Here is a 72,089-nt window from a genome sequence, read left to right as displayed (position 1 = left end):
TGAACACATATAATAATTATTTATTAGCAAAAATAATTACACGATATATCCCGGATATTACATCCTTCCCCCTTAAAAGGATTCTGTCCTCAGAATCTCTTAAGAAAACAAACGAGGGTACTTTTCTCTCATATCACTTTCTAACTCCCAAGTTGACTCTTCAACCCTTGAGTTTCTCCATAACCTTCCTACTAGCTTTACCACTTTATTTCTCAATACCTTATCTCTTTCCTCTAGAATCTCTATCGGACTCTCTACATATGACAAATCTTCCTGAAGCTCTATTGGCTCATATTCTATTACATGCCTGGAGTCTGGATTATACTTCTTAAGCATTGATACGTGAAAAATATTGTGAATGTGCTCCATGTGCGGAGGTAACGCCAATTCGTAAGCTACTTTGCCAACACGCTTTAGAATCTCAAAAGGTCCGACATATCTTGGGCTCCTCTTTCCTTTCTTTCCAAACCTCGCTAGTCCCTTCCACGGTGATACTTTCAGTAATACCAAGCTTCATTCTTCGAATTCCATGTCTGTAACACCCCCAAATCCGGGGTCGGGGATTCGGGTTGTCACGAGTTCCATTTCCCTTATCAATACTTAATCTTAACAGTCAACCAACTACTGCGCACTGTGACCCCACAATATACACACACACACACACCACAAGTTATAGTCTCAGAGATGAATACCAAAAATAAAACAAGTCATCTTATTCCACAATTATAAGTCATTACACCTCAAAAGGGTTTCTGAATAAATTTACATATTCTTTGCCTTTATTACAATTCATAATATACATAAGTCTGGTACATCAAAAGTTGAAAGCCTAGCCTACTGGTAGCTCCTACCTCAGCTACAACGGCATCAACGCCTACAGGAAACTGCGGAACGTTTCCTATCCGCTCATAAATTGGGAGCTTGGTCCTGTTCATCTTGTCTATCTGTTGTTGTGTGATGAAAGAAGAAAGCAAGGGTGAGCAACAAGCCCACCGAAATAATATATATAATAATTAACAATATATGAGCATTCGCATAGTACTCATAAAAGTCTTGGTCAAGAAGAAATGAACCAAGTTGATATCTTAAAGCGACAAGTCGCAAAATATTCAGTATATATATACATATATACTACTCAAAATCTTTGAAATCCACTGACATGTATAATGTACACAGAGTTCCAGTTTATAACTTTATAAAAATATCGTTGCAAGGTGATCTCATATATCTAACCTTGTCTCAACATTTTTGTGAAAATCTTTGTCATGCATAAGATAATCATTAACCAGATATAAGTTGAAAAGATGAAGTTACAAGATACTCCAATATACTTATATCTTTTCCGAATACTACTTGAACTACCACCGTTCAAGTTATAATTAGTTTCAAAAGTTTATCATATAAATGAGAATACAAGATAAGATTTGAACAGATTCAATCTTTGAAATATCATTCAAAAGAAATGAAGTTACGAGATACTTCATTAAGTCCCGATATATATCCATATACATCTCTCATACATTTCCTGAAAACCTCTGTCATGTAAAGTATAAACATAGTTGTAATATCCAATGAATTTGGAAAGAAAAGAATTTTGGCATAAACCCGATATCTTGTTGATCAGGCAAAGATACCAATAAGTAACCTTTTCTACTGTAGATGAATTAATTCCTCGTCGGTCATCACCCTGGCCGCATTAGGACCTCGCGCTAGACTGTTACCCGGCCACTCATGCGTGGATGGACTGTCACCCATCCTCTTACACCTTCATAGACCATACCCCGGCCTGTCGCTTATGCCGACTCAATTAGATGGACTTACTTCCCGAATGTTGGGCAAGTAATCAAATTGTTTTCTCAAAACAGCAACCTCGTTGCGAATATAAAATAAACCACAGAGCCGGATCCCTAAGATTTTGAGCGAGTATTTAAATTTCCTTCGAAAGGAAGATCTTAAATATAAAAATGAGTTTTGGGATCCGCTCTAACTTTTAAAAATCATTTTGAAGACTCGAAAACATTTTTAAGAATGTTTGGAGTAATGCTGATTTAATGAAATAAATAAGTCCCGATATATTAGAAAATATCTGAATATTATTATTTAAATATTATTTCCAAAAGGATAATCCTTATAAAAATAATTGAAGTAGAAGTTTTAAAACTTATACTTGAAATGAATAATAAATAACCAAAGATATACTTATACGAAAGTACGATCTTTATTTGAATAATCGAAAATAAGTTTGATTATCGAACCATTATTCTTTAATAAAATAAAGAATATTATTTAATAAATAAGCGGAGTCATAAGTCCTCAAATGAATATTCAAAACAATATTCATTAAATAAAATAAACGGAGTCTTAAGTCTTCGAATGAATATTCAAAATAATATTCATTAAATAAAGTAAGCGGAGTCATAAGTTCTCGAATGAATATTCAGAATAATATTCATTAACTAAAATAAAGTTATCGAATAAACCTTATTCGATTAATAGTTTTGAAAACTATATCAATATATATATATATATATTATACTCAGGAACATCGACTCCCAGTTTAGAAAAATGTTCACCTTTGGGTCCCCTATACTAAGGGTATACGCAACTACTGCTTATCTCTAGCATAGGTATTATGTAACTTATAAGCAATTGAATCAACAATTAGATATCAAGATTACGAAACAGAGATGCATATATACCATATCACATGCTCCAATATACCGCAAGATTTGCTAATAACAATCATGCACTTATCACAAGATAATGCATATACATATATTTACATCACAACAATAATATAACGGGTAGAAAACTTGCCTGAGTGTTCCCGGATAGACTTAAGCTTAGAGTGGGTCCGATAACCTATGAACAACAATATAAGTCAGAATTAAAACCCGGTCGCTTAAGAAACTAGACTTTAACCAATTGAACCCTAACGTTCGCTTATGGTCACTTCTACGCTTAACGAATCACATAAGTCGTTCGAGTACCCTCGGCTTCACCATTTTTAATAAATTAACCATTAAGAATTTTAAGGAGATTCTTTCGCGAGTACCCTACCAACTGCCTAATACACTTTACATAATTGTTTCATACTCCAGTTAGTCATTTAAGGGCCTTAACCAAGGTTTCAAAGTAAGGCGAGGGGTAAAGGTTCGTTCGCGAAACACCGTTACTTAAAATGGTCGTTTCTCCTAAACCGTACATCGGATTCAAGCAAACCACATATCAAAACGAAGCTTGAAACATAACCTATCTAAGCATGTAAGTGGTTAGTTTATAGAAGTGGGTGTTCGGGTACAACAGTTAATCACAAAACAGTTTATAGAAAATCGGGCATTAAGACGGCTATAACCTAACGATTTCCAAAGTTTAAACTACACCAAATCATCACTAATTCAACAACAATCCAACATCCATCAACATCAAACTAAACCCATTCATCTGAGCACTATTATCATCCAAACAAACCAAACTTAAAACTAAGGGTTCAAGAGTTTATACCTTCCTTGGAGAGTGGGTAGTCACTAACAAGCCTCTAGGAACCTTGATCTATGCTTAATCAACCTTAAGCTTTCATGAAAATCAAGAAAATCAAATTAAGTTACTATTCACTACTATTCATCATCATCTTTGATGAGTGGATTAGCTAAGCAAACCATGGAATCTTGATCTTAAACTCATGGTATAACTAAGTTATGAAATATAGGATCCAAGGAAACAAACCTTGTAATTTTCCATGGCCTAGAACTTGAGTTTTGAAAATCTATTTCTTCATTTCTTGAAAAGGCCGAATGGAAGAAGAAAGAAATGGGGGAGAGCTTTTGCTTGCTTGTCTTGCCTTGATATTTGTGCAAAGAATGCATGGTTGTGGTTAATTTGTCATTGCTTGCATCACTACTTTGCCACATGTCTCATTCTTGTGGTGTGATGATTTCACCTTGCTTCTAACCACATGTTTTAGCTTATCTTAGAAGCTTCCTTCTCATGTTACTTGCATGTGCTTGCCCTTTGGACATTTATTTGTTTTACGGTTCGCTTAACTCTCGTTCTCGTTGATAGTTTGAGGGATCATATCCGGGATATTATTACTTGGGCTTCCCTAACCCTCTCTTAATATTTTATAGTCCTTTAATGATCCTTGCTTATAATCCTTGAATTTAAATGCTTTTAATCATGTTACCTTGTACTCAATTATTTCGGTATCTGGTGGATTTTCGGGAAATATCAAAGTGCTCGAATTTGGATTCTGACGATCTTTACATACACTCATATACGTTATGGAGTACTAATAAGATCTCAGAATATCAATAAAAGAATTCCTACATAGTGTGGCATGAAGAATTTCCTTAATCAGCATAATCAGCAAAATCAATATTCATAAGGGTTACAAAAAGTCTAAATTTTTTGGGGTTATTACAGTCTCCCCTCCTTAAAAGGATTCCGTCCCGGAATCAGATAGAAAATGAATAGGGATACTCTCTTAGCATTGCACTTTCTAACTCTCAAGTAAATTTTCCCACATTGTGGTTCTACCATCAAACTCTGACTAGTTTGATAACCCTTCTCCTAAGCACTTGTTCCTTTTCAATCTATAACCCTTCCTGGTTGCTCCATATAGGTTACGTCTGGTTGCATATCTATGCGCTCATATGCCCCTATTTGTCTGGCATCCGAATTACATACGTGGAACACGTTATGAACTTGCTACATGTTCGGGGGTAGGGCTAGCTCATATGCTAACTTCCCAATACGTCTTAATATATCCAAGGGTCCAACAATTCGTGGGCTTAGCTTTCCTTTCTTTCCGAACCTCATCCATCATTTCCAAGGCTTTCCAAGGGAATACCTTTAATAACAAAAGGTCCCCTACTTCATACTCTTTGTCCTTTCGTTGTCAAATCAACATACTTTTTATGTCCATCTTGGGCTACTACCAGCCGTCCTCTAATTAGATCTATTATATCCTTGGTCCTTTGGACTACTGCGGGTCCGAGCATCTTGCGCTCTACAACTTCATCCTAACATAAGGGAGATCGACATTGTCTTCCCTCAAGGATCTCATAAGGCGATATCTCGATACTGACATACGATCTATTATCGTAAGAAAACTCAATCCGCGTTAAGTGATCATTCCAAATTCTTTCAATTCTATTGTATAGAATTTCATCATAGATTCTAGCACTATAGCTTTTGCTTCTCAATACCCATTCTTTTCTAGTTCGTAATCGTTACTATCTTCCGTACAGGTACTATTCTAGATATACCTTTACTTGCTAGAGTTTTATAACCTCTTAATAATCGCGTCAACCTTAGTATCACGGACGCGTTAGAATCGGAATACCACCTTACTTGGTACCACTTCATCTCTAGCTGCCTCCATCTTCGAAAGCTTGGTCCTTCGTATAGAAGTAAAAGAATTTATTAAGAGATCACTATGATCATGAACACTTGTTCTATTGCATAGTTAGTACAGAAGGTGGCCAGCCTTTAGTACTTGACAAGCAATTAAACAACATGTGGTATCCTACTAGGCTTCTATCACACAGATAGATAGTCATTCGGCAATACCTCCCCTTCTGGAAGGGTTGTTCTTCTCAGCTTACATGAAATGAAAAGAAGAGAAAAGAACGAATTGAAGAGAATTGTATATGAAAAAAAATACTGCCACAAAATTCTGGCTTAGAATCTACCTCTGAACTATAGAGGTTTGTCATAGGAGAACAAAACATATGTATCTATATCAACATCCAGTATTATCACATCGCATTTCACATGCTTAAATATTTTTTCTATTCCGTCCATCATTCTATGGACCCATGCTCTTCCTCGAGCTTATACACAATCACCTTTGAAACTCCCTCGACATTAAAAATCGAATCTGGGATCTCATTCTAGACATCATCGTTACTAGAATTCTATGCTTGCACCGCAACCTTCCTCGTATAGTAATACGACTTTCTATTGATAAGAAGGAATAAGTATTCAATAGGTAGATAATCTACTTAATTATTCTATCAATGATAACTTATACACCACCACGACCCAATTAATGGTACTCAATCTCAACGTCCATTCCAATACAACTCTCACGGTTGTAAGTAATCGGCTCATTACTCGTAGAATCATTCCTGCATTACTATGGTCCACCGTTGACCTACTATAGTCATTCGTTTTCCATGAAGTCTTAATAGCTAACCATACGGAGTCCGTTCCTGCCGTACCGAAATCATCTAGAGAGGAAGCATAATCGCCATTCCATGATTCATGAAGAACACTCCTGAACTTGGCGTACATATGCCATGAAGCTGATAAAATCACAGAAGAGTTTCAATAAAAGCAACGATAGCAGGTTAATACCATTCTTAATCATATGTCTATATTAGGAGACATGAAGCTCAAAGGTTCATTTCGTCCTTTTTAAAACATGGTCCTGGCTTATTCTCAAGATAGGACCTTCTAAGATAGATAGTCCGCTCATAGCAATTACATGAATTAAATCTTTACCAAACTACTATTACGGTTGAGTATTGCACAATCATCAGAAGGAATGTCAATCTTCCAAACCATAATACAAACTTCATGGCTTCAACCATCATCACTGTATTCCTCTGGCACGAGCGCCTATAATTATCCTCTTACATTTAAAGTGTCGGCCACTTCTTTGGCCTTTCCTGATAGTAAAATTTCCTTACAATCAATGTCTTTTAAATGACCTTCAACTAAATTTTCTACCTCATTTCCAATCACTGCTTGTATGAAAATGCTCTTCCTTACGCTTTGGTAAAAAAATATATCACCATTTTTCCATAAGTTTTTGCCTCAGTCTTTTTTTTTGAGGTTAACATTGTCACGACTGACTCTCGATCATACTTCAGACGTCTCTTATCTTGGGTCCTACTTGTTTTCATCAATCTCGACCTTCATTGGGTCGATCTATACTTTCTTATGGTTCAACACGTGCCCACCTGGCATTATTATAATTACGTCACATTTCCTTTATCAAAATTTCTATTCTTGAGAACTTTGAATATTAACTTTTTCCTTGTAAAACCTCTAAGGTTATCCTTGAATCGTTCCTCATGTATTCCCTAGATATAGGGTATATCAAAATACCATTTACTAATACTAGAACCATTATCTATGTACTTCTGAAAAATTTCTCTACTGATCTTTAAAGGTTGTTGTTACATTAGTCCTTCGTTCCATACTACCCAAACTCATAATGTCCCTATTAAGGGTGAAATGCCATCCTTTATGCATCCCCCATGGTTCATCTCAAGCTATTGAGGTTATGTCCTTAATTCCACCTTTTAAAAAGGTACTTGCATCCTTACATGGATAAATCAAGTCATATATCCCTGATAAGGGTATCTTATTCAATCATTCCCATCTCGATAGTATATGCCTAATTTCATAATAACATCTGTATTCAAGATGAGGTCAATCAATATGGCCTCCAAAAGATAACAACGGTTATCTACTTTTCTTTCCTGATTCAGTAATGATAACAGGGATGTTCTAGAAGATATTGGTCGTGTTCAACGTGAACTTCTTTTTTTTTACTAAATCCTCATTTACTTTTGTTGTTTATCTCAACAGTCATCTCAATGTTGAGATATCTTCTATACTTGGTGTCTCCCTTTTTGGGTATCAATTCACATGCGTTACTTACACTTCACATTCTTGAAGGTCACTTCCTTCATCCAATTTTCCTAATTTCTTACTTTCTTATCTCCTCAGTCCATCTGTGTTTCCTTATTAATCAATCGATCAATCTCAAATTTTCATCGAATACTTTCAACTTCAAGGGAATTAACTATACGTATCGCTTACGCCTTCAAACCTTGAATTTATCTCATGATCAGTCACCATCACACTGATGATGACACACTTCTCTATATTTATTACAAGGGTTTCTTAGGGTTTCCCATACCTAACTCCCTTATCACTTCTCAACTCTATTTCCTTTATATCCCTTTATACTCCTTCCCTTTTCAGTCTTTTATTTTCGTTTCCATTACAACCATTACATGAACCATCACAACATAAGCATTGATTTCAAACATCCCGTCATTCTGGATTCGTGTCCTCAGAACGAATCTTGATAACTTTTATAACTTAGAGTCATAATTCATCATACTCGTCCGCTTTTGTTCTGGCTCTAAAGCTTTTACACTACCTCCATTACCTTGGGAAGTACTTTCCCGAAAACAATTGACTGAACTTTAATCAGTTTATTATAACCTCTGGCTCCGTGCCTTTCTTGGCCTTTCACCAGCGGGTGGCCTCTCTCTTAGGAGGGTAAGTGACAAAAATAGTCTTTTGTGACTCGTCAATCATTTAGAATCTCAAATGATTCCTATATTTCCTTTAGTCAGGCTCTTGCCTCGACTGGGTCAGCTATTTCCTTGGAACTTTGAGAGCGTAGCGACTTAAAGGTCATGAAAGAATTTCCTACCGTATTGTTTCCTCAAGGCGGTGGTTGGGAATACAAGTATAAGTCTTGTTTAGACAGGTTCATGAATTTCCGTATAGGAGTACCGTCTCGGGTCTCCTTATCTTGCTCGACTTCTGTTTTCTCAGTATGAAATGTTTCATCCTTCTCCCATAATCAGGGTTATCTTATACGTTAAAATCCTTGTTTTTCATTTCATTATATTATGGGTTCTTTCTTTCTTGATGGCGACCTCCCTGACTATCACATTCAGGGTTTGCCCTAAATCTTATTCCTCGAACTATGGCTTTCCTCTAAGATCTCGTCCTTAAGCCCTTGAACGTTTGGAACCAAAATTCTGTAGGAACACCTCATTATTCCATTATCATCTTTCTCGGTATTAATCTCTTCTCTATTTGTTGGCTCCCTGCCTTCATTCATCACTTTTTCTTGGCACAATATGATCTTCTCCAATAATTCGGGCTGCATTACAATCTCAAACAGCTTTTCAGTACAGGCTCCAGTTACCTTCACTTCTATTTCCATTTTTTTTTGCAAAATCTCTTATCAACTCTCCCAAAGACATTTTCATCTTGAGTCTCTCTTTTATACTAAGGGCATTAGCCACCATTTTGGCTTTCCCTGGATGATAAAGAATCTCTTAATCGTAATCCTTGATTAGCTCTAACCACCTCCTCTGGCGCATGTTGAGCTCTTTCTGCGTGAAAATATACTAGAGTACTTACGGCTTATGTAAATCTCGCACTTCTCTCCATACAAGTAGTGCCTCAAATCTTTAGGGCAAACTATTGCCACGAGCCCAAGCTCACGGGTGGGGATATCGAATTTTATATTCCCTTAATTGTCTTGATGCATACGCGATTAACTTGTTGTGCTGTATAAGAAGCACCCTAATTCCTAATGTGAAGCGTCACTACACATCACAAAATCTCCTTTTCCATCCGGCAACGCCATCATAGGGGTCGTCACCAATCTTTGCTTCAGTTCTTAAAAGCTGTTCTCATATTTCTCCGTCCATTCGAACTTCTCAGTCTTACGAGTAGTCGTGTTAAAGGGGCTACTATCTTTACAAACTTAAACGAACCTCCGGTAGTGACCGGCCAATCCTACCTCTGGTAGTTTCCCTAACCATGGTCATCAATTCCTCAGTGGTCCTTTATTCATTCTTATCGGGATCCTCCACGGGATCCTCCTCAGCAACAATCCCTTCTAGGATAACATCCTCAACCGCTACATCCTCAATATGAACATCATCCGGTCCTGCGTTAGGACGCTCTATCAGATCCACAATCCGATCTCCAATTAGTAATAAAACATCATCACACTGTTGCTCAACCTCAGGGTTCGGAGTCCCGCTACCATATACAATAACGAACTACGCTTCTATCACGATATTTATAAGGGTTCCCATAAGGGTTTTAACTGTCAGTACTATGTTAGGTAGTCCGACTATGAACTTGGCAAGAGTCCTTATTATCTTAGTGAACTTGTTATTTTAACGTCACATCATCTCTGAGGTTTATAACGCTTGGCTCTGATACCATGTCTGTAACACCCCCAAATCCGGGGTCGGGGATTCGGGTTGTCACGAGTTCCATTTCCCTTATCAATACTTAATCTTAACAGTCAACCAACTACTGCGTACTGTGACCCCACAATATACACACACACCACAAGTTATAGTCTCACAGATGAATACCAAAAATAAAACAAGTCATTTTATTCCATAATTATAAGTCATTACACCTCAAAAGAGTTTCTGAATAAATTTACATATTCTTTGCCTTTATTACAATTCATAATATACGTAAGTCTGGTACATCAAAAGTTGAAAGCCTAGCCTACTGGTAGCTCCTACCTCAGCTACAACGGCATCAACGCCTACAGGAAACTGCGGAACGTTTCCTATCCGCTCACAAATTGGGAGCTTGGTCATGTTCATCTTGTCTATCTGTTGTTGTGTGATGAAAGAAGAAAGCAAGGGTGAGCAACAAGCCCACCGAAATAATATATATAATAATTAACAATATATGAGCATTCTCATAGTACTCATAAAAGTCTTGGTCAAGAAGAAATGAACCAAGTTGATATCTTAACGCGACAAGTCGCAAAATATTCAGTATATATATACATATATACTACTCAAAATCTTTGAAATCCTCTGACATGTATAATGTACACAGAGTTCCAGTTTATAACTTTATAAAAATATCGTTGCAAGGTGATCTCATATATCTAACCTTGTCTCAACGTTTTTGTGAAAATCTTTGTCATGCATAAGATAATCATTAACCAGATATAAGTTGAAAAGATGAAGTTACAAGATACTCCAATATACTTATATCTTTTCCGAATACTACTTGAACTACCACCGTTCAAGTTATAATTAGTTTCAAAAGTTCATCACATAGATGAGAATACAAGATAAGATTTGAATAGATTCAATCTTTGAAATATCATTCAAAAGAAATGAAGTTACGAGATACTTCATGAAGTCCCGATATATATCCATATATATCTCTCATACATTTCCTGAAAACCTCTATCATGTAAAGTATGAACAGAGTTGTAATATCCAATGAATTTGGAAAGAAAATAATTTTGGCATAAACCCGATATCTTGCTGATCAGGCAAAGATACCAATAAGTAACCTTTTCTACTGTAGATGGATGAATTCCTCGCCGGTCATCACCCTGGCCGCATTAGGACCTCGCGCTAGACCGTTACCCGGCCACTCACGCGTGGATGGACTGTCACCCAGCCTCTTACACCTTCATAGACCGTACCCCGGCCTGTCGCTTATGCCGACTCAATTAGATGGACTTACTTCCCGAACGTTGGGCAAGTAATCAAATTGTTTTCTCAAAATAGCAACCTCGTTGCGAATATAAAATACACCACAGAGCTGGATCCCTAAGATTTTGAGCGAGTATTTAAATCCTCTTCGAAAGGAAGATCTTAAATATAAAAATGAGTTTTGGGATCCGCTCTAACTTTTAAAAATCATTTTGAAGACTCGAAAACATTTTTAAGAATGTTTGGAGTAATGCTGATTTAATGAAATAAATCAGTCCCGATATATTAGAAAATATCTGAATATTATTATTTAAATATTATTCCCAAAAGGATAATCCTTATAAAAATAATTGAAGTAGAAGTTTTAAAACTTATACTTGAAATGAATAATAAATAACCAAAGATATACTTATACGAAAGTACGATCTTTATTTGAATAATCGAAAATAAGTTTGATTATCGAAACATTATTCTTTAATAAAATAAATAATATTATTTAATAAATACGCGGAGTCATAAGTCCTCAAATGAATATTCAAAACAATATTCATTAAATAAAATAAACGGAGTCTTAAGTCCTCGAATGAATATTCAAAATAATATTCATTAAATAAAGTAAGCGGAGTCATAAGTTCTCGAATGAATATTCAGAATAATATTCATTAAATAAAATAAAGTTATCGAATAAACCTTATTCTATTAATAGTTTTGAAAACTATATCAATATAGTTCACCTTTGGGTCCCCTATACTAAGGGTATACGCAACTACTGCTTATCTCTAGTATAGGTATTATGTAACTTATAAGCAATTGAATCAACAATTAGATATCAAGATTACGAAACAGAGATGCATATATACCATATCACATGCTCCAATATACCGCAAGATTTGCTAATAACAATCATGCACTTATCACAAGATAATGCATATACATATATTTACATCACAACAACAGTATAACGGGTAGAAAATTTGCCTGAGTGTTCCCGGATAGACTTAAGCTTAGAGTGGGTCCGATAACCTATGAACAACAACATAAGTCGGAATTAAAACCCGGTCGCTTAAGAAACTAGACTTTAACCAATTGAACCGTAACGTTCGCTTATGGTCACTTCTACGCTTAACGAATCACATAAGTCATTCGAGTACCCTCGGCTTGACCATTTTTAATAAATTAACCATTAAGAATTTTAAGGAGATTCTTTCGTGAGTACCCTACCAACTGCATAATACACTTTACATAATTGTTTCATACTCCAGTTAGTCATTTAAGGGCCTTAACCAAGGTTTCAAAGTAAGGCGAGGGGTTAAGGTTCGTTCGCGAAACACCGTTACTTAAAATGGTCGTTTCTCCTAAACCGTACATCGGATTCAAGCAAACCACATATCAAAACGAAGCTTAAAACATAACCTATCTAAACATGGAAGTGGTTAGTTTATAGAAGTGGGGGTTCGGGTCCAGAAGTTAATCACAAAACAGATTATAGAAAATCGGGCATTACGACGGCTATAACCTAACGATTTCCAAAGTTTAAACTACACCAAATTATCACCAATTCAACAACAATGCAACATCCATCAACATCAAACTAAACCCATTCATCTGAGCACTATTATCATCCAAACAAACCAAACTTTAAACTAAGGGTTCAAGAATTTATACCTTCCTTGGAGAGTGGGTAGTCACTAACAAGCCTCTAGGAACCTTGATCTATGCTTAATCAACCTTAAGCTTTCATGAAAATCAAGAAAATCAAATTAAGTTACTATTCACTACTATTCATCATCATCTTTGATGAGTGGATTAGCTAAGCAAACCATGGAATCTTGATCTTAAACTCATGGTATAACTAAGTTATGAAATATAGGATCCAAGGAAACAAACCTTGTAATTTTCCATGGCCTAGAACTTGAGTTTTGAAAATCTATTTCTTCATTTCTTGAAAAGGCCGAATGGAAGAAGAAAGAAATGGGGGAGAGCTTTTGCTTGCTTGTCTTGCCTTGATATTTGTGCAAAGAATGCATGGTTGTGGTTAATTTGTCATTGCTTGCATCACTACTTTGCCACATGTCTCATTCTTGTGGTGTGATGATGTCACCTTGCTTCTAACCACATGTTTTAGCTTATCTTAGAAGCTTCCTTCTCATGTTACTTGCAATGGCTGTAGCAATCCACTTGATCTTTGATGTTCGGCTTTAACTCTCTAACATGTATAACATCTGCTAACCCATTCCACAATTTCCCTCTTCATATCTGGCCACCAATAATTCTCCTTTAAATTTCTGTACATTTTGGTACTCCCTGGATGGATTGAATACCTTGAATTATGTGCTTCCTGTAAAATTTCATTCTTCAGCTCCGTCACCGGTGGAATCCAAATTCTAGAAGAAAACCTTAGAATACCTTGATCATCCTTTTGCGTTCACAATTCTTCACCTACTAAACAATTTATATCTTGATCCATTACATCTTCCTGACACTTCTTTATTTTCTCTAACAACTCCGGCTGGAAAGTCATACTGTACACTTTTGCTTCATTAGGCCTGCAAACTCTAATCTTCAATTCCAGTTTCTGAAATTCCTTATATATCTCTTCAGGTAATGATGACACATTTAACTTTTCTTTCCGACTCAACGCGTCTGCTACAACATTCGCTTTACCGGGATGATAATTAATTGAGCAGTCGTAATCCTTGATCAATTCTAACCATCCCCTTTGCCTCATATTAAGCTCCTTCTGTGTGAATATGTAATTCAAACTTTTGTAATCCGTGTAAATCTCGCACTTTTCTCCATACACATAATATCTCCAAATCTTCAAAGTAAAAACTATAGCTGCTAGCTCCAAATCATGAGTAGGATATTTCTGTTCGTGTGGTTTCAATTGCCTTGACGCATACCCAATCACCTTATCGTGCTGTATTAGAACACATCCTAGTCCTTTATGAGAAGCATCGCTATAAATTACGAAATTCCCTTAATTGTCTGGAAGTGACAAAACAGGTGCCGTAATTAATCTTCGCTTTAATTCCTGAAAACTTTCTTCGCATTTATCATTCCATATAAACTTTTCATTCTTCCGTGTAAGCTTAGTCAATGGTGTTGCAATCCTTGAGAAATTTTGGATGAATCGACGATAATATCCCGCTAATCTCAAGAAACTTCTTACCTCGGTGGGTGTTCTCGGTCTTTCCCAATTTGTAATTGCCTCAATCTTTGCTGGGTCCACTTTGATCCCTTCATTACTGACTATGTGTCCTAAGAACTGAACTTCCTGTAGCCAAAACTCACACTTCGAGAATTTAGCATATAACTTCTTTTTCCTTAAAATCTCCAAAGCTATTCTCAAATGTTCCGCATGATCCTCTTCCGTCTTTGAATAAATCAAAATATCATCTATAAACACAATAACGAACTTGTTCAAGTATTCATTGAAAATTCTGTTCATCAGGTCCATAAACGCTGCCGGGGCATTGGTCAATCCAAAAGACATCACAAAAAATTCGTAATGTCCATACCTTGTTCTGAAAGCTGTCTTTGGTATGTCTTCTGGCTTGATCTTCAGTTGATGATATCCCGATCTTAAATCAATCTTGGAGAAGTACTTGGCTCCCTTCAGTTGATCAAACAGATCGTCAATTCTGGGTAACGGATATTTGTTCTTGATTGTAAGCTTATTGAGCTCACTATAGTCGATGCACAATCTCATGCTTCCATCTTTCTTCTTGACAAATAGTACCAGTGCACCCCACGGGGATACACTAGGTCTGATTACTCCTTTCTCTAACAACTCTTGCAATTGCTTTGCTAGCTCTTTCATCTCAACGGGCGCCATTCTGTACGGGGCCTTGGATACTGGTTCTGTTCCAGGTGCTAAGTCGATTGCAAACTCAATTTCTCTATATGGAGGAAGTCCTGGTAACTCATCAGGAAACACATCTGGAAATTCATTCACTACTGGAATATCTTCAAGTTTTGCTGGCTCCTGACTTTTGTCAATCACATATGCCACAAAATGCTCGCATCCTTGCCGTAGTAACTTCTTGGCTTGAATCATCATTAAGAACTTATTTACTTGTTCCTGGACCTTGAACGTTACTATTCTTTCGTCTGGCGTCTTCACCATTACCTTCTTATTTTGACATTCTATCTGGGCATCGTGCTTAGATAACCAATCCATTCCTAAGATAACATCAAATTCTCCTAACTTAAATGGTATTAATTCTAAACAAAATTTACTACCAGAAATCTCAATCTCACAATTCCCACAAACTTGATTAAGAGATACACGTTCTTAATTTGCTAATTCCACAGTCATTATTTCATTTAAATACTCAACTGGACAATTTAACTTACTAACAAAATCTTGTGAGACAAATGATCGAGTTGCTCCCGAATCTATTAACACTTTAGCACATAAAGAATTCACATTAAGCGTACCTTCCACGACATCCGTATCCTGGATAACATCCTTCACAGACATGTCAAAAACTCTAGCCCTTGGAGTCTCATTCACTGCTGGGTAGATCCCATAATCCTCCGTGCATTATTGACTGGGGCTGGTGTCTTGCAATTTCTTGCTATATGTCCTGGATTTCCACATTTAAAGCACGTAAATCCAATGGCTGGAACCTTCACTGCAGGATTCCGGATAGGCTGATCCTTACTTGCTAGTTCTTTTGCTGGCTGATTTCGACACTCCCTTGAATAGTGCCCTTTCTGGTTACACTTGAAACAAACTACATTCAATTTATTACAAACTCCTCCATGTTTCTTTCCACATACCTGACAATCTGGAAAAGTTAATCTCAACTGATTCGACTAATTCACATTAACTGAACGGTTGCCCTGGCCTCCGTCGCCTGCATTTTGTCTCTTGAAATTAAAATTCCTCCCTGGCTGAAACTTGCCCTTCTTAAAATTTGGAAACTTCCCTGGTTGTGACTGACCTTCATTCCCTTCAAATTTCTTTTTCTTGCTTTCTTTCTCCTTCTGTGACATCTCACTCTCTGCCTCTGCGATCATAGCCTTCTGTACAACTCCTGCATAGGTATCTAATTCAAAAATGGCTACCTTCCCTCTGATCCATGGTGTGGCGCCCTCCAAACCCGGGTCAGAAGTTTGGGGTCCACATACACATGCCTTATTTATAACCTGCTTATAACAATAATAAAGATAACAATAATATGCAGTGATCCTATTTACCAACTACCATGGATCGCAATAGGTTAAAGTATGCACACAAGCCACACATCTACTTATATTACATATCGTTCAAATCCCAACCATTTAAACTTAAACTGAGTATTAAACTTTATTACAAACTTTTACAAACTTAAATTATTCCAAAAGAAGCCTACTAGCTCAGCTCTCTCAGCCTGAACCCCTAGCTCTCGCGCTGGACTGGGATCCTCGTTACCAACTGGTTCCTTTTTAGCTGGAAAGAACATAAACAACATCGCACAAATGAGCTAACTAGCTCAGCAAGTCATAATGACAAAACTGAGAATAATGATCATCAGGTGAACATGATTATGATATCAATTGAACAATGGCTTATGATTTAGAATTGGATATTATATTTTTAATTTAAAAAACAAGGTTAGGCTGCTGATCAGTCACGCACTAACCCTGAGCAAGGCACACAACATTGCTCTAACTACTGGATCCAAGGCACACATTGGCCTAACTTGACCATTATATGGTCTGACCACGAATCTGGTCCACAATTTTATAAAAACAATCCAATTCTAACATAATAACAGAATAAGCAATAATAACCAATAATCAGAATCATTAACAACAATGAGTGTTTAACAATGAAAGAGTTTCAATCCTTGTAAGGATCAATAAGATAATTTAAAAGCTTGGATACTGGTATTGAAAGAATTGTATAACCAAGGAATCAATATTCCAGGGTTTCAAAGATTTGGGCTTTCAAAGCATAGGATACAATGTTTGAGTATATAATTAATTCAGTTTAGTGTTTGGAATTTTGTTTGCATGTATTTGTGGAGTAGTATCGTATACTTGAGGTTCGTGTTTGGGTATACAATAATCAATGGTCTAGAAAGAATAAGGTTCATGGCTCAAGATCAATAACTGGAATCAGGGTTTAGGTTTCTGTGCTTCAAAGCACTTGCAATATCACAGGATTATCAAGTACTACAATATCTCGAGAAAGTTCAAAACACTTGCCTGGTATTAGCTTACTACACTGTACTCGCTTCCAATCACAACCGTTTTACTCCTCAACTACTTGTTTCCCTTTCATACGCCTTGCCTCTTCTGCTCACATATCATAAGCATCTATCAATAATCGACTCATAGAGTTCTATTCAACACATATTTCTATCTACCCTTCGTTTTACCCAAATCCGATTAACGGATTGAAAGTTATGCAATAACCAAGTAAACACCGAATATATAGACCGATAGTCAATCAACAAGTCACGTATAACACATAATACATCACGTAATCAATGACATATCATTTATAAAGAAGTCTCGGGTCATAAATATGCTTTCGGGTATTTAAAATGATTTTTAAAATATTTTTCAGAATTAATGTGGGTCATTGGATCAATTTCGGGTTAATAAACAGGGTTCGTTTGGCCAATTCTGGCTCCGAAACAATTTTGTAATAATTATCGAGCCTTGGAAATAATTTAGAATAATATTTTAAAGCTCGAAACTATTTTTCGGAATTTTTAAATCATTTTTAAATAATTAAATCTAATTAAATAATTGATTAAAATCAATTAATAATTAATTAAAACAATTAATCAATTAATTTTCAAATTAATTGAACAATTAATTAATTAAAAATTAACTAAAATTAATTAACTAATTAATTTAGATTTATTTTGGAATTAAAAATAATTTTCAGAATTAAAATAATAATTTTCAGAATTTTCAAAAATTAAAAATGAATTTTTATAATAAAAATAAATAGGAAATATGATTTTTAAACATTTTATAAACAGGAATCCTATTTTTGCAAAGTCTGGAAACCTGGGGGACCAAATTTCATCGTTTTCAAAAGTATAGGGACCAAACTGCAATTTTGCAATTCCAGTCGCCGGAAAATCGGGGGTGGCCGGAGAACTCACCTCCGGCATCCTCCCACCACCATCACCTCCAGAATTAAACTACAGATTACCAGGAACATATCCATGCAAACAAATCATTCTAATCATCCCTGTTCTGGCCGGAAATTGGCCAAGAACATCGCTGGTTTCCGGCGAACATCGGGAATTTTAAAATCACAACTCCCTACGATTCAAGCATCATCTGTTAACGAGCTATATATCAATCGATTGCAAATTTCATAAGGAACACAACCCACTATAAATCAACAGCTAATAACCCCTGAATCAAAAACCCCCAAATTTCAATTGAAAACATTCATACGGGTTATAAACCCTAATTTTGAAATTCGAAAATTAAACCCACTTCTGAGCATGTTATTGAACTCCAAATCAGACGTATGACATATGAAAATCATCAGGAAAACAAGCTCTACAACATGAAATCATTAAATCATACAAACAATCATCCGAACAAAAATTCATATTTTTAATAAAATAAATTCGAAAATAAATAAATTTTTAGAAATTAACCCTTTGATTCTGCAGGTATATGGATTACAGATTCTGATAGAGCTTCTCAAGACCTTCAAATCCAGTACTCGAGCTTTTCAAACAAAGATCAATAACACCTTCAAAAGTTGGTTTGATTCTTGGAATAGTTTATGAATATATGATTTTTCTCTGTAAAATTATATATTTATCTGTCTGCAAATAATTTTGATATGAAATAAAATACGGTAAAAGGCTATTTATAATTACGGAGAATTAGTATCCCGTTGGATCATTCCGGATATAAAATGGTACGTTTATTTGTAAAAACTGATCCAAACGGTATCGGTTTTCGGGATAATTATCCAAACCAGTACAATTTGTACTGCGGTCTTGGTCTCAGCGCCTGGTTACACGTATTACGAAGTGATAATTGGGATAGTTTAATAAAAAGCTCCCGTTTATCGAAAATACGGGTTTTATAGATTTACTGAAACAAATATTGTATCGAAAATGTTGCGCCGGGACCCACGCAGAATAAACCATACGCCGGATCGAAAAAGTCGAAACATGGAATATGCTCGGAATATTATAATTAGGTTAGGAAGGAGTTCTCGGAAGAGTTTCGGGTTCCAAAAACGTAACAACGGTTGACGTCGGTTGGTTCCCGTTTTTATAAAATAGATTTTAAATTCTCGGAAAAAGATTTTATAAATTTCATATGATCCTTATAAATCCATAAATCAACATCAAAATCATTAGGAAGATATGACAATTATCTATATTTTATTTTGGACATATAAAAATTAAAATACTCAATTAATATTATTTTTGAATATCCAAGTACAAATAACACTTAACAATTAACTCACATAATAGATATTGAACACACATAATAATTATTTAATATCAAAAATAATTACACGATATATCCCGGATATTACATCCTTCCCCCCTTAAAAGGATTCTGTCCTCAGAATCTCCTAAGAAAACAAATGAGGGTACTTTTCTCTCATATCACTTTCTAACTCCCAGGTTGACTCTTCAACCTTTGGGTTTCTCCACAATACTCTTACTAACTTTACCACTTTATTTTTTTAATACCTTCTCTCGCTCCTCTAGAATCTCTATCGGACTCTCTACATATGACAAATCTGCCTGAAGCTCTATTGGCTCATATTCTATTACATGCCTGGAGTCTGGATTGTATTTCTTAATCATTGATACGTGAAAGACATTGTGAATGTGCTCCATGTGCGGGGGTAACGCCAACTCATAAGCTACTTTGCCAACGCGCTTTAAAATCTCAAAAGGTCCGACATATCTTGGGCTTAGCTTTCCTTTCTTCCCAAACCTCGTTAGTCCTTTCCATGGTGATACTTTCAATAATACCAAGCTCCCTTCTTCAAATTCCATGTTCTTCCTAGACTGGTCTGCATACTTCCTCTGACGATCTTGTGCGGCTATTAATCTTTTCTGGATAATTTCAACAATTTCCTTTGTCTGCTGTACCAGTTCAGGTCCAAGTATTTTGCGTTCTCCTACTTCGTCCCAATATACTGGAGATCTACATTTGCGTCCATAAATGGCTTCATAAGGTGGCATCCCAATGCTGGCGTGATAGCTGTTGTTATAAGCAAACTCTACCAGGGGTAAATGCTCGTCCCAACTTCCTTTGAAATCAATAGCACAAACACGTAACATGTCCTCGATTGTCTGGATCGTTCTTTCACTTTGGCCGTCCGTCTGCGGGTGATAGGCCGTACTCATATTCAATCTTGTTCCCAAACATTCTTGAAAACTCTTCCAGAATCTTGAATTAAACCTTGGATCTCGATCAGATACGATAGACACGGGAATTCCATGATGAACTACAATTTCTTTTAGGTACATATGGACCAACTTGTCGAGCGAAAATCTTTCATTTATAGGCAGAAAATGAGCTGACTTGGTAAGTCTATCCACTATAACCCAAATGGCATCATGATTAGCCCTTGTCCTTGGTAATCCAACTATGAAATCCATGGTAATATGTTCCCACTTCCACTCTGGAATCTCCAATGGCTGTAACAATCCACTTGGTCTCTGATGCTCTGCTTTAACTCTCTGACAAGTATAACATTTGCTAACCCATTCCGCAATTTCCTTCTTCATGTCTGGCCACCAATAATTCTTCTTTAAATCTCTGTACATTTTGGTACTCCCTGGATGGATAGAATATCTTGAACTATGTGCCTCTTGTAAAATTTCATTCTTCAGCTCCGTCACTGGTGGAATCCAAATTCTTGAAGAAAACCTAAGTATACCTTGATCATCCTTCTGCGTGCATAATTCCTCACCTACCAAATGATTTATATCTTGATCCATTACATTTTCCTGACACTTCTTTATTTTCTCCAACAACTCCGGCTGGAAAGTCATACTGTATACTTTCGCTTCCTCAGGCTTGCAAACTCTAATTTCCAATTCCAATTTCTGAAATTCCTTATATATATCTTCGGGTACTGATAATATATTCAATCTTTCCTTCCGACTCAATGCATCTGCCACAACGTTAGCCTTACCAGGATGATAATTAATCGAGCAATCATAGTCTTTGATCAACTCTAACCATCTCCTTTGCCTCATATTAAGTTCCTTCTGTGTGAATATGTACTTTAAGCTTTTGTGATCCGTGAAAATCTCGCACTTTTCTCCATACAGATAATGTCTCCAAATCTTCAAAGCGAAAACTATGGCTGCTAGCTCCAAATCATGAGTAGGATACTTCTGTTCATGTGGTTTTAATTGCCTTGATGCATACGCAATCACCTTTTCGTGCTGCATTAAAACACATCCTAGTCCTTTGTGAGAAACATCGCTATAAATTACGAAATTCTCTTGATCGTCTGGAAGTGATAAAACAGGTGCTGTGATTAATCTCCGCTTAAACTCCTGAAAACTTTCTTCGCACTTGTCGTTCCATATAAACTTTTCATTCTTCCGTGTAAGCTTTGTCAATGGTGTCGCAATCCTTGAGAAATTCTGAACGAATCGTCGATAATATCCCGCCAATCCCAAGAAACTTCTTACCTCGGTGGGTGTTCTTGGTCTCTCCAAATTCGTAATTGCCTTGATCTTTGCCGGGTCCACTTTGATCCCTTCGTTACTGACTATGTGTCCTAAGAATTGAACTTCCTGTAGCCAAAACTCACACTTCGAGAACTTAGCATATAACTTCTTTTTCCTCAAAATCTCCAAAGCCGTTCTCACATGTTCCGCATGATCCTTTTCCGTCTTTGAATAGATTAAAATATCGTCTATAAACATAATAACAAACTTATCCAAATATTCCTTAAAAATTCTGTTCATCAGGTCCATAAACGCTGCCGGGGCATTGGTCAATCCAAAAGACATCACTAAAAACTCGTAATGTCCATACCTTGTTCTGAAAGCTGTCTTTGGTATATCTTCTGGCTTGATCTTCAGTTGATGATATCCCGATCTTAAATCGATCTTGGAGAAATACTTGGCTCCCTTCAATTGGTCAAACAAATCATCAATTCTAGGTAACGGATACTTATTCTTGATTGTAAGCTTGTTGAGCTCTCTATAGTCGATACATAGTCTCATGCTTCCATCTTTCTTCTTGACAAATAATACCGGTGCACCCCACGGGGACACACTGGGTCTGATTACTCCTTTCTCTAACAGCTCTTGCAATTGCTTCGCTAGCTCTTTCATCTCAACAGGCGCCATTCTGTACGGGGCCTTGGATACTGGTTCTGTTCCAGGTGCTAAGTTGATCGCAAATTCAATTTCTCTATCTGGAGGAAGTCCTGGTAATTCGTCGGAAAATACGTCTGGAAATTCATTTACAACTGGAATATCTTCAAGTTTTGTTGACTCCTGACTTCTGTCGATCACATATGTTACGAAATGCTCACATCCTTGTCGTAGTAACTTCTTTGCTTGAATCATCGTTAAGAACTTCTTTACTTGTTTTTGACCCTTGAACGTTACTATCCTTTCGTCTGGCGTTTTAACCATTACCTTCTTATTTCGACAATCTATCTGGGCATCGTGCCTAGATAACCAATCCATCCCTAATATAACGTCAAATTCTCCTAATTTAAATGGTATCAAATCTACACAAAATTTACTACTAGAGATCTCAATCTCACAATTCCCACAAACTTGGTTAATAGTTACACGTTCTTGATTTGCTAATTCCACAGTCATTATTTCATTTAAACATTCAACTGGACAATTTAACTTACTAACAAAGTCTTGTGAAACAAATGATCGAGTTGCTCCCGAATCTATTAACACTTTGGCACATAAAGAATTTACATTAAGCGTACCTGCCACGACATCCGTATCCTGAATAGCATCCTTCACAGACATATCAAAAACTCTAGCCCTTGGAGTCTCATTCATTGTTGGGGTAGATCCCATAATCCTCAATGCATTACTGCCTGGGGCTCGTGTCTTACAATCCCTGACCATATGTCCTGGCTTCCCACATTTAAAGCATGTAAATCCAATGGCTGGAACCTTCACTGCTGGATTCTGGATAGGTTGATCCTTACTTGCTGGCTCTCTTGCTGGCTGATTTCGGCACTCCCTCGAATAGTGCCCTTTCTGGTTACATTTGAAACATACCACGTTCAACTTATTACAAACTCCTCCATGCTTTATCCACATACTTGACAATTTGGAAAAGTTACTCTCAACTGATTTGGCTGATTTGCATTAACTGGACGGTTGTTCTGGCCTCCGTCTCCTGCATTTTGTCTTCTGAAATTAAAATTTCTCCCTGGATGAAACTTGCCCTTCTTAAAATTTGGAAACTTCCCTGTTTGTGACTGACCCTCACTTCCCTCAACTTTCCTCTTCTTGCTTTCCTTTTCCTTCTGGAACATCTCACCCTCTGTTTCTGCGATCATAGCCTTCTGTACTACTCCTGCATAGGTATCCAATTCAAAAATGGCTACCTTCCCTCTGATCCATGGTTTGAAACCTTGCTGAAATCTTTTAGCTTTCTTCTTATCAGTATCCACATAGGACGGTACATACCTTGACAATTCCTCAAACTTACCCTCATAATCTGTTACCGACATGTTCCCTTGCTTTAATTCTAAAAACTTCAGCTCCATTTGATCCTGAACAAACTGAGGAAAATACTTTTCTAAAAACAATTCCTTAAACCTTTCCCAAGTAATAACATTTGGACCTTCCAATGTCTTCACCATCTCCCACCAATAGGTGGCTTCATTCTTCAGATAGTAACTTGCAAACTCAACCTTCTGTTCTTCCTTTACTTTCACTAAGGCAAATGCCTTCTCTATTTCCTTTAACCAAACATTTGCTTCAATTGGCTCTAAGAAACCCTTGAATTCTGGTGGGTTTACTGCCTGAAAAGTTTTAAAAGTTACCCGGGGGTTCGTCTGTCTTTGTTGTTGTTGTGCCAGGTGAACTGTTTGTTGTGCCAAGATTTGAAGAATCTGGGCTATTGCTGGGTCCATGGGTCCTGGGTTCACATTTGGATTTGTATCATCTTGGTTGTTGTTGTTGTTGGTTTCTTCATTCTGGGTGTTGGTGTGGGTATTTCTTTTGGGAGGCATTTTCTGTAAAGAATCAAACAACTTATTTAGCTTTTGAATCAAATCTTTGTATAAAAGAAAAATTTTGTAAAACAGAGGTATCTCTTTTTGAAAACAGTTGTAACTAAGTAAATTGCATGCTTCTTTACAGAATATAAACAGTTATGGAAAACAGGGTACATGGTTTCACAGGGTATAACTGGTGCAATAAATAAGGTAAAGTAAAGCAGGTGCGATAAAGTAAATGACAATGCTGGAAAGGAAAAAGATACTGATATATATAGATCAAAAGTTTTGGATAGTACAAGCGTAAAGACGCTTCGGAAGTAAAAGCAAAAAGGGTACAACAACCTACTCACTAGTCAGCATAGCTAGTCTATAAATACAACCCAAAAGTCTACATGTACATACTACACACTACTGTACATACTCCACAACCATAATAACACTGCTCAGCATCTCTGTCTCTGGAATCCTGACTCATGGCAAGTCTGGACCTCCAATCTCCTCAAGCTCCTCTAGAACCCACTTAGCCCACTCCACTAGAAAATCAGGGGTGATGTCCTCATGTGTAGCCTCAACAATCCTCACAGTAGCTGCTCTACGAAACACCTGTAGCCTCTCTCTAAGTTGCCTCTCACCACTCCCAACCTCTCTGGTACGCATGATATGTAGTAACTCCTGAATCTGACCCTGTAGGAATCGCTGCTCCATAAGGCAAGCCTCAAACTGATGATATGGGATAAGATAAGAAGAGAACCGGAAAGGTACTCCTGTAACTGAATGATTAGTAAAGCCTAAATCAACAGGTGGGGGTCCTCCAATAGGTGGTCTCATGCATGGGGGTGGAATAGCCTGCAATGGTACGGGCTGCAACACAGATGGAGGCAGAATAGCCAATGCTGGTGGAACAACAGGACGTGGATCTGAAGATGGTACTCCAACTGAAGGCTCTGAGTGATCAGCTGATACGGGGATGAAAGAGTCGGCCATCGCTGCTATATGAAATTATATCGCAATATAAGAATCTCGAATTACGACACGAATTATACTAGTACCTGTTATACCGTAACACTCAACCTCTCAATGTTCTATCTTCCTATTCCTTACTTCTAATCCTAACCCTCTACCCATTCCCGTCAACCTAGGCTTGTGTCAGTGACTTATAACCTGTAGCTTTGATACCAAACCTGTGGCGCCCTCCAAACCCGGGTCAGAAGTTTGGGGTCCACACACACACTATTTATAACCTGCTTATAACAATAATAAAGATAATAATAATATGCAGTGACCCTACTTACCAACTACCACGGACCGCAACAGGTTAAAGTATGCACACAAGCCAAACATACTTACTTATATTACAAACATTCGAATCCCTACTATTCCAACTCAGAACTGAGTATTAAACATTATTACAAACGTTTACAAACTTAGATTATTCCAAAAGAAGCCTACTAGCTCAAGTCGATCAACCTGAACCTCTAGCTCTCGCGCTAGACTGGGGATCCTCGGTACCAATTGGTTCCTTCTTAACTGGAAAAGAACATAAACAATATCGCACAAATGAGGTAACTAGACAGCAAGTCACAATGACATAACTGAGAATAATGATCATCAGGTGAATATGGTTATGATGTCAAGTGAACAATAGATTCTGATTTAGAATTGGATATTATATTTTCATTTTAAAAACCAAGGTTAGGTTGCTGATCAGTCACGCACTAACCCCGAGCAAAGCACACATCACTGCTCTAACTACTGGATCCAAGGCACACATTGGCCTAACTTTACCATTATATGGTCTGACCACGAATCTGGTCCATAATTTTATAAAAACAATCAAATTCTAACATAATAACAGAATAAACAGTAATAAGTAATAAACAGAATCATTAACAACATTGGACGTTCAATAATGAAAATGGTTTCAATCTGCATAAGGATCAATATGGCATTTTCAAAGCATATATGCTAAGTAGTGAAAGAATTGGATAGCAAAGGAAATAATGTTTCAAGGTTTCAAGGATTTGGCCTTTCAAAGCATAAGATACAATGGTTTGAGTGTGTAAGCAATCTGGTTCAGTGTTTGATATTTAGTTTGTATGTATATGTGGAGTAGTATCGTATATTTGAGGTTCTTATTTGGGTATACAACAATCAATGGTCTAGAAAGAATCAGGTTTACGGCTCAAGATCAATAACTGGAATCAGGGTTTAGGGTTCAGTGCTTCAAAGTACTTGTAATATAAAACAGGACTATCAATCAATACAACATCTCGAGAAAGTTCTGAACACTTGCCTGGTACTAGCTTATTATACTGCACTAGCTTTCAGTCACGACTGTCTTACTCCTCGACTACCTATTTCCCTTTCCTACGCCTTTCCTCTTCTGCTCACATATCATAAGCATCTATCAATATTCAACTTATACGATTCTATTCGATACATATTTCTATCTACCCTTCGTTTCACCCAAATCCGATTAACGGATTGAAAGTTACGCAATAAACAAGTAAATATCGAATATATAGACCGACAGTTAACCAACAAGTCACATATAGCACATAACGCGTCACATAATCAATGATATAATGTTTATAATGAAGTCTCAGGTCATAAACCAGCTTTCAGATGTTTAAAATGATTTTTAAAACATTTTTCAGAATTAAAACGGATCGTTGGATCAATTTTGGAGTAATAAACAGGGTTCGGCTGGCCAATTCTGGCTTCAAAACAATTTTATAATAATTATCGAGCCTTGAAAACAATTTTAAATAATATTTTAAAGCTCGAAACTATTTTTCGGAATTTTTAAATCATTTTTAAATCATTTTTAAATAATTAAATCTAATTAAATAATTAATTAAAATCAATTAATAATTAATTAAATCAATTAATCAATTAATTTTCGAATTAATTGATTAATTAACCAATTAAAAATTAACTGAAATTAATTAACTAATTAATTCAGATTTATTTTTGAATTAAAAATATTTTTTGGAATTAAAATAATAATTTTTTGGAATTTTCAGAAATTAAAATCGAATTTTTATAATAAAAATAAATAGGGAATATGGTTTTTGAATATTTTTAAAACAGGAACCCAAAATTTGCAAGTTCTGGAAACCTTAAGGACCTAACTGTTTCGTTTTTAAGACCTCAGGGTCTGAAATGCAATTTTGTAAAGTTCACCGTCGAACTTCGCCTGAAAATACCATGTCTCGCCGGAGAAGGCGATCCAGGTACAGTCACACCACCACAAGCTCCAGAATTAAACTACATATCACCAGGAATCTATACATGCAATCAAAACACATCAATAACCCCAGACTTGGCCGGAAATTGGCCAAGAACATCGCAGATTTCCGGCGAACATCGTAAATCTTCAAAACACAACTCCCTTCGATTCACTAATCCTCCGTTAACGAGCTATATACCAATCGATTGCAAATTTCATAAGGAACACAATCTTCATGTTCGCCAATCTTCATGTCTTCAATTTGGCTTATCGATATCTCTGAGTTCTCTAGTAGCTTTTCTTGACTTCTCGATAAGTCATTCTGGAGTTCTCGAATGACTTCTCTATAACACTTAATCTGTGACTTGTACACTTCTTGACTTAGAATATTTTTTACAAAACAGATTTATTCAACTACAAGCTTCTTCACACTTTCTCTGAGGCATGATCTTCATGATCTTCTTCCAAAGTTTATTCTTAGGATTGAGACTGTTTACAGAAAAATACTCCAGTCTAGTCTATTTACATGTTTACAAACTTAGGTGATACAATACACACAATACAACTTACTTAGGGTTGTCAATTTGACTTAGTCTTGTTATAGTACATGCATGTGTTGCATAACAATCTCCCTCAATTTGTGAGAAGATTGCTTATGACAAATTCATGCCTGTTAACAAGACTAACCCCAAGCTAAAATGGACATAAACAATCTTTATAACACAAAAATTGACAGAATTACAATCTTTATCATTGAGTGATTATAGAAGTTTTAACAAGGTATTCATTACATAAAATCTTCATAGCCTGGCTCTTTTCTAGTGAGATCTTTAAGAGTTACTAACACTTCCATTTCTTCTAAGATCTCAGTTCCCCTTAAGGCTTCCACAAGCTTCAGCCACTCATCCAATGAATAACCATTTAGATATTCTTCTATAAATTTGGAGAATCTGCCAACCTTTATATTCAAAAAACGTCCATCTTTGGAGAGTCTACTCATCCCCTTTGCTTTAAGCTCATTTGATATTTTCTCAATTCTCGCAAGTTCTTCTGCATACTTCATATCTCTTTCTTCCTTTTCAGCCTTTGCCCTTGCAATTTTCTCATCCCTTTCTTTCACCTATACATAGTACACAACTTTCCAGAATCTTATGATTGTATCCATATCCTTCATTAAACTAATCACTCTTTTGAATTATGTGGTTAAACGTGTGTCCATAAGGCTACTGCCAAGTAGAGTGAAAGAACCATCATCATAATAGATTCTGACTTCTGTGTATGATACTACCCAAACTCTGACTATTTCTTCATCTAGCTATTGAAAATATTCTTAATACGTGAAGCACCATTTTAGTGGCAGAAAGTCAAATTGATCATAGTAGTTCCAGAGTGACCTTTTAGTAACTTGCAGTTGCTTTGTTTTTCTCCCAACAGATTTAAAGTGTGTTTTGGTTGGAGGTTTATATGAAGGTAAGGTTGTGATTTTCTTCAAGTTGGTTTAGCTTGTAGTGATTGGGATTTTAAGAAGGGAATTTGCAGTTGGCTTGTATAGAAATTTTGGCTTTGAGGTGAAAGATGGTTAAGTGTTTGAGCTAAAAAAATTTGGTAGGTTGAGCTTGGTTAATTTGGATTTTTAGGGTTTGTTGGTGTGATTATGAGCCATCTTGTCTTTTCTTGATTCTCCTTTCTTCTCCTCTTTTCTTGTCATCACCTTTATTCTCTTCTTGCTTCTTGTCATTGCTGTCAGTTGCCTTTGAAGATTGACTTGGATTTGAGCCAGAAGGGTTTTGCTCACCATGCTTCTACTCATCATCATCCTTATCATCTTTTGAGTTGTTAAACTTTTGATTGGGCAACATGGTGTCTGGATTTACAAGATATCTTTCAAGAATTTTTATCATCTCAACATCCTCAGCCTTCTAGCTCTTTTTATGCTTGAGATCAGACTAAAGAGTCATGATCAGTCTCATATTTGATCTTACACAATTTCTTGGAACAATGAACTGTTTGCACTCCTTGGTTCTTGAGCAGATGTAGGCCACCCCTTTATTTGGATATAGATAAGCTTTAGGAAAAGCTGCTAACTGTACATTTTTTAGCTCTTTCAGTAATTGGTTGTCCTCTGAAATAACTGGATTTACTCTCTCAATCATTATATCCAGCTCAGATGCTCTTAAAGTTTTGAGATTTGGAAGAGACACCTGTAGACATCTGCCAATTCTCCCATCATTGATGTTCACAACAATTATTTTTTCCAAGTAATTGTCAATCTGCACAACCACTGCTCTCATGAAGTTTATGTTCTTGGCCAATGCTCTTTTGTAGGTAATGTAGTTATTTTGAAGAGACATCCTCAAGACTGCAAGAAGCTCACTGAATTCTTGATCTTGATTTGGTCCTTCTACAGCCTTAGTGAGTCTATCCTTTCCTACATCTTTTGATAACTAAGCTTGTGAAGAACTTTGGCCAATTGATGAGATATGCTCCTTAGATTTAGATTTAGAATCCCTATCCCAGGATTGTGGAATCCTAGCCTCAATCTCCCCCTTAGTCTTGGAAACAGGCATGCGTAGGGGAGTTGGTATTTCTGCCCTCACAGACTCAGGAAGTGCAGGCAATGGAATATTTAGCTTGCCCATGATGGCTCCCCATGCAACAGAATTCTGTATTTGTAAGTGCTTATGGGAGTCCACCAACGTCTGAATGTTTGTCTGTTGACTCTGTACTAGGGTAATGAGAGCATGCACTTGAGCTGTGAGGTTTTCATTTGAGGTTTGCAGAGTGGAGACTTGATTTTAAAGATCTTGAATTTGAAGATTGGTAGATGTGGAAGGAGGTGGTTGAGAGCTTGTAGATACTGAAGATCCAAAAGTTTCTTCTACAGCTTGTTTGATACCCTCTATGAGCAGTGCAGAGGGCTCATATCTACTTTGGTGAAATTGGTCCAACTTGATATTTGTGTCATTTGAATTGGTGATTTGTTCTTGAACCACTTCATGGAGAGCAATGAAAGATTGTCGGAGATTTTTGACATCTTTTTCCACAAAAGCTAGATCAAACCTTGCCATTTGGTTAGTAAAATGTTGAAACTTTGAGGTGATCTTGACTTGGGAAGGTATGATCTCATCCATCTTCTCTTTCACTAGCTTCCTTACTTTTTTTTCATGACCAGTCAGCTTGATTTCTATATCTTTACCAAATATGTGAAAAGTTTTGAGTTGAGCTTTATAAAAATCATTGACTGCATCATAGACATGTAACAACCCAAATCCGGGGTCAAGATTTGGTGTTACTAAACAATCTTTACATAAAATAAAAGAATAATAAATTAACCCCTTCTAATCCGGATCATTTACAGGTTATGGTATCATTGGTCTGTTCTTCGGAATTACTGTTGGAAGTCTCAGTCCTAGTCTTTCTCTTGGGTGCCATTTGCTGATAATAAAACAAGTGATGTCTTTTTAACAGTTTATTAAATAATTGACAGTGGATAAGAAAACAATTTATCATGTATTAACAAAATTTAGATAATGGTTCGAAAAAAAACAGTTTGCTTAATATAAAAACAGGAAGTATAAATAGTTTATGTTAATATAAAAACAGAAAATATAAACAGTTAAATGAAATGTTTGTTCTTTTCTTTTCTCTCTTTTTTTTGACAAAATTTAAAGTACGAAAAGCTGTAAAACAATAAAGTAAAGGTAAATGCTGTAAAACTGTAAAGACTGAAATTTAAATAAAAGAAATTTGAAAAAGTTCATTATATATATGACACCAGCCTCAAGTGTAAGTGCTTGGTACAAAAAGTCTCGCTCTGATGGTCATGGCTGCGACTACAAGTCAAACTAACTACTACAAGTCAAACTACTAATACACACATACACACTACTCACTTTGTCATACTAGGCTGCATCTATATACATCTGTCCTCTGTAGTCAACATCTCAGAACCCCGGCGAAATACTGATAAGTGGATTTTATATCCACTTGGAATGCTTTAATACAAGCTTAAATTGGTGTTTTGGACTCAAGTTGTTGGTATTTTGATGTATTTTTGTGTTATTGCATTTCAGGTATCAGTTAAATGAAGAAAAGATATTTTAAAGGAAATATGATAAAACGTGATCAGAATGGGAATCCAAGGCCATTTTCAATTTGTAGAGAATCTCAATAGCTTCGCGTGGGCAGTTGAATCGCCTAATTCTGACGAGTAGAACTCAAGTTATGGCCAAAACAAGATTCATCAGAATTTTTTCCAGACAGGAGCTGAGCGCCCGCCCAGAGAGCTGAGCGGCCGCCCAGGGAGCTGAGCGCCCGCCCAGGAGAGCTGAGCGGCCGCCCAAGGCGCGGCCGGTCACTGATTTTGCTGAAAAAGCCTTTTTTGAGTGGAATTTGACGATTTTAACGGTCCAGGTCCATTAGGGGCGTATATATACTTAAAAAAAGGGTTTTCATCATCCGGGAAGATTGGGATACCAAGGAGAAGACCTAGAAGCACAGAACAACTCCGAAAAAGAAGATCTTGTTTTCAACTTGTGATTCTTTGAATTAGTTGTAACTTTGGATGCTCGTTTTCATTCTTGTTGAACCTAGATCTCGTTTATTCGTACTTTAATTATTATTCAGTTTATTAAGACCTTGTTTATACCATGCTTTCATTGGAACCCATGGTGATGATGAGTTCAATTATGGGTTAATCGTTGTCATGGGGTTCTAGCGGATTTACTTATGAATTTTAATAATTAATTGTTTCGATATCTTGGTGTATGGTGATTGATTGATATCCTAGTATTGGTTGTGCTTATTTGTCTTATATGCGTAGCTAACATATAAGATAGCATGTTAATCTCTATTGAAGCGACAGTGAATATAGAGGTTTAGAACTTGCCATGCTAGCATAGGTTCATGTATGTGTATGCATGATTCGTAGGTAACCCTAACCGTTTTACTTGCCCTATGTAATCATTATGGATAACTTATGCTTAAACCGTTATATTGTCAAATTCTATAGACATATAGGGTCTCAATATAATTGGTGCCTATTCAGCTTCTATCTCTTTTGTGGATGTCTGGTAGAATGGTACTCGTGCAACGAAAGTTGGCGTTTATCAGTTTCGTGTTATCTGATTAGTGTCATCACCATCACATGCTAAGGTTAAGAACAATGACTTTGAATGAAGTAGTAATGAAGTTAGAATCCCATGTTTGTCATATATAGTAATTCAACCTCAATTCTCTTAGTTAATGTTATTTAGTTTAATCTCTTAGTTTAATAAAAACCCAATTTGTTATTTTTCTTAGCATTGAATGATAATCATACATTATTGCTTAGGTGCATAAATTGAACTTAATCTAAACCAGTCTCTGTGGGAACGAATCTGATTTATATCTTATACTACTTGCGAACGAGTATACTTGCGTGAATATTAGCGCGTGTTTTCGCCCTAACAAGTTTTTGGCGCCGCTGCCGGGGACTCGGTGTTAATTTTTAGTTTATGTGCTTGTCATCAGTGGTCGTTAAAGTTCACTGACTCAGATTCTTTTACTTTCACGATTTATTTGTTTGTGTTTCAGGTACTCATTATAATGGGAGATCCAGCAGTACGAACGAATGCCTTGATGGATTTTTCTCAACCCAAGATCAATGACATTCAATCTAGCATTGTCAGGCCAACTATCACAGCTAATACCTTTGAGATCAAGCCTGGCATAATTCAATGGGTACAGACTTCAGTCCAGTTTTGGGGTTCTCCAACGGAAGATCCCAATACACACATTAGGGATTTCATAGAGATCTGCGACACCTTCAGGTTCAATGGTGTTTCTGAAGATGCTGTGAAGCTGAGACTGTTCCCATTCTCTCTGAGGGACAAGGATAAGAGCTGCTTACACTCTCTACCAGCTGGTTCGATTACTACTTGGGAAGATCTTGCTCAGAAGTTTCTTACTAAATTCTTCCTTATGGCAAAGACAGCTACAATCAGGAATGCTCTTACTCAATTTGCGCAGCAATCAGGAGAATCTTTATATGAAGCTTGGGAGCGCTACAGAGAGATGCTTAGGAAGTGTCCTCATCATGGAATGCCTAATTGGATGATCATCAATTGTTTTTACAATGGATTGGGAGCACAGTCCAGACCCATGCTCGATACAGCAGCAGGTGGAGCATTATGGGCAAAGAGCTATGAGGAAGCTTATGATCTAATTGAACTGATGGCTGCTAATGAATATCAATATCCAACCCAGAGATTTCCACAGGGAAAGGTAGCAGGAGTTCTTGAGGTGGATACATCTATGGCTATCACTGCTCAACTAAAGGCATTGTTTATGAAGATCGATTCTCTGGCTAACTATGGTGTTAAGCAGATAATTAGTGTTTGTGAGCTATGTGTCGGTTTGCATGCGACGGAGCAATGCACTATATCTAGTGACTCAGCTCAGTTTGTGAGCAACTTTCAGAGATCTCAGCAACCAGTTCTAGACACTTATCATCTTGATAACTGGAATCATCCTAACTTCAGCTGGAGCAACAATCAGAATACGATGCAACAGCCATTCCAGCAGTTTGGAAAGAAGCTATTCAACCTTCCCGGTTTTCAGCAACAAATTACACCAAAACAACAAACTCATGGTGCATGTCTATCTTCGAATGAAAAATCTGAATTGGAGGAGTTGCGGCTTATGTGCAAAAACCAGGCTCTTATATGCCAAATCCAGGCTATTTCTATCCAGAATCTGGAGAACCAAATAGGGCAAATTGCTAACGCCTTATTGAATCGACCACCAGGAATGCTTCCTAGTGCTACAGAAGCGAATCCAGGAAAGAAGGAAGTTGAAGAATAGGTGAACGCCATCACCTTGAGGTCTGGAAAGGTCGCAAGCCCCCAAATTCAGCAAGACGAAGAGCCTGAAAATTCTCAAGTTCCAGAATCTGAAGTTTTGGCTGAAGAAGATGTGTAGAAGGAAGTAGAGGTGGAACCAAGAGGGTAATACAGGGGAGAAACATATCTATCCTCCACCTCCTTTTCCATAGAGGTTGCAGAAGAAAAAGCTGGATAAGTCGTTTGAGAAGTTTTTGGAGGTGTTGAAGAAACTTCATATCAACATACCTTTCGCTGAAGCTCTTGAAAAGATGCCTAGCTATGCGAGGTTTATGAAAGGTATTCTCTCTCGGAAAGTGAAGCTCGATGACTTAGAGACTGTTGCTCTAACGGAGGAATGCAGTGCTGTGCTGCAACAGAAGTTGCCTCCGAAGCTTAAAGATCCTGGAAGCTTCACTATTCCTTGCACCATCGGAAACTTGTCATTCAACAAATGTTTATGTGATTTAGGAGCTAGCATCAATCTAATGCCCTTATCTATCTTCAAGAATCTTGGTCGTCCTGATCCGAAACCAACATACATGTCATTGCAACTAGCTGACCGTTCCATCACTTATCCACGAGGTATAGTGTAGGATGTCTTGGTCAAGGTGGATAAACTCTTCTTCCCTGCTGACTTTGTAATTCTTGATTTCGAGGAAGATAAGAAGATTCCCATTATCTTGGGAAGACCATTCTTGGCTACAGGCTGAACTATGATTGATGTGCAAAAAGGAGAGCTTTCGATGAAGGTTTACGATCAAAAGGTCACTTTTAATGTGTTCAAGGAAATAAAGTTACCCACATCTAAAGAGGAGTGCTTTAAAGTAGAGCAAATTCTGGTTTTGAATGCACCTCCGTGGAAGAGAAAGTTGGATTTGCCATTTAATTCTCTTGGGTTAGCAGAGTTGAAAATTTTTCAGGAGCGTTTTGAACCATTTATTCAATAAGCTCCCACACTTGAGCTCAACCGGAAGCCAGATCACTTGAGTTATTCATTCTTAGGTGAACCCCCTGACAAGGGGTTTGGATATATTTTTGACGATGTAGAGGGTGACCGACCGGTTTCTGCCGTGCCTATAGAGGGTTCTTCTCATGTGCAACAGGTAGTTGATAGGACTGGTATTGGTGATGCACAGTATAGAAGATTGACTAAGCGTATGGACGCCATGCATGTCATCCATCGATATTTTGCTGAAGATTTGACACACGCTTTCGGTATTGTTGTTCGAGACACTGGTGGCGAGGTTGATTGGCCACCTGATCCTCCACCCGATAAGGGTGACTCTCCTGCTAATTAGGTATGCCTGAAATCCTTATTATTACCTTCAATGAGGACATTGAAAATTTTAAGTATGGGGGTGATAATGTAAGGATTAGTAGTATGTGTCCATATAGATTCATATAGATTCATATTGCATGTTTAGTTGTAGTTCATTCATATTTTTGCATGATTGTTCATTTAGGACATATTTGTTTATTTTTATATGATTTCATATAGTTGCATTTGTATGCATATTTAGCATGATCCCTTAAGATGAACTATGATATTTGATAAGTTAATGTTGATTTGAGTGTGGTGATGACGAATATAGGGATGTTTAAATCTTAATGAATTGATTTGCATGCCAGAAATAAATATTTTCACAAAGTCTTATAGGGTTGCTTTTGATCTAGATCATGATCATACTTGTTTGTTGTTGAGATTTAATCACTTGGTTATATTTAGAATTTGTGATATTCTCGTAATGACGTAAAAACACTGATTTTTTTTATCTGGAGAAAAACTTGGATTTCATTGCTAGTTGTTGTAAGGCTAGGCATCAAATGGCTAGTAGCCGGCTCATATTTTTATGAGTAGTCTAGGGTTGAATGAGATGGAGCGAAACACACTCATTCAGAAATTGTTGAAAAAAAAAGAAAAAAAAAGAAAAAAAGAGAAAAAAAAGAAAGAAAAAGTATGTGTTTATGCATAATTGATCAAGAGTGAGCTCTTTAATACTCGAGTTATTAAGTTCTATGGGACTTTGTGCCTAGTGACCTAAGGCTTTTATAGTTTGGGATCCGCTAACCTAACGCTCGCTACATGGGTATTATTGCATAAGTCTTTTGGGACCTCATTCATTGCACGGTCAAATAAGCATCTTTGCTATGTGTTCAATAATAGTGTGAATCATTGTATAACTCTAGTAGAAAGGAGGTGTTGTTAGTCATAATGCGTTTATTGTCTATTCTGTTTATAAACTTTTGATTGTTTCGATGATAGATAAGTTATGGTTATTGTTCTAGTATCGAGAGTATATCTGTTAAGCATCCACACACGCACGTTTCTGGTTTATGAGTTGGTTTATGGGATTTATTCGAACTCTGTTTCAAGTTATTGCATTCTTATAGGCATTGGCTTATTCATTTGGTAATGGTTATTCTGAGGGGATCGATTGCATTATCATTTAGTTACATTCACGTAGTTGCATTCATGTATTAGGTTTGTTTTGTAGTTTTGAGTCTGTTTATGCTTGAGAACAAGCATCGATTCAAGTTTGGGGGTGTGATAAGTGGATTTTATATCCACTTAAAATGTTTTATTACAAGCTTAAATTGGTGTTTTGGACTCAAGTTGTTGGTAATTGATGTGTTTTTGTGTTATTGCATTTCAGGTATCAGTTAAATGAAGAAAAGAGCTTTTAAAGGAAATATGATAAAAAAGTGATCAGAATTGGAAGCCAAGGCCATTTTCAAGGTTTAGAGAATCTTAATAGCTTCGCGTGGGCAGTTGAATCGCCTAATTCTGACGAGTAGAACTCAAGTTATGGCTAAAACAAGATTCATCAGAAATTTTTCCAGACAGGAGCTGAGCGCCCGCCCAGAGAGCTGAGCGGCCGCCCAGGGAGCTGTGAGTGGCCGCCCAGGGAGCTGAGCGCCTGCCCAGGAGAGCTGAGCGGCCGCCTAAGGCGCGGCTGGTCGCTGATTTCGCTGAAAAAGTCTTTTTTAAGTGGAATTTGACGATTTTAAGGGTCCAGATCCACTAGGGGCGTATATATACTTAAAAAAAAGGGTTTTCATCATCCGGGAAGATTGGGATACCAAGGAGAAGACCTAGAAGCACTGAACAACTCCGAAAAAGAAGATCTTGTTTTCAACTTGTGATTCTTTGAATTAGTTGTAACTTTGGATGCTCGTTTTCGTTCTTGTTGAACCTAGATCTCGTTTATTCATACTTTAATTATTATTCAGTTTATTAAGACCTTGTTTATATCATGCTTTCATTGGAACCCATGGTGATGATGAGTTCAATTATGGGATAATCGTTGTCATGGGGTTCTAGCGGATTTACTTATGAATTTCAATAATTAATTGTTTCGATATCTTGGTGTGTGGTGATTGATTGATATCCTAGTATTGGTTGTGCTTATTCATCTTATGTGCATAGCTAACATATAAGATAGCGTGTTAATCTCTATTGAAACGACAGTGAATATAGAGGTTTAGAACTTGCCATGCTAGCATAGGTTCATGTATATGTATGCATGATTCGTAGGTAACTCTAACCGTTTTACTTGCCCTATATAATCATTATGGATAACTTATGCTTAAACCGTTATGTTGTGAAATTCTATAGATATATAGGGTCTCAATATAATTGGTGCCTATTCAGTTTCTATCTCTTTTGTGGATGTCTGGTAGAATGGTACTCGTGCAACAAAAGTTGGCGTTTATTAGTTTCGTGTTATCAGATTAGTGTCATCACCATCACATGCTAAGGTTAAGAACAATGACTTTGAATGAAGTAGTAATGAAGTTAGAATCCCATGTTTGTCATATATAGTAATTCAACCTCAATTTTCTTAGTTAATGTTATTTAGTTTAATCTCTTAGTTTATAAAAACCCAATTTGTTATTTGTCTTAGCATTGAACGATAATCATACATTGTTGTATAGGTGCATAAATTGAACTTAACCTAAACCAGTCTCTGTGGGAACGAATCTGATTTATATCTTATACTACTTGCGAACGCGTATACTTGCGTGAATATTAACACATGTTTTCGCCCTAACAAATACGCCTCAGCTCGTCTCGAAGTATCTGAACCAATGTCTGCGCTAAACGGAAAATCCTGTAAAACTCCGCAAAAGAAGGCGACCCCTCATGTGTCAAATCATCCAACTCCCAGGTAGCACTCATCAAAGCAGACTGTAACCTCTGCCTCATCATATAATCTGGTTGTAAGGTGGTTAACGGTGCTCGGTCTCTCTGATCAAATAAATGCATATTCTCTCTACACTGAGCTCTCCAGTACTCAGCGTCATCTCTCATAACACTATACTCATGGTACATTACCATATGTGGTTGTGCAACCTGACCCACTGACGCCTGCGACGGAACCCTCGACATCCCTGCACCCTACTGTGGTAACCCCAACTGTAAATCCACATCATGCTCACCTATTCCCTCAACTGGGATCATCTGAAATTTGTCTGGCTCTGGGGCATGTACTGGTATAGGAGGTAACACTGGTGGTGGTGGAAGCTCTGGCTCAATCCCCGGTATAAACTGAAGCTCTACTGGAACTGGAAGTGGGATCATCGGGTCAAAGAACTACAATGGATCAAACATCTCTATAGGGTCATGAACTATCCCCTGCACTGGGGGTGTTGGCTCCTGTGGCAATGGTGGTGGAGGTGGAAGAGGAGGAAACATGAACTCAAATACTGGTGGCACAACTGGTGCGACTGGCCCGGTAACTGTCCTCTCAGAATAAGCCGAATAACCTGATGACGCCATCTGATAATATACCAAAGAAAGACGAAAGGTCACTAAATCATTCCTAGAACTAACACCTTCCTATCCTAATCTTATCTAAATCATAACACTACTCTTCCTATTTGACTATTTCTATCTTATGTGATCTCCCTATCTTATCTTAACCCTAATGTTCTTATTTTCAGGGACCAAACCTACATCTCTGATGCCAAACCTGTAACGCCTTCCAGACCTGGGGTATAAGTCTGGGGGTTACTAGCTAATCTCCAAACCTGTACAATCTGATTAACAAATAATAAAGAAATGAATCTAAACCCCTTTAACACTAACCAGGATCTTTTTAGGTTGAAGTATGAAAATAAGAACCACTAACTACTTTATTACAAACCAAATTCAAAATCTTACAAACTCTCTTTATTACAAACCATTGTCTAACCAGTTTTAAACTAATTTCATCTTTTATTCAAACCCACACACTAACTATCTACATTCCACCTATTCGGGCATCTCAAAGTTTTCTTCCTGAATTGGGATCAACACCTTGGGTATGAGAGGATCCTGAGGCTTGACCCGCTTCTTTACCACTTGAGTCCTGATGGGTTTCATATTCCTTCTTAACTGAAAACAATAAGGTGAATAACAACAAAAAGGGGTGAGCCAAAACTTGCTCAACAAGTCCACAAAATATAAACAGTGTTTAAGCAGTTTAAGTGAATCGGTAACCTGGGTATATCTGCAAAGATATAACCCCGCGAGAATAGAAAGAAGGCCATTGCTAGCAAGTACAAATGAACTAAACTGGACACAAGTTTTCATCTATACCCTGCTTATCAGCCAATATACAGTGCAAATCTATATCCCACTATATAGATCCAGTCGGACACCCAGGCACTACGGCCCATCTCAAGGATCCGGTTATGTCCCGGTCCCTAGGATTAAGTAAACTTAATCCCCAAAAGCATCACTATCCAGTCCATGAAGTAGCAACCGGAACAATCGGTATGCTTTGACATATTCTAATCACCAGAATATATCAATATATGTGAATAACAATTGGAATATGAACAATGAATTTAAAGGAAAATGAGAAATCAAGAATCGAAAGGAAATATGAACAAGAATCAAAAGAGTGCAAGCGTGATAAGAATCTGAAGAAATATCACTATTCTGAAATTAGAATAGGGAAAAAACTTGCCTTCTGCGCGACTCACTTCAATTGTATCACCTTTGTCTTTCACTGGCTCAACCTACCTCGCTGGCTTACTTCTGTTAGAGAAATAGACTGGTTTAGTCATTTCATACTTCAATTGCGTCTTGAACCGACTTCACATCGTTCCTATTGTCTACCCATGCACTTATGACTGACTCGTTTATCATATATTAACAAGTAAGACTCGATTAACCACATAATACACATAAGCACATAAACACATAATCATTTTTATAGTTAAAATAATTTTTAGAATCAAAATCGACTCGCTGATCGCTCAACTGATCATTATCTGACTCGTTTCCTATTTTTCGGAATTTTTCGGACTCGTCTCGGCACACAATTCGACTGAGAATCAAACAATTAACAAGGTAAACTAATTTCTAGAAGAAATTAGGTTTTAATATTATTTTTAATGAAAATAATTTATTTTTCTGAGTCAAAGGGCCTTCGTTTCGCTCGAATCGGACTAACGGTCTATTTAATATCAATTAAACACGGACAATTCAAATTATTATTCAATATAAATAATTATTACTAATTTTTAAACCCTAAAAATAATTTTCAATAAATCATAATAAATTCATTTTAATTCCAAAAGTTATAGAAAAATCATTTTTAATTCTAATTTTTCTTAAATAATTATTTAAAAATTATTTTTAGGGTTTAAAAATTAGTAATAATTATTTATATTGAATAATAAATTGAATTGTCCGTGTTTACTTGATATTAAATAGACCGTTAGTCCGATTCGAGCGAAACGAAGGCCTTTTGATTCAGAAAAATGAATTTTTTTCATTAAAAATAATATTAAAACCTAATTTCTTCTAGAAATTAGTTGACCTTGTTAATTGTTTGATTATTAGTCGAATTGCGTGCGGAGACGAGTCCGAAAATTTCCGAAAAATAGGAAACGAGTCAGATAATGATCAATTGAGCGATCAGCGAGTCGATTTTGATTCTAAAAATTATTTTAACTATAAAAATGATTAGTTTATGTGCTTATGTGTATTATGTGGTTAATCGAGTCTTACTTGTTAATATATAATATACGAGTCAGTCATAAGCGCATGGGTAGACAATACGAACGATGTGAAGTCGGTTCAAGACGAAATTGATATGAAATGACTAAACCAGTCTATTTCTCTAACAGAAGTAAGCCAGCGAGGCAGGTTGAGCCTATGAAAGACAAAGGTGATACAATTGAAGTGAGTCGCGCAGAAGGCAAGTTTTTCCCCTATTCTAATTTCAGAATAGTGATATTTCTTCAGATTCTTATCACGCTTGCACTCTTTTGATTTTTGTTCATATTTCCTTTCGATTCTTGATTTCTCCTTTTCCTTTGAATTTATTGTTCATATTCCAATTGTTATTCACATATATTGATATATTCTGGTGATTAGAATATGTTAAAGCATACCGATTATTCCGGTTGCTACTTCATGGACTGGATAATGATACTTTTGGGGATTAAGTTTACTTAATCCTAAGGACCGGGACATAACCGTATCCTTGAGATAGGCCGTAGTGCCTGGGTGCCCGAATGGATCTATATAGTGGGATATAGATCTGCACTGTATCCTGGCTGATCAGCAGGGTATAGATGCGAACTTGTGTTCAGTTTAGTTCGTTTGTACTCGCCAGCAATGGCCTTCTTTCTATTCTCGCGGGGTTATATCTTTGCAGATATACCCAGATTACCGATTCACTTAAACTGCTTAAACACTGTTTATATTTTGTGGACTTGTTGAGCAATTTTTGGCTCACCGCTTTTTATTGTTATTCACCTTATTGTTTTCAGTTAAGAAGGAATATGAAACCCATCAGGACTCAAGTAGTAAAGAAGCGGGTCAAGCCTCGGGATCCTCTCATACTCAAGGTGTTGATCCCAATTCAGGAAGAAAGCTTTGAGTTGCCCGAACAGGTGGAGTGTAGATAGTTAGTGTGTGGGTTTTAATAAAAGATGAAATTAGTTTAAAACTGGTTAGAAAATGGTTTGTAATAAATAGAGTTTGTAAGATTTTGAATTTGGTTTGTAATAAAGTAGTTAGTGGTTCTTGTTTTCATACTTCAACCTAAAAAGATCCTGGTTAGTGTTAAAGGGGTTTAGATTCATTTCTTTATTATTTGTTAATCAGATTATACAGATTTGGAGATTAGCTAGTAACCCCCAGACTTATACCCCAGGTCTGGAGGGCGTTACAAGACATCTTGAGGAGTCAAGGCCTTGTCATTACTTCCTAGAATAGTAACATATTCATCTCTAAACCTAGCCAAGACCTGATTCATCTCCAAAACAAAATCCTCAGATAGCCATGCATCTACATTCCCATCTTGTTCTGCATCATTTACAATTTTCTCCTTCTGTTGTTCAACTTCTTCATTCTATGTTAGTAGAATGGCTTGATAGTCCTGGTTGCTCATATCTGAAGTAAGTAGATGCTGTGAAATGTTGGCTAGACCAGAAATCTGCTCAACAAGAAGATCATCCACAGTTGTAGGTTGAGAGTCAGTTGTTTGCAACCATTGTGAGATGTTGTGTGGTTGTTGAGGTTGAGAGGTTGAAGGTTGGTTTGTATGGTTAGAACCACCTGTGACAGGAGTCACAGTTTGACTCACAAATTTCTCTGTGTTTATGACAGTGTGTTGTCCTTCACTTGTAGTGGGAACCTCCAATTGAATTGTAAGGGATTTGACTGGGTTACTTTCATGTACACCAACCTCAAACCCCTGTGCTTCTTGCAAAGCACTGTCACATGAATGTGATATAATTGCCTCTCCCATAGTAGGGTCATTGGCAATTGTACTCCCAGCTTCAATTGTTAGAGCAATTTCAGCCAAGGTTTTGAGGGGAGTTGTTCATGTGACAAGTACCTCCAATTCAACTGGAGAGGATTTAGATAGCTCCCTCTCAGAAGTACTACCCTCAAACCTTACAGTCTATGAAGACTAATTTGCACATGAAGGTGCATTTGTGATCACCATGGGGTCTTCAGTAAAAACTGATGAATCCCTCATATTTGTGATGGTGTCATCAAGGTCTACCCCAGCTAGTAGCCTCTCACCATATAAGTTTGGTGTCTGGGTGGTGAGCAAGGTTTCTTGAACCATGTCACTTGAGTGAGTTTGCACTTGAGAAATAGAGTCAAGTGCAGTATGTAAAGAAGAAATTTGAGAGACTAAGAGTTATTGATCAGTAGTGAGTGTTGATAGCTCCCCCTGAATGGATGAGGGAGCTTCAAGGGATGTGCTCTCATTGTTTGTGCCATCCTTGTTTCTCCTTCTATACACTTGTATTTGATCAAGTGATGGTTGTGCAGACTCTTTACAGGGTGCATTTGGGAGAATGCTCTTTTCAATAGAGACACCCTGTTGTGAGGATGCCCCTAGACTCTGTTCAAGTCCCTTGTTTACAACTCATCCTTTTAAGAGGATGCAGAGATGTCTAGAGTGGTCAACTCAGTTTGCTTAACCTTCTTTGGTTTTCTGACCAAGGGTGACTCAATTGGTGTTTGTTCCTCACCACTCTCACTCAATACAGTAAGGGTTATCTCCTTTCTCTTCTTTTTACTCACTACACCCTTTTTGAGAGGATGAAGAGGTTGGTTTCCTAACTGCTATTGGTTTTGAAGAAGTAGGCTCAACATGGGAAGGTCCCTGTGGGTATGCCTGTGTTTGTGCTTCCACGGGCTCAGGAACCATTGTTGCACTAGGTTGAACTTCATTTGTTCTCATGTCAAGCATGGGATAAGGATATGTCTTAAATATTTCAATCATGAAATGTATTAACCTAAGACCCACATGTACCTTATTCTTAGTAGTAAGTGATCCAAATAGGAATTTGGACACTTGCTTACAGTTGCCTATTAATGACCTATCTACACCTTCAAGCATGTGTATGTCATTTAATTTATGATTTAAAACAGACATAATAAATCTAGGAAGAAAAATTTCTTTACCTCTTGAAGTGAATGACATGATGAGCCTGGTGTTAATTTTCCTCCAGAATGTAGTGTCCTACATTAATATATTTGTTGTGAGCCATTGAGTAGACCAGCTTCTGAACAACACTAGAAATGTTGTCAAATCCTGATTTCCTGCATGTGAAAGCTCTTATCACAGAATCAAACAGAAAGGACCACTCCCTTCTCAGATTTTTCTTGTTCAAGATAGCCAAGTTAATCTTCTCAGAGTAGTTGATAAAATCCAAGAATTCATACAGCTGCTCCTGAGTTGGAATCCCTACTAGCTTGTCAGTTGGAATGTTCCAGGCCAGGTTCATATCAACTTCAGTTATCTCAACCTGTTGTCCTTTGATTTGACAGTTAACCACTAGACTTGAAGATTGGTCTTCATGCACAACTGTCCTAGCTACAGCTTTGTTCCAGAAATCCCCCAATACATCCAGATAGAGAACTGGGTTAGCTGTAAGAGCTCTAACAAAGTAAGTTTCAGATAAGAACTTGACAAAGCTTTTGAAAGCTTTAGGTGTTTGATTGGCATCTAAGAATGCAAGGAAGTTGATCTCCTTTGGGATGAAGGTACAATAATGTTTGCTGCCATTATTGTGAATGTGAAGATTAATGGGTAAAAGAAATTAGAGAGAAAGGATTAAAACGAGAGAGAAATCGGTTTGGAATTGAAAAATCTAGGTCACTTAGAGTTCTCGAGGGCGTAAGTATGTGTATGTCGAGATGTCTGGGTATTTATAGTAGAAATAAATGACTTGTTGAGAACTCAAAAATAGACGTTTGGAATTTGTCTATCGAGAAGTCATTTTGAAAAGTGAAAGAGATTTTGATAAGTCATTTTGTTTTATTTTTGTAGAGAACTAAAAATTAAGCTTATCGAGATGTTAAATAAATACCCAGTTTGTCCAAAATGGACTAAATTGTTCCCAATTTTTATTTGAATAAATCAAAATAAAATCAGAATAATTTTGCCAAAAGTATTTTAACAAAATAATTTATTGGATTAAACTATTTCAGTTATGAGTTATTTATAAGCCTAAAATTATACTTGTAGAGAACTCTGTAAATTAACACTTATAGAGAACTCTACAATGACTTATCGATAAGTCATAATAAAGCTTATCGAGAAGTCACTCGAGAAGTCAGAAAATTGACTCATCGAGAACTCACTCGAGAAGTCTTAAAATGACTTCTCGATAAGTCAATTAGACTTATCGATAACTCAGTTTTCTATATACTTCTGATCACTTTGATTCTGCCTTGCTAATTTTACATATTGAAAATGTAAATCAACATCCAGACAGTTTACTTAGAATTTGAGAAATTCCAAGTTGATTTTTGAATTTTGAAAAATAAATATGCAGAGATTTCTGAAACATTTATAATTCATATTTCAGTTAATTTCCAATTAATCAAATGAATTTTGATTTATTAGAAATTAATCTGCTGCAAAACATTAGCTGAGTTCTTGCCTTAGGATGAAGAATTAAGCATTCCAATTTCACCTGCAAGTCTAGTGAAAGTTTCTTCATCCAAAGGTTTAGTAAAAATGTCGCTAATTGTTTTTTAGTTCGAACAAAAAGGAAGGGATTCTAACTAACATGCAATTAACTAAGAATAAAAGTGATTGAATAAACTATATGAGACAAACATGGGATTCTAACTTCATTACTACTTGATTCAAAGTCATTGTTCTTAACATTAGCATGCAATGGTGATGACAACTAATCTAGATAATACGAAACTAGTAAACGCCAACTTTCGTTGTACGAATACCCAACTACCAGACATCCACAAAAGAGATAGAAGTGGAATAGACACCAATTATGTTGAGACCCTATATGTCTATAAAATTTGACAACTTAAAGGTTTAATGAACAAGTTATCTATCGTGATTACATATGGAAAGTAAGATGGTTAAAACTACCTACGAATCATGTATAATAGATACATGAAGCTATCCTAGCATGGCAAGTTCTAAATCTCTATATTCATTTTCACTTTAATAGAGATTAACACGATATCTTATATGTTAGCTACGCACATAAGACGAATAAGCACAACCAATACCAGGATATCAATCAATCATCACACACCAAGATATTAAAACAAATTAACTTTAGAAATCCATAAGTAAATTCGTTAGAACCCCACGATAATGATTAGTTCATAACCGAACTCATCGTCACCATGGGTTTCAATGAAAGCATGATAATAAACAATATAAGAGTATTATGGTTTAAAGACAAATTGAAAACAAGTATCCAAGTATCAACTATACTAAAGAAAATAAAAGTCTTCTTCTCCGTAGCCGTCTTGTGCTCTCTAGGTCTTCTTATTGTCTCCCCTCGCTCTTTGTTGTTAAAAACGTCTTTTTATTGGTATGTATAAGCTTCAGGATCAAACTAGGCTTCAAAATCTCCAAAACGAACTCGAATCAGGATTCTGGCTGAACGGACCAGTGCGGCCGCCCCGCATACTAGCGTGGGCGCACTCTGTTTCTGGAAGTCTGGCGCGGTCACCCCGCATTCCAGCGTGGTCGCGTCGTGCTACTGGATTTTGGCTCCTTTCCTTGTTTTGACTGCAGATTGAGTTTCGTTCATTCGATTTTGACGATCCAATAGTCCATGCGAAGATCTCAAGATCCTCTACAATTTAGAAATGGCCTTGACTTCATATTATTGACTCTTTTCAGCATATATTCAATAAAAGCTTCATTCTTCCTCCAACTAGTGCCTGAGATGCAAAAACACAAAAATACATCAAAATACCAACAACTCGAGTCCTAAACACCAACTTAAGCTTGTAATGAAGCATTCCAAGTAGATATAAATCCACTTATCATACCCCCAAACTTGAATCGATGCTTGTCCTCAAGCATAAATAGACTCAAATCTATAAACCTAATGCATGAATGCAACTACGTGAATGCAACTAAATGATAATGCAATCGATCCCCTCGGAAAAACCATAACCAAAATGAATAAGCCAACGCCTCTAAGAATGCAAAAACTCAAAACAGAGTTCGAATAAATCTCACAAATTAACTCACAAACTAGAAGGTGCGTGTGTAGAATGCTTAATAAAAATACTCTTGATACTAGATCAATAACTATAACTTATCTTTCATCAAAACAATCATATGTTTATAAACAGAATAGACGTTAAACACATAATGACTCTCAACACCTTATTTCTACTAGAGTTATACAAGGATTCATGCTATTATTGAACACATAACAAAGATGCTTATTTGACCGTGTAATGAATGAGGTCCCACAAGACTTATACAATAAAACCCATGTAACGAGCGTTAGGTTCGCGGATCCCAGACTATCAAAGCCTTAGGTCACTAAGCACAAAGTCCCCTAGAAGTTAATTGCTCGAGTATTAAAGAGCTCACTCTTGATCAATTATGCATAAACACATACTTTTTTTCTTTTTTTTTTTCTTTCTTTTCTTTTTCCCTTTTTTTCCTTTTCAACAATTTCTGAATGAGTGCGTTTCGCTTCATCTCATTCATCCCTAGACTACTCATAAATTGTGAGCCGGCTACTAGTCATTTGACGCCTATCCTTATTCACAACTAGCAATGAATTCCAAGTTTTTCTCCAATTTAAAAATTCAGTGTTCTTTTTGTCATTACAAGAATACCAAATATTCTAGATATAAACAAGTAATTAAATCTCAACAACTAAACAAGTATGATCATGATCTAGATCAAAATAAACCTATAAGACTTGTGATTTTTTCTCCTGGGCATGCAAATCAATTCATTAAGACTTAAAAATCCCTCTATTCGCCATCACTACACTTAAATCAACACCAACTTATCTATCAAAAAAATCTCATTCTAAGGGATCATGGTATATGCATGCACATGCAACTATATGAACTCACATGATACCATGAACAAATATGCAAACAAATATGATCTATATGAACAATCATGCAAAAATACAAATGAAATACAACTAAACATGCTACATGAATCTATATGAATCTATATGGACACACACAAACTAATCCTTACATTATCACCCCCAAACTTAAAATTTTCAATGTCCTCATTAAAGGTAATAATAAGGATTTCAGGCATACCTAGTTAGCGGGAGGATCACCCTCTTTGGGTGGAGGATCAGGTGGCTAATCAACCTCAACACTAGTGTCTTGGAATATAGTACCGAGAGCGTGTGTCAAATCTTCATCAAAATGTCTGTGGATTTCATGCATGGCCTCAATATGCCGAATCAACCTTTTATACTGCGCATCACCAAGACCAAACCTATCAACTGTATGTGGTGCACGAGAGGGACCATCTATAAGCACAGGAGGAATCGATCGGTCATCCTTTAGATTATCATAGATATATTCCAACCCCTTGTCAGGGGGTGCACCTAATAATGCATAACTCAAGTGATCTAGCAATGGGTTGAACTCAAATATGGGAGCTTCTTCAATAGACGGCTCGAGACGCTCTTGAGAAATTTTCAGCTCTGCTAACCCAAGAGAATTGAATGGCATATCCAACTTCCTCTTCCATGAAGGTGCATTAAAAACCTGCAGTTGATCTGCTCCTTCTTCATCTTCAATAACTGATTCCCCTATTAAGGATCTCTCTAAGGTATCTGACTTTGGCAATTGCTCAAGCTTCCAATTAACGATAGAGTCGACCCACTCTACATTAAAGAACTGCTCTTTATCTGTGGATAACTTTATTGCCTTGAACGCATTAAAAGTGACCTTCTGATGTTAAACCTTCATCGTAAGCTCTCCTTTTTGCACATCAATCATAGTTCGGCATGTAGCCAAAACTGGTCTTCCCAAGATGATGGGAATCTTCTTATCTTCCTCAAAATCCAGAAATACAAAATCAGCAGGGAAGATGAGTTCGTCCACCTTGACCAAGACATCCTCCACTATACCTCGTGGATAAGTGATAGGATGGTCAGCTAGTTGCAATGACATGTATGTCGGTTTCAGATCAGGTAGACCAAGCTTCTTGAAGATGGACAAGGGCATCAGATTGATGGTAGCTCCCAAATCACACAAGCATTTGTCGAAAGACAAGTTTCCAATAGTGCAAGGAATCGTGAAGCTTCCAGGATCCTTAAGCTTCGGAGGCAATTTCTGTTGCAGAACTGCACTGTATTCCTCCGTAAGAGCAACAGTCTCTATGTCATCGAGCTTCATTTTCTGAGAGAGAATACCTTTCATAAACTTCGCATAGTTAAGCATCTGTTCAAGAGATTCAGTGAAAGGTATGTTGATGTGAAGTTTCTTGAATACCTCCAGAAACTTAGCAAATTACTTATCTAACTTCTGCTTCTGCAGCCTCTTAGGAAAATGAGGTGGAGGATAGACCTGTTTCTTCCATATATTACCCTCAGGAGGAGTGTGTTCCACAGTTTTCTACCTTGATTCCACCTCGGCATCCTTCTGCACCACTTTTTCAGCTACAATCTCATTTTTTGGAATTGGCAAGGGTGCAGACGCACCTGCATTCTGGACAGAGTTTTCATACTCTTCTTCTTGCTGAATTTGGGGGCTTGCGACCTTTCTGGATCTCAAGGTGATGGCGTTCACCTATTCGTTAACTTCCCTCTTGCCTGAATTGGCTTCTGTATCACTAGAAAGCATTCCTGGTAGTCGATTAAAAAAGGTGTTAGCAATTTGCCCTATCTCGTTCACCAGAGTCTTGATAGAAACAGCCTGGCTTTGGCATATAAGAGCCTAGTTTTGCACATAAGCCTCAACTCCTCCAATTGAGATTTTTCATTCGAAGATTGACCTGCACCATGAGTTTGTTGTTGAACTTGGAGTTGTTTTCTTGGTGTAAATTGATGCTGAAAACCAGGAGGATTGAATTGTTTGTTTCCAAACTGCTAGAACGGTTGTTGCATAGCATTCTGATTGTTGTTCCAGCTGAAGTTAGGATGATTCCAGTTGTCAGGATGATAAGTGTCTGGAACTGGTTGCTGCGATCTCTGAAAGTTGCTCAAAAACTGAGCTGATTCACAAGATATAGCGCATTGCTCCGTCGCATGCAAACCTGCACACAGCTCACAAATACTGGTTATCTGATTAACATTATAGTTTGCCAGAAAATTGATCTTCATAGACAACGCCTTTAGTTGAGCAGTGATAACTATAGCTATATCCACTTCATGAACTCCTGCTACCTTGCCCTGTGGAAATCTCTGAGTTGGATACTGATATTCATTAGCAATCATCAGTTCAATTAGATCATAAGCTTCCTCATAGATCTTTGCCCATAATGCTCCACCTGATGCTGATCAAGTATGGGTCTTGACTGTGCTCCCAAACTGTTATAGAAGCAATTGGTGATCATCCAATCAGGTATGCCATGATGAGGACACTTCCTCAGCATCTCCTTGTAGTGCTCCCAAGCTTCACATTGATATTCTCCCGATTGCTGCGCAAATTGAGTAAGAGCATTCCTCATTGTAGCTGTCTTCGTCATAGGGAAGAATTTATTAAGAAATTTCTGAGCGAGATCCTCCCAAGTAGTGATAGAACCTGCTGGTAGAGAGTGTAACCAGTACTTAGCTTTATCCCTCAGAGAAAAAGGGAAAAGTCTCAGCTTCACAACATCTTCAGAAACATTGTTGAACTTGAAGGTGTCACAGATCTCGATGAAATCCCTAATATGCATATTAGGATCTTCCGTTGGAGAACCCCCAAACTGGATTGAATTTTGTACCATCTGAATCGTGTCAGGCTTGATTTCAAAGGTATTAGCTGCGATCGCTGGCCTGACAATGCTAGATTGAATGTCATTGATCTTGGGTTGAGAAAAATCCATCAACGCTTTTATTAGTGCTGCTGGATCTCCCATTGTAAACCATGAAAGTAAAAAAAATCCGAGTCAGTGAACTTTAACGACCACTGATGTCTAGCAAATAAACTAAAATTTAACACCGAGTCCCCAGCAGCGGCGCCAAAAACTTGTTATAGTGAAACACACGCTAAAATTACACGCAAGTATACGCATTCGCAAGTAGTATAAGATATAAATCAGATTCATACCCACGGAGACTGGTTAAGGTTAAGTTCAGATTATGCACTTATGCAACAATGTATGGTTATCGTTCAATACTAAGACAATAACAAGGTGAGATGTTTATAACTAAGATTAAACTAACATGCAATTAACTAAAAATAAAAGTGATTGAATAAACTATATGAGACAAATATGGGATTCTAACTTCATTACTACTTCATTCAAAGTCATTGTTCTTAACCTTAGCATGCAATGTTGATGACAACTAATTAGAAAATATGAAACTAGTAAACGGCAACTTTTATTGTACAAATACCCTACTACCAGACATCCAAAAAAGAGATAGAAGTTGAATAGACACCAATTATGTGGAGACCCTATATGTCTATAGAATTTGACAACATAAGGTTTAATGAACAAGTTATCTATCATGATTATATAGGGCAAGTAAGATGGTTAAAATTACCTACGAATCATGCATAATAATACATGAACCTATCCTAGCATGACAAGTTCTAAATCTCTATATTCACTTTCGCTTCAATAGAGATTAACACAATATCTTATATGTTAGCTACGCACATAAGACGAATAAGCACAACCAATATCAGGATATCAATTAATCATTACACACCAAGATATTAAAACAAATTAACTGTAGAAATCCATAAGTAAATCCGTTGGAACCCCACGATAACGATTAGTTCATAACTAAACTCATCGTCACCATGGGTTCCAATGAAAGCATGATAATAAACAATATAAGAGTATTAGGGTTCAAAGACAAATTGAAAACAAGAATCCAAGTATCTACTATACTAAAGAAAACAAAAGTCTTCTTCTCCGTAGCCGTCTTGTGCTCTCTAGGTCTTCTTATTGCTCTCCCTTTGCTCCTTGTTGTTAAAAACATCTTTTTATTGGTATATATAAGCTTCAGGATCGAACTGGGCTTCAAAATCTCCAAAATGAACTCGAATCAGGATTCTGACTAAACGGACCAGCGCGGCCACCCCCCATACCAGTTTGGGCGCGCTCTATTTCTGGAAGTCTGGCGCGGCCACCCCGCATTCCAGCGCGGGCGCATCGTGCTACAGGGTTTTGGCTCATTTTCTTGTTTTGGCTACAGATTAAGTTCCGTTCATCCAATTTCGACGATCCAATAGTCCACGCAAAGCTCTCAAGATCCTCTACAATTTGGAAATGGCCTTGCCTTCAGATTCTTGACTCATTTTGGCATATATTCAATAAAATCTCCATTCTTCCTCCAACTAGTGCCTGAGATGCAAAAACACAAAAACACATCAAAATACCAACAACTCGAGTCCTAAACACCAACTTAAGCTTGTAATGAAGCGTTCCAAGTAGATAAAAATCCACTTATCGCAATAATCCAATCATTCCTCTATAGCTTGAAATATCTACACTTTTGCCCTTTTTATCTTCATCCAACTTTGTTGCTGTAGACATAGGTGTAGATGCATATGAACAATCCATCATACCAAACTTTTTAATAAATATTTGATATGCTTAGTTTGGCTGATGAAGATTCCATCACTTCTTTGACTGACTTGAAGTCCAAGAAAGTAACTTAATTCCCCCATCATACTCATTTTATATTCACTCTGCATAAGCTTAGAGAATCTTTGGCACAACTTCTCATTAGTAGAACTAAAGATAATATCATCTACATAGATCTGTAATAGGATTATATCATTACCATGCTTCCTGTAGAAGAGAGTTTTGTCAATTATACCTCTAGTGAATCCATGCTTAATTAAAAATTCTGACAGTGTGTCATACCAAGCTCTAGGTGCTTGTTTAAGTCCATAGAGAGCCTTGAGTAGTTTGTATACAAAATTTGGAAATTCTGAATCTTCAAAGCCAGGTGGTTGTTGCATATAAACCTCTTCTTCCAACTCACCATTAAGGAATGCACTCTTCACATCCATTTAAAATACCTTGAAATTTAAATGTGCAACAAATTCCAGAAATCCTTATTTCTTCAAGTCTTACAACTGGAGCAAAAGTTTCATCATAATCAATTCCTTCCTCCTGTGAGTAGCCTTTTACAACCAGCCCTGCCTTGTTTCTGGTGACAATTCCATTTTCATCCATCTTATTCCTGTACACCCACTTTGTTCCAATAATAGTTCTGTTCTTTGGTGCAGGAACCAATTTCCAAAATTTGTTTCTCTCAAACTGATTTAACTCTTCTTGCATAGAAGATATCCAATCAGGATCAAGAAGGGCTTCCTCAGTTTTCTTTGGCTCAACTTGTGACAGAAAACATGTATAAAGGCATTCATTTGTAGTTGCACTTCTAGTCCTCAATCCAGCAGTTGGATCACCAATAATTGCTTCTATAGTGTGACTTCTATCCCACTTCCTTGTGTGAGTTTGTTGACTTGTGTTTTCTGCATCTTCTTCATTACTGACATGACTTCCAGAATTTTCTTCTCTTTCTCACCCTGAGTTTGTGCTATCAAATTCAGGTCCATGAGATGAGCTTCCACTCTCATGATTCACTTGTTCAGTTGGCTCTTCATTTATTCTGTAATTTGTGTTGACTTCATCTTCATCATCAGAATCACTATCAATGTTGAGATTTTCAAACTTAAGGGCTCCTGCTTTATTTTCATCAAGGCATTCTAAGCCTGGACACTTGTCATCATCAAAAGTAACATCTGTGCTTTCTATGATCTTCTTTTGCTCAATCACATAAACTTTATATGCAGTTCTTTCCAGTGAATATCCCAGAAAAATTGCCTCAAAAACTTTAGAGTCAAATTTTTCCACATATTTAGAGTTGTCCTTTAATACATGGCACTTGCTTCCAAACACATGAAGATGCTTTACAAAAATTGAGTAGGGTGATTTGCCAAGATTCTTGTTAATGAGATATATGTTTTGAGTATAGCATGCAGTGTTAACAGCCTCTTCCCAAAAACTAGTTGGCAACTTTGCATCTTATAGCATTGTTCTAGCAGCCTCCACCAATGTTCTATTCTTTCTCTCAACTACACCATTTTGTTGAGGTTATCCTAGATGCTGAGAATTCTTGAACAATGCATTTGTCTTTGAAGAATTCAGTTAAGGTTGTATTCTTGAATTTTGTTCCATTGTCACTCCTCAATCTTTTCACATAATTCTGATCTTCAACCTGCTTTTCAATCTTCTTGATGTGTTCAATTATGATGTGTGGAGTCTCATTCTTAGAATACATAGATTCTATCCATGTGTATCTTGACTAGTCATCCACCATCACAAGTGCATATCTTTTTTCTTGAAATTGACTGGACATTAACTGGTCCAAATAAATCCATATGAATAAGTTACAAATGTGCACTTATAGAATTCACAATTTTACTCATTTGACTTGATCTTTTCATTTTTCCTTTTTGACAAGCATCACAGACTTCAACTTGAGCAAACTCCAGATTAGGCATGTCTCTCACTAAATCCTTTTTGACCAGAGTGTTAATTGCCTTGAAATTCAAGTGAGACAGCTTCTTATGCCATATCATGCTTTGTTCTACAGATGCCTTGGTATAGAAGCAACATATTCCATCTTTATTTGCTGAGTCCAAGTATGCAACAAATAAGCTTTATTTCCTTGCTCCTTTCAAAGCAACTTCACCAGTTTTCTTGCTGATAAAAGTACATTCTTCTTTGTTAAATAAAACCTTGAAACCTTTGTCTGTAAATTGGCTAACACTTAGAAGATTCACTTCAAGACCAACTACCAGTGCTACATCATCAATGATAATATTTCCAGAAATCAATTTGCCATATCCCATTGTGAAGCCTTTGCTATTGTCTTCCAAGGTCACCAATGGGTCATCCTTCTCTTCAAACTATGATAGAAGGGCCATATCACCTGTCATATGTCTTGAGCATCCACCGTCTATAATCCATATGACTTTCTTCTTTTTGCCCTAATCACAATGAGTTTAAGTGTTTTTAGCAACCCAAGCAGTGTTGGGTACTTTCTTCTTGTTAACAGAGTGAGCAGAATCAGAATGAGTTGTTTCAGATAAAATATAGTTCATTAACTGTTGTGCATTTTCCCTTTTTGATGTGGACCCAGTTTTACTTCTTTGAGGTCTACTCTCATCTTGTGGCAACTTTTCATCACTTTCAAGTTGCAAGGGATGCAATTAAACTTGTCACATAATGAGTAGGGATCATTTGCATTTGCTTCATTGTACTCGCATGCTCCTTCTACTGGCTTTCTAACAGCCTTTTTACAAAGGTGAGTTAGATGATTCACAGAGCCACATTTTTGACATTGTTTCCTTGGAGCATATGCAACATAAGCAAAATTGTTGCTTTTGTTTCTCCCAATCTTGCCATTTCTATTTTTCTTTTTCTTTCTTGCATCTTCAGTTTTCATTTCCTTAACAAGTGTCTTGGAATCTTGCATGAGTCTTTTCAGCTTTGGAAGTTGGAGTTTTTCAACATTTTTCTTCTCATTGTCTTTATCAGCAATTTCTTAATTAATGATCAACTCTTCTTCACTGAAATCTACCTCACATGCTTTGAACATAGGTGAATCAACCTTTATTAGCATAGCTGGAACATCTTCAATTTTCTGTTGCTTTTCCTTTACCACCAATATCTTTCTTCTTATTGTTCAAGGCATTATAGTCAAGACCAATGGCTATGTTAGCACATGGTTTGTTTTTCTCATGGTATTGTCCAACCAACTCAGATGCATTCCTGAAAGACTTCAACTTAACTTCATTCTTTTCAATCTTTTCTCTTAACACAACTTCAATCTCATTGGCATATTTCGGCTTGTTTTCAAATATTCATTTTCTTGCTTGACTAACTCAAGCTCCACAAGAAGTAGATCCATCTTTTGCTTCTCACTATCAAGCTTCTCATTAGCTTTTGTTAGTCTACTGACTTCCTCAATAGCTGCCACTAAGCTAGTGTGTATGTGAAACATCACCACGCTCATCTTTTCCACAGTCTCCTTATATTGACTAGCATTTAAATAAATAGTGGTTAGAGTTGATACCTTTGATTTTGAAGTAGATGCTTCTCCTTGCTCAAAAGCCATGAGTGCATAATTTTCAACTTCTTCATCCTCATCATCAACATCAGTGTCATCCCAACTCTTTCGTTCTGCAATATAAGCTTTTCCAGACTATTTTTTCATGAGAGCTCTATACTTTGCTTCTATTTCAAGATATGCCTTATCTTTCTTGACCTTTTTAGGTTTTCTGCATTCATTAGCAAAGTGACCCAGCTCATCACAGTTGAAGCACCTTATTTATGATATATCCGCAGATCTTGTTTTGTAGCCACCTTTGCTAACTGAATTGTACTGAGTTTTTGGTTTCCAATTGTCACTGTTGGAAGATTATCCTTTGCCTTTGAAAAACCTTGGCTTCTTGACTCTTATGTCAGAGAACTTCCTAGACAAGTATGCCATAGATTGGTCCATTTCATCTAGCTCATCCAAGGTATAATATTCATCTTCCTCCAGTTCCAGCACAACTTGTTTCAAAGGTCCTTTGCTCTTCTGTTCTATAGATTGAATAACTAAAACTTGATCATCTTGCTCATCTTCACTTTCTTCTCTGTCATTTATAATTAAAGCACTTGAGCCATCAATTATATGACCATTATGTGCTTTCAATGACTTTCTTTGCATCATTTTAAGTTCATAAGTTTTCAAGATTCCATATAGAACTTCCAAAGTTATTCTGTTTAAATCTCTTCCTTCTCTAATGGCTGATATTTTTTGTTCAAGATGGTCAGGAAGGGCTAACAGAAATTTAGGTTAACCTTCTCAGCCTCATAATATTTATCATGTAGCTGCAAGTCATTTATCAATTTATTGAACATTTTAAAAACTTCAGTGATTCCTTCTTTTGGTTTAGCCATAAACCCCTCATACTGAGAAATAAGAATCCTCCTTTGGTTTGACCTAACCTCCTCTGTTCTTTCACACAAGATTTCTATTTTCTCCCAGATCTGTTTGGCTGTGTCACAGTTGACAATGTTATTGTACATTACATTGTCAAGTGACTATAACACCCTGCAGACCCGGGGTATAAGTCTGGGGGTTACTAGATAATCACCAAGCCTGTACAATCTGGATAACAATTAATAAAGAAATGTATCTAACGGTCCGTGATCCCTGATCCTAACGGATCCGGATATGGATCGGGCTATAAAAAATCTGACAAAAATCCGATCCGGATCCGAATCCGATAAATTAAATGGATCAGGATATGGATCAAGGCTCATCCGATCCAGATCCGATCCATTGACAGCCCTATCTAAACCCCTTTGACACTAACCAGGATCTTTTTAGGTTGAAGTATGAAAATAAGAACCACTAACTACTTTATTACAAACCAAATTCAAATCGTACAAACTCTCTTTATTACAAACCATTGTCTAACCAATTTTAATTTAATCTTTTATTCATACACACGCACTAATATCTACACTCCACCTGTTCGGGCAACTCAAAGCTTTCGTCCTGGATTGGGATCAACACCTTGGGTATGAGAGGATCCCGTGAATTGACCCGCTTCTTTACCACTCGAGTCCTGATGGGTTTCATATTCCTTCTTAACTGAAAATAATAAGATGAATAATAACAAAAAGGGGGTGAGCCAAAAATTGCTCAACCAGTCAACAAAATATAAACAGTATTAAAACAGTTAAATGAATCGGTAACCTGGGTATATCTGCAAATATATAACCCCACGAGAATAGAAAAAAGGCCACTGCTGGCGAATGCAAATGAACTAAACTGGACACAAGTTTGCATCTATACCCTGCTGATCAGCTAGGATACAGTACATATCTATATCCCACTATATAGATCCAGTCGGACAACCAGGCACTACGGCCCATCTCAAGGATCCGGTTATGTCCCGGTCCTTAGGATTAAGTAAAGCTTAATCCCCAAAATATCACTATCCAGTCCGTGGAGTAGCTACCGGAATAATCAGTATGCTTTGATATATTTTAATCACCATAATATATCAATGTTTATGCGTATCAATTGGAATATGAATAAGAAATTCAAAGGAAAAGGAGAAATCAAGAATCGAAATGAAATATAAACAAGAGAATAACAAGTGTGTATCAGTGTTTATGAACAAGAATCAAAAGAGTGCAAGTGTGATATGAATTTGAGGAATCTCATTATTCTGAAATTAGAATAGGGGAAAAACTTGCCTTCTGTGCGACTCACTTAAATTAAATCACCTTCGGCTATTACTAGCTCAACCTGCCTTGCTGGCTTAGCTTCTATTAGAGAAATAGGCTGGTTTAGTCATTTCGTACTTCAATTGCGTCTTGAACCGACTTTACATCGTTCCTATTGTCTCCCCATGCGCTTATGACTGACTCGTAAATTATATATTAACAAGTAAGACTCGATTAACCACATAATACACATAAGCACATAAGCACATAATCACTTTTATAGTTAAAATAATTTTTAGAATTGAAATCGACCCGCTGATCGCTTAACTGATCATCATCTGACTCGTTTCCTATTTTTCAGGATTTATCGGACTCGTCTCGGCACACGATTCGGCTGATAATCAAACAAATAACAAAGTCAACTAATTTCTAGAAGAAATTAGGTTTTTATATTATATTTAATAAAAATATTTCATTTTTCTGAGTCAAAGGGCTTTCGTTTCGCTCGAATCGGACTAACGGTCTATTTAATATCAATTAAACACAGATAATTCAATTTATTACTCAATATAAATAATTATTACTAATTTTTAAATCCTAAAATAATTTTTAAATAATTATTTAAGAATAATCAGAACTGAAATTGATTTTTCTATAATTTTCGGAATTAAAATGAATTTATTTATATTTATTAAAAATTATTTGATTAATTATCAAAATAATTAATCATTTTTAAATAAATAATAAAAAATTAATATATAATAAATAATTAAGAAAATAATTAAATCTGATTTTTAGAAAATATTTCAGAATTATTTATTATATAAATCAATTAATTAAATAATTAATTAATCAATTTATAAAATAAATAAAACTGATTTTTAAAATTAATAAAAATAAAAATAAAAATAAAAATCCAGAAATACCTGTCAGAATTCAAACTCTGACAATTTAGGATCAAAGCCGGGTATTTCATACGGGTCAAACGGGTCAATTCTGGGTCATGAAGAACATGACCGAAATTTTCCCAGAAACCGGCCACCGGAGTAGATTCCAGTGAGCCAATTTCAGGCCAAAAATGACCTGGTTTGGTTCGTTTCTCACAGGGTTTCCATCCCAAATCACTTCACCAATCCGTTTCAGGCCAAACTCGACCAAAAACATCCCTGAATAACAATCTCCGATCTAAACCGACATTAACTCCGACCAAAATACTAACTTTTGATTCTGTACATGAAACTCGATGATTTATAGTGCAAATCAAAGCTAAAGAACAGTATAATCAAACCCCTAACATTACACATACCAAAGATTCACAGAAATTACAGAGTTGTGATTTGAAAATCGAACATAAACCCTAATAATCGAATTTTGCTATCCAGATATCGTTTGTTCGATTAAACACCATGAATCGATTGGAAATAACATCAGGAAGCTATATCAATCATCAAAACATCATAATAACCCTAGAATCAAAAATCCCTAATTCGAATATAAACCCTAGAAATTGAAAATAAAAAACGATGCATTAAAACATGAAATTGATGCTAGAAACAGAAAGAACAGATCAAAAACTTCGATTTGAGTACTTGAATCACTTGATTTGATGTTGTATTCAGTTCAAAATCACCAATCGATTCTTTGACCCACAACTGTTCTACCCGACCCGGTTTGCAGAGAATTTGTGTGTTTTCTTATTTTTAATTACTTAATTAATAATTATTAAATAAAAATTAGGCTATTTATAGTAGTAAAATTAATACTCCTAGTTAAAATTAAGGTCCTAATTCTACACTTTTTAAAATTATTAAGCGCCTAATTTTATAATTTTTGAGTATTAAAATTTAATTTATAAATATTTTATATATGCAATATATATGCCAAAATTTCCCAAAAATTATGAAAAATACAAAATACAAAGAAATGGAATAAATGAAAGTCCTATAACTTTATAAAAATAAAAATGTGATTTTTGTGAGGTTTTAAACACCCAATGGGGCCCGGAAAAAGTCATTTTTCATGAAACGAGAAAATTTGTAAAATGCCTAGATGTTCAGAATAATGCGATGGTAAAAGCCGTTTGATGAAAAATAAGGCCCATTATTTTATTTGAAATACCTGCTTTAAAATCATGATTCGGGTCGTAAAACTTTTGAAATGAAAGCTATGAATGCAAAAATAAAGTATCTGAAAGATATCTTAAAAATACCGGGACGACACAAAATGCACATAACACATATCAATTAGGGTTTGACAGTTAATTCCACCTAAATGACACATTAACACGCATAATTTATTATAAAAATGATACAATACAGACGTAAATTTCTCAAACGTTACATCCTTCCCCCTTAATAGGATTCTGTCCTCAGAATCTCACTATGAAAACAAATGAGGATATTTCTTTAACATTTCACTCTCAAGTTCCCAGGTTGATTCTTCAATCATTGGGTTTCTCCACAATACTCGCACTAGAGATACATACTTATTTCTCAACACTTTCTCTCGCCGATCTAAAATTCTTATCGGCTGTTCTACAAAAGACAAATCCAGGTTGGATATCTACCGGTTCGTACTCTATTACATGCCTAGAATCAGGATTATATCGCTTAAGCATCGACACGTGAAACACATTGTGAATATATTACATATGAGGCGGTAAAGCTAATTCATATGCAACTTTTCCTACTTTCTTCAAAATTTCAAACGGTCTGACGTATCGTGGCTTCAATTTACCCTTATTGCCAAATTTGGTTAATCCTTTCCATGGCAATATTTTGAGTAACACGTGCTCTCATTCTAGGTAGTCCATATCCTTCCTAGCTTGATCTGCATATTTGCGTTGTCTATTTTGTGCTGCATCCAATCATTTTCGAATAAGTTCTACCTTGCGTTCTCCAACTTCATCCCAATATACCGGTGATCTGCATTTTCTTCCATATAATGCTTCGTATAGTAGCATTCCAATGCTTGTGTGATAACTGTTGTTGTAAGAAAATTCAACTAAAGGTAAATGCTCATCTCAACTGCCTTCGAAGTCAATCGCACAAACTCGTAGCATGTCCTCGATTGTTTGGATAGTTCTTTCACTCTGCCCATTGGTTTGCGGATGATAAGCGGTACTCATGTTTAACTTAGTTCCAAGACATTCTTGAAATTGTCTCCAAAATCTTGAATTGAAACGGGGATCTCGATTAGACACGATAGATATTGGAACTCCATGTCGCATCACAATTTCCTTAAGATACAAGTACACTAGCTTGTCGAGCGAAAATCTTTCATTAATCGGTAGAAAATGTGCCGACTTTTTTAGTCTGTCAATGATTACCCATATCGCATCATGATTTGCTTTAGTCCTTGGTAATCCTACCACAAATTCCATCGCTAGATGTTCCCATTTACATTCCGGAATATCTAATGGTTATAGTAATCCACTCAGACGTTGATGTTTTGCTTTAACTCGCTGGCATGTGTAGCATTTACTTACCCATTCGACTATCTCCTTCTTCATATTTGGCCACCAAAAGTTTTCCTTCAGATCGCGGTACATTTTTGTACTTCTAGGATGAATGGAATACTTTGAATTGTGCGCATCTCACAATATTTCTTCCTTTAGTTCTGCCACATTAGGGATCCAGATTCTTGATGCAAAATGTAAGATTCCTTCGTTATCCTTCTGGGTTTAATTTCTTCTCCTGTTAAGTCGTCATCTTGACTCATCACTTCTTCTTGACAGCGTCGAATCTTCTCTAGTAATTCCGATTGAAAAGTCATAGCTTAGATAGCTTCAATAGATTCATTGGGAACACGAATTTCGATTTCCAACTTGTCAAATTCCTTGGCTAATTCTTCACATGAAGTTAACAGATTCAATCTTTCTTTCCGGCTCAGCGCATCTGCCACAACGTTCGCTTTCCCTGGATGATAATTGATCGTAACATTGTAATCTTTAATCAATTCTAGCCATCAGCGTTGTCTCATGTTCAGTTCCTTTTGTGTAAAGATGTACTTCAGGCTTTTATGATCGGTGTAGATTTCGCATTTCTCACCGTAAAGATAGTGTCTCCAAAGTTTCAAAGAAAATACAATTGCTACTAATTCCAGATAATGCGTAGGATAGTTCTGTTCATGAGATTTTAGATGTCTCGAAGCTTATGCAATGACGTTACCGTGCTGCATCAGTACACATCCTAATCCGCGGTATGAAGCATCGCTGTAAATGACAAAATTTCCATGCTCGTCTGGTAATACGAGTACCGGTGCGGTTACTAAGCGATTCTTCAGCTCTTGGAAACTTTCTTCACATTTGTCATCCCATACGAACTTTTCACTTTTTCGAGTTAACTGGGTCAGGGGCGTTGCTATTTTCGCAAAATCTTTGACAAATCTTCTATAATATCCTACCAATCCCAAACTTCGAACGTCTGTTGGTGTCTTCGGCCTTTCCCAACTCAACACACCTTCTATCTTTGCTGGATCGACTTGAATGCCTTCTTTACTGATGATGTGACCTAGAAATTGTACTTCCTTCAACCAGAATTCACATTTCAAGAATTTCGTGTACAGTTGCTCCTTCTTTAGAATCTCCAAAGCAATCCTCAAGTTCTCAACATGCTCTTCTTCCGTCTCTGAGTAAATCAAGATGTCATCAATAAATACAATCATGAATTTATCCAAATACCTCTTGAATACCCTGTTCATCAGATCCATGAATGCTGCTGGCACATTGGTCAAACCGAACACCATTACAAGAAACTCATAATGTCCATATCTAGTACGAAATGCAGTCTTGGGGATATCTTTAGTTTTAATCTTTAATTGATGATAGCCCGATCGTAAATCTATCTTCGAAAACTATGTGGCTCCTTTTAGCTGATCGAACAAATCGTCGATTCTCGGTAATGGATACTTATTCTTGATAGTGAGCTTATTCAATTCCCGATAGTCGATGTATAATCGCATGCTGCCATCTTTCTTCTTCAGGAACAATACCGGTGCACCCCACGGGGATCCACTAGGTCTTATGATTCCTCGGTCTAGAAGATCTTGCAATTGCGTTGACAATTCTTTCATCTCGACTGGTGCCATTCGATACAGAGCTTTCGAAACTGGTTCTGTACATGGCGCTAAGTCAATCATAAATTTGATTTCTCGGTCTGGTGGTAACCCTGAAAGCTCATCTGGAAACACGTCAGGAAATTCACATACAACTGGAATGTCTTCTATTTTGGGACTTCCCTTCTCAGTATCTAATACGTAAGTTATATACAGCTCACATCCCTGTCGGATCAATCGTTTGGTCTGCATTACTGTCAGAAATTTCTTTCGCTATTTTTCACCTTTGAACATTACTGTTGCATTTTCCGCAATTCGTAATTTTACTTTTTGTTCGCGCAATCGATCCGAGCATTATGACAAGCTAACCAATCCATTCCCAAAATAACGTCAAACTCTCATAGCGTAAAAGGAATCAAGTCTACGGAGAAACGATGTCCGGCTATTTCGATATCGCACACAGGACATACTCGATCTACTGGGACTTGGTCGTCATTCGCTAATTTTATAATTAACGTCTCGCCCAACCATTCAATTTCGCAATGTAACTTATCAAGGAATTTTTCAGAAATAAATAAACGGGTAGCTCCAGAATCAATTAATACTTTTGAATCTACGGAATTCACCAAAAGCTTACCTACAATTACACTAGGACTCTGCACTGCTTCTTTTATTGTCATGTTGAAAGTTCTTGCTCTGGGTTGATTAGGCGGCGGTGGAGGAGGTAATGTCAACACTTTCGGAATACTAGCTGCCATTGCTGGTCCTTTGCAATTCCTAGCAATATGTCATTTCTTTCCACACTGGTAGCAAGTAACTTCTATCTTTCCCATTGGACATTCATTAGAATATTGTCCTTTCTGCTTACATTTGAAACATGTCACATCCGTTTTGATACAGAAGCCTGTATGTTTCCGTCCACAAGTTCTGCAGTACGACACTGGGACTCTGATAATTCCCTGCTGGCTGGGGGCTTGGAAACGATTACCTATTTTCTGGATACCTTGTCCTATCCTTTTAAAATTTAAATTTGTCCGAGCTTGAAATCCCGGCTTCCTGCTGGAGCGGTCTTGGAAACTTCCCTGTCCTCTTTCCTTTTGAGATCTTTCGCTTTCCCTTCGATAATCAGGGCTTTCTGGACTACGGCGGTATACGTTGTTAATTTAAAAACTGCAACTTGCCCACGGATTTATGGTTGTAATCCTTCTTGAAACCTTTAGACTCGTTTTTCTTCAGTATCAACTTGTTCTGGGACAAACCTAGCCAACTCAGTAAATCTGGCTTCATACTCTGTCACAGACATACTTCCCTATTTCAATTCCAAAAACTTAATCTGCATTTGATTCTTCACATAGCGAGGAAAATGCTTCTCTAAAAATAGTTCTTTAAACCTATCCCATGTAATAACATCTTCACATTCTAAAGCCTTCTTAGATTTCCACCAATAATTTGCTTCTCCTTTCAACAAGTAACTAGAAAAATTAGTCTTCTGGTCTTCACCTACCTACACTAGCGTAAATGCTTTCTCTATTTCTTTTAACCAAGTGGTAGCCTTAATAGGATCGGCTGACCCATCAAATTTGGGAGGCTTAACCGACTGAAACTGTTTGAAAGTAACAATAGGTATAGCTGGTGGCATCTGGGGTTCGAGACGAGGTGGCTGTTGTAACATTTGCTGTTGAATCTGCTGCTGCTGTTGCTGCATCTGGTGTTGCATCATTACCATCTGTTGTTGCATCCAGATGGAACATTTGGTTCATAGTTTCATTGGTCTGTTCTTCGGAGTTGCTGTTAGAAGTCTCAGTCCTAGTCTTTCTCTTGGGTGCCATTTACTGATAATAAAACAAGTGATGTCTTTTTAACAGTTTATTAAACAATTGACAGTAGGTAAGAAAACAATTTATCCTGTATTAACAAAAATTTGGATAATAGTTCGGAAAGAAAAATAGTTTGCTTAATATAAAAACAGGAAATGTAAAAAGTTAAATGAAATGCTTGTTCTTCTCTTTTCTCTTTTCTCTTTACAGAATTTAAAGTACGAAAAGCTGTAAAACAATAAAGTAACGGTAAATGCTGTAAAACTGTAAAGACTAAAATTTAAATAAAAGAAAATTTGAAAAAGTTCATTTTATATATATGTGACACCGACCTCAGGTGTTAGTGCTTGATACAAAAAGTCTCGCTCTGCTGGTCATGGCTACTGCTACTAGTCAGACTACTACTACAAGTCAAGCTGCTACTACACACATACACACTACTCACTATGTCGTACTAGGCTGCATCTATGTACATCTGTCATCTCCGCTATGTCAGTCCTCTGGTAGTCAAAATCTCAGAACCCCGGCGGAATACGCCTCAGCTTGTCTCAAAGTATCTGAACCAACGTCTGTGCTAAACGGAAAATCCTATAAAACTCCGCAAAAGAAGGCGGCCCGTCATGTGTCAAAGCATCTAACTCCCATGTAGCACTCATCAAAGCAGACTGTAACCTCTATCTCATCATATAATCTGGCTGTAATGTGGCTAACGGTCCTCGGTCTCTCTGATCAAACAAGTGCATAATCTCCCTACACTACGGTCTCCAGTACTCAACGTCATCTCTCATAACACTGTACTCGTGATACGGTACCATGTGTGGTTGTGCAACATGTCCTACTGACTCTTGTGACTGAACTCTCGGTATCCCTACACCCTGCTGTGGAGCTCCCAACTGTAAGTCTATCTCATGCTCACCCATACCCTCGATTGGAACCATCTGGAATATCTCTGGCCCTGGAGCCTGTACTGGTATAAGAGGTAACACTGGTGGTGGTGGAAGCTCCGGCTCAATCCCTAGTATGAACTGATGCTCTATTGGAAATGGAGATGGAAGCATCGGCTCGAAGTACTCTAACGGATCAAACAACTCTACTGGATCATGAACTATCCCTGGAACTGGTGGTACTGGCTCCTGGGGAAATGGTGGAGGAGGTGGAAGAGGTGGAAACATATACTCAGACACTGGTGGAACAACTGGTGCAACTGGTCATGTCATAGTCCTCTCAGATGAACCTGAATATCCTAATGATGCCATCTGATAATATACCAAAGAAAGAAGAAAGGTCACTAAACCATTCCTAAAACTAATACCTCCCTATCCTAATCTTATCTAAATCCTAACACTACTCTTCCTAGTTGACTCTTCCTATCCTAGGTGATCTCCCTATCTTATCTTAATCCTAATGTTCTTATTTTCAGGGACCAAACCTACAGCTCTGATGCCAAACCTATAACGCCCTCCAGACTCGGGGTATAAGTCTGGGGGTTACTAGCTAATCACCAAACCTGTACAATCAGGATAACAATTAATAAAAAAATGTATCTAAACCCCTTTGACACTAACCAGGATCTTTTTAGGTTGAAGTATGAAAACAAGAACCACTAACTACTTTATTAAAACCAAATTCAAATCTTACAAACTCTCTTTATTACAAACCATTGTCTAACCAGTTTTAAACTAATTTCATCTTTTATTCAAACACACGCACTAACTATCTACACTCCACCTATTCGGGAAACTCAAAGCTTTCTTCCTAGATTGAGATCAACACCTTGGGCATGAGAGGATCCCGTGGCTTGACCCGCTTATTTACCACTCGAGTCCTGATGGGTTTCATATTCCTTCTTAACTGAAAATAATAAGATGAATAACAATAAAAGGGGGTGAGCCAAAAATTGCTCAACAAGCCCACAAAATTAAACAGTGTTATAGCAGTTAAATGAATCGGTAACCTGGGTATATCTGCAAAGATATAACCCCGCGAGAATAGAAAGAAGGCCACTGCTGGCGAATGCAAACAAACTAAACTGGACACAAGTTCGCATCTATACTCTGTTGATCAGCCAGGATACAATGCAGATCTATATCTTACTATATAGATCCAGTCGGGCACCCAGGCACTACGGCCCATCTCAAGGATCCGGTTATGTCCTGATCCTTAGGATTAAGTAAAGCTTAAGCCCCAAAATATCACTATCCAGTCCATGGAATAGCTACCGGAACAATCAGTATGCTTTGATATATTCTAATCACCAGAATATATCAATGTGTATGTGTATCAATTGGAATATGAATAAGGAATTCAAAGGAAAAGGAGAAATCAAGAATCGAAATGAAATATAAATAAGAGAATAATAAGTGTGTATCAGTGTTTATGAATAAGAATCAAAAGAGTGCAAGTGTGATATGAATATGAGGAATATCACTATTCTGAAATTAGAATAGGGGAAAAACTTGCCTTCTGTGCGACTCACTTCAATTAAATCACCTTCGGCTATTACTGGCTCAACCTGCCTTGCTGGCTTAGCTTCTATTAGAGAAATAGGCTGGTTTAGTCATTTCGTACTTCAATTACGTCTTGAACCGACTTTACATCGTTCCTATTGTCTCCCCATGCGCTTATGACTGACTCGTAAATTATATATTAACAAGTAAGACTCGATTAACCACATAATACACATAAGCACATAAGTACATAATCACTTTTATAGTTAAAATAATTTTTAGAATTGAAATCGACCTGCTGATCGCTTAACTGATCATCATCAGACTCGTTTCCTATTTTTCGGGATTTATCGGACTCGTCTCGGCACGCGATTCGGCTGATAATCAAACAAATAACAAAGTCAACTAATTTCTAGAAGAAATTAGGTTTTAATATTATTTTTAATGAAAATATTTCATTTTTCTGAGTCAAAGGGCTTTCGTTTCGCTCGAATCGGACTAACGGTCTATTTAATATCAATTAAACACAGATAATTCAATTTATTACTCAATATAAATAATTATTACTTATTTTTAAATCCAAAAATAATTTTTAAATAATTATTTAAGAAAAATCAGAACTGAAAATGATTTTTCTATAATTTTCGGAATTAAAATGAATTTATTATAATTTATTGAAAATTATTTGATTGATTATCAAAATAATTAATCATTTTTAAATAATTAATAAATAATTAATAAAAAAATAATAAATAATAAATAATTAGGAAAATAATTAAATCTGATTTTTTGAAAATATTTCAGAATTATTTATATAATAAATCAATTAATTAAATAATTAATTAATTAATTTATAAAATAAATAAAACTTATTTTTAAAATTAATAAATATAAATATAAAAATAAAAATCCAGAAACACCTGTCAGAATTCAAACTCTGACAATTTAGGATCAAAGCCGGGTATTTCATACGGGTCAAACGGGTCAATTCTGGGTCATGAAGAACATGACCGAAATATTCCCAGAAACCGGCCACCGGAGCAAGTTCCGGTGAGCCAATTTCAGGCCAAAAACGACCTGGTTTGGTTCGTTTCTCACAGGGTTTCCATCCCAAATCACTTCACCAATCTGTTTCAGGCCAAACTCGACCAAAAACATCCCTGAATAACAATCTCCGATCTAAACCGACATTAACTCCGACCAAAATACTAACTTTTGATTCTGTACATGAAACTCGATGATTTATAGTGCAAATCAAAGCTAAAGAATAGTATAATCAAACCCCTAACATTACACATACCAAAGATTCACGAAAATTACAGAATTGTTATTTGAAAATCGAACATAAACCCTAATAATCGGACTTTGCTATCCAAGTATCGTTTGTTCGATTAAACACCATGAATCGATTGCAAATAACATCAGGAAGCTATATCAATCATCAAAACATCATAATAACCCTAGAATCAAAAACCCTAATTCGAACATAAACCCTAGAAATCGAAAATAAAAAATGATGCATTAAAACATTTAATTGATGCTAGAAATAGAAAGAACATATCAAAACCTTCGATTTGAGTACTTGAATCACTTGATTTAATGTTGTATTCAGTTCAAAATCACCGATCGATTCTTCGACCCGCAACTGTTCTACCCGACCCGGTTTGCAGAGAATTTGTGTATTTTCTGATTTTTAATTACTTGATTAATAATAATTAAATAAAAATTAGGTTATTTATATTAGTAAAATTAATACTCCTAGTTAAAATTAAGGTCTTAATTCTACACTTTTTAAAATTAATAAGCCCCTAATTTTATAATTTTTGAGTATTAAAATTTAATTTATAAATATTTTATATATGGAATATATATGCCAAAATTTACCAAAAATTGTGAATAATGCAAAAATACAAAGAATGGTATAAATGAAATTCCTATAATTTTATAAAAATAAAAATATGATTTTTGTGGGGTTTTTAACACCCAATGGGGCTCGGAAAAGTCATTTTTCACGAAACGAGAAAATTTGTAAAATACCTAGATGTTCAGAATAATGCGATGGTAAAAGCCGTTTGATGAAAAATAAGGCCCATTGTTTTATTTGAAATACCTGCTTTAAAATCATGATTCAGGTCGTAAAACTTTTGAAATGAAAGCTATGAATGCAAAAATAAAGTATTTGAAAAATATCTTAGATATACCGGGACGACGCAGAATACACATAACACATAGCAATTAGGGTTTGACTGTTAATTCCACCTAAATGACACATTAACACACATAATTTATTATAAAAATGATACAATACAGACATAAATTTCCTAGACGTTACAGTGACTCTATCAAGATCAGCGGCAAGCCACTATCTAGTGAGACCTTTTGTTTCTCAAGTTAGTGTATTCTGAAGGATCTTTAGGAGCATAATGAGCTGGAATGACCATCTCTCCATCTGTAGATTTCTCAACTCTTACCATGGGAGTGAAAGGCCCATTCTTGAGGATCCGAATGTATAATGGATTGGCCATCCTAATAAACAACAACATTTTTTTTCTATAGTATATAGTTAGGTCTGTCAAAGGTGGGGATTTTAATACTGCTCAGTTTTTGTGTATTCATTCTTCCAAGATCTTTTATTTGTTTACTTTTAGATTTTACTCTGATACCACTTGTTGGGTAATGAATAAAACACATTGGGGGTGAATGTGTTTTAAATTTTTTTAATGGATTTTTAAACATTTAAGAATGGTGAACAAAGTAATCTATATTGTAGAGATAATGTGTTTTAACAGAAAATTAAAACATGCACATGAACACAATTATCTTTCAAAACTCACTTAATTTTATATTAAAATCAAGTTAGTGTTTGCTACAAATTTTTGGGTTCTTAGTATGTTAAGAACTCAGTTTCTTTCCTGAGAGTCACAAGATTTTTCAGATCTATTTGTTACTTTTAGAACAAAGCATCCAGTGTTTACTTTATAGAACAGTAAACACTGGTTTTTACACAGCATGCAACAATATGTACTAAACCCTACTTTTGGATAACCAAATCTTTCTATTTCTGGCTTAGTGTATCTGTCCTAATCTTTCCTGACTGTGACTTTACTTTTCCAGTTAATCTTGACCTTTGATCTTGTACTCTTCAAGCTGCTTTTGTAGACTTTTCAAATCAATGATTGATTTGTTTGTTGATTGATAATCTTGGATATTAAACTGATCTTCATTCTGTACTTGAGATTTACATCGAGATCTCCAGTTAGTCATATAGAGAACTTGATATACTTATCGAGATCTCTAATTAATCTATAGTTGTTTGACTTATCAAAGTCTCTGATTTCTCTATAAGAGAATTTGGCTTGTCGAGATCTCTCATCTTCATGTCTTCACTTTGGCTTATCGATATCTCATAGTTCTCTAGTAACAAATTGACTTATCGATATCTGAAAGATCTCTAGTGATATTTTGACTTATCGATATCTCAGAGTTCTCTAGTGATAAATTGACTTATCGATATCTCAGAGATCTCTAGTGATATTTTGACTTATCGATATCTCAGTGATTTTTAGTGAAGAAATGGCTTGTCGATATCTCTAATCTTCATGTCTTCAATTTGGCTTGTCGATATCTCTGAGTTCTCTCGTAGCTTTTCTTGACTTCTCGATAAGTCATTCTGGAGTTCTCGAATGACTTCTCTATAACACTTAATCTGTGACTTGTAGACTTCTTGACTTAGAATGTTTTTCACAAAACAGATTTATTCAACTCCAAGCTTCTTCACACTTTCTCTGAGGCATGATCTTCATGATCTTCTTCCAGAGCTTATTATTAGGCTTGAGGCTGTTTACAGAAAAATACTCCAATCTAATCTATTTACATTTTTACAGACTAAAGTGATACAATACACAATGCAAACTTAGATTACAATACAACTTACTTAGGGTTGTCAATTTGACTTAGTCTTGTTATAGTACAGGCATGTCTTGCACAACAAGTTATTCTTATTATTGGGAGATAAAGCAGTTGATCATATATCACTTTTCGACAACTGGAATGATGCAAGGACATTCAACATATTTGTTGGTTCTATCAATCTTAGTAACTTC

The 72,089-nt window shown here is 36.5% G+C and overlaps 2 non-coding genes across 2 annotated transcripts; one reads left to right on the top strand and one right to left on the bottom strand.

The window, feature by feature from the left end:
- Window positions 1-33,640: 33,640 nt before the first annotated feature.
- Window positions 33,641-33,747, bottom strand: LOC141670079 (small nucleolar RNA R71). The gene has a single exon (XR_012554327.1). It is a non-coding gene; the product is annotated as a small nucleolar RNA R71 (small nucleolar RNA).
- A 17,082-nt stretch (window positions 33,748-50,829) lies between these two features.
- On the top strand, window positions 50,830-50,936 carry LOC141669182 (small nucleolar RNA R71). The gene has a single exon (XR_012553472.1). It is a non-coding gene; the product is annotated as a small nucleolar RNA R71 (small nucleolar RNA).
- Window positions 50,937-72,089: the final 21,153 nt, after the last annotated feature.

Source organism: Apium graveolens, chromosome 6 (assembly GCF_009905375.1).
Source record: "Apium graveolens cultivar Ventura chromosome 6, ASM990537v1, whole genome shotgun sequence".
NCBI lineage: Eukaryota > Viridiplantae > Streptophyta > Magnoliopsida > Apiales > Apiaceae > Apium > Apium graveolens.
The sequence above is the reverse complement of the archived record's forward strand: the minus strand, read 5'-3'. Positions and strand labels throughout refer to the sequence as shown.